This window comes from Salvelinus namaycush, chromosome 37 (assembly GCF_016432855.1).
Source record: "Salvelinus namaycush isolate Seneca chromosome 37, SaNama_1.0, whole genome shotgun sequence".
NCBI classification, from domain to species: domain Eukaryota; kingdom Metazoa; phylum Chordata; class Actinopteri; order Salmoniformes; family Salmonidae; genus Salvelinus; species Salvelinus namaycush.
In genome coordinates this window covers 4,431,847-4,503,935 of record NC_052343.1, presented here as the reverse complement: position 1 = coordinate 4,503,935, position 72,089 = coordinate 4,431,847, and the positions used below count along the sequence as shown (strand labels likewise).

General features: G+C 43.6%; 2 protein-coding genes across 3 annotated transcripts; both read right to left on the bottom strand.

Annotated features, from left to right (window-relative positions):
• Window positions 1-13,348: 13,348 nt before the first annotated feature.
• Window positions 13,349-18,933, bottom strand: LOC120031686 (terminal nucleotidyltransferase 5A-like). Its single transcript, XM_038977480.1, has 2 exons — window positions 18,105-18,933; window positions 13,349-17,486 (listed from the first exon to the last, which is right to left on the bottom strand). The coding sequence occupies exons 1-2, from the start codon at window positions 18,531-18,533 to the stop codon at window positions 16,707-16,709; spliced, it is 1,209 nt and encodes a 402-aa protein (XP_038833408.1). The 5' UTR covers window positions 18,534-18,933; the 3' UTR covers window positions 13,349-16,706.
• A 14,023-nt stretch (window positions 18,934-32,956) lies between these two features.
• LOC120030768 (inhibitor of Bruton tyrosine kinase-like) lies at window positions 32,957-69,369 on the bottom strand. 2 transcript variants are annotated; one of them, XM_038976192.1, is made up of 27 exons: window positions 69,221-69,369; window positions 67,089-68,056; window positions 65,228-65,324; window positions 63,226-63,350; window positions 60,439-60,549; window positions 59,546-59,716; window positions 59,144-59,261; window positions 58,828-59,008; window positions 54,931-55,054; window positions 54,441-54,618; window positions 53,963-54,116; window positions 53,533-53,740; window positions 53,099-53,412; window positions 51,275-51,361; window positions 50,995-51,077; window positions 50,655-50,692; window positions 50,322-50,418; window positions 49,927-50,028; window positions 49,636-49,753; window positions 44,755-44,815; window positions 44,360-44,481; window positions 44,054-44,166; window positions 43,684-43,957; window positions 43,348-43,602; window positions 42,898-43,092; window positions 34,369-34,501; window positions 32,957-34,058 (listed from the first exon to the last, which is right to left on the bottom strand). In XM_038976192.1, exons 2-27 carry the CDS (start codon window positions 67,416-67,418, stop codon window positions 33,933-33,935), a joined length of 3,915 nt encoding a protein of 1,304 aa, XP_038832120.1. In that variant the 5' UTR covers window positions 67,419-68,056; window positions 69,221-69,369; the 3' UTR covers window positions 32,957-33,932. The 2 variants fall into 2 exon arrangements, with proteins under 2 accessions (XP_038832120.1, XP_038832118.1); XM_038976190.1 differs by having other exon boundaries at window positions 53,099-53,740.
• Window positions 69,370-72,089: the final 2,720 nt, after the last annotated feature.

Sequence of the window (72,089 nt, the reverse complement as noted above, 5' to 3'; positions counted from 1 at the left end):
GTGGAATATCAGGGAGTATGGACAGTGTCACAGTTTTTCCCGGCATATCAATTACCTGGAACGCTCAGGCACCTCCTCCTGAGTTTGTCGGGCTGGCATGTTCTAGTCAAATCCAACATCATGATAATGGTGGCATTCATTAACAAGCCCGGTTGGGGGGCATGTTCCCGCCCTCTCCTCACCTTGGCTCTGTCCCTGTTGCTGTGGAGCAGTGCGCATTTGCTCTCACTTCGGGGCAAAGCATATTCCCAGTTGCCTCAAGGGTGCGGATATACTATCAAGGGGGGGTCCTCTTCCTCAGGAGTGGAGACTACACCCCTAGATGGTTGTCCAGAAATGAGAGTGGTTCGGCAGCACCGAGATAGATCTTTACGCAGCTCGAGAAAACACGGAGTGTCATCTATTTTTGTCAATGAGAAACCTGAGTGCCCCGTTGGGAACGGACACTCTGGCGCACCAGTGGCCTCGGAACCTGCTTTCTGCATTTCCACCAGTGGTTGTGATTCAGCCCACGTTGGAGAGGTTCCGTCGGGAGGCTACCCGTTGGCCCAGGCAACCTTGATTCACGGAGATCATTCACCTTTTAGGTGGGGACCCGTGGCAACTGCCGTTGCACAGGGACCTGCCATTCCTGGTGAACGGCAGGTTTGGCATGCAAGGCCGGAGATTTGGTTCCTATGTGCCTTGCCCCTGAGAGGGCCAATCTAATGGCTAGAGGTTTACCTCTGAATGTAATTGCCACCATTTAGTCCACAAGTGCACCCTCCACGAGAGGGCTGTATGCATATAAGTGGCAAGCGTTTGACTTCTGGAGCCAAGAACGTTGTCTCAGACCGGTCTCTAAAACTATTGCGCCCAAAGGGGTTCTTGGAGTTGGAGATTCTCATGGCTACCCATGTATTTCCATGGAAATGTAACGTTTATTTGGAAAGTAATAAATATATAGATATTTTTAAAAGCATTCATGATTTGCGTGAATGTAGTATAGTATTACTCTTGTTAAAAATATGAAATGGTATTACATTTGGTGAAGAGCACATTATGACTTGTTTAGGACTCGAAACTCAAAGTTTAGGACTTGAGACTTGACTTGATACTTGACGGTCTTGACTTGAGTCTTGACTCGGACTTGCCTGTCTTGACTTGGGACTTGACTTGGGACTCGAGTGCTAAGACTTGAGACTTACTTGTGACTTGTAAAACAATTACTTGGTCCCACCTCTGGTGTACTCCTCAATGCCATTTGATGAATCCCTGAACATATTCCAGTCTGTGTTAGCAAAACAGTCCTGTAGCGTAGCATCTGCGTCATCTGAACACTTCCGTATTGAGCGAGTCACTGATACTTCCTGCTTCAGTTTTGCTTGTAAGCAGGAATCAGGAGGATATAATTATGGTCAGATTTGCCAAATGGAGGGCGGGGGAGTGGGACATCTCTGGTGGCACATGTGACATGCTGGTAGAAATGAGGTAAAACGGATTTAAGTTTGCCTGCATTAAAGTCCCCGGCCACTAGGAGTGCAGCTTCTGGATGAGCATTTTCTTGTTTGCTTATGGCCTTATACAGCTGGTTGAGTGCGGTCTTAGTGCCAGCATTGGTTGTGAAGGCTACGAATAATATAGATGAGAACTCTCTTGGTAGATAGTGTGGTCTACAGCTTATCATAAAGTACTCTACCTCAGGCGAGCAATACCTCAAGATTTCTTTAATATTAGACATTGCGCACTAGCTGTTATTGACAAACTGACACAGTTTGTCGCCCCTCGTTTTTACCAGACGTAGCTTCTCTGTCCTGCCAGTGCATGGAAAATCCCGCCAGCTCTATATTATCCATGTCGTCGCTCAGCCACGATTCGGTGTAACATAAGATATTACATTTTTTTTTTTTTTTTTTTTTCTCTTTAAATTTTATCCCCTTTTCTCCCCAATTTTCGTGGTATCCAATCGCTAGTAATTACTATCTTGTCTCATCGCTACAACTCCCGTACGGGCTCGGGAGAGACGAAGGTCGAAAGCCATGCGTCCTCCGAAGCACAACCCAACCAAGCCGCACTGCTTCTTTAACACAGCGCGCCTCCAACCCGGAAGCCAGCCGCACCAATGTGTCGGAGGAAACACCGTGCACCTGGCCCCCTTGGTTAGCGCGCACTGCGCCCGGCCCGCCACAGGAGTCGCTGGAGCGCGATGAGACAAGGATATCCCTACCGGCCAAACCCACCCTAACCCGGACGACGCTAGCCCAATTGTGCGTCGCCCCACGGACCTCCCGGTCGCGGCCGGCTGCGACAGAGCCTGGGTGCGAACCCAGAGACTCTGGTGGCGCAGTTAGCACTGCGATGCAGTGCCCTAGACCACTGCGCCACCCGGGAGGCGATATTACAGTTTTTAATGTCCCGTTTTAAGTATAATCTTGATCGTAGGTCATCTATTTTATTTTCCAATGATTGCACGTTGGCTAATAGAACGGATAGCAATGGGAGTTTACTCACTCGCCTACGAATTCTCAGAAGGCAGCCCAACCTCCGCCCCCTTTATCTCTGTCTTTTCTTCACGCAAATGACGGGGATTTGGGCCCGTTCCGGAGAAAGGAGTATATCCTTTGCGTCAGACTAGTTAAAGAAAAATCCTTCTTCCAGTTCGAGGTGGGTAATCGCTGTTCTGATGCCATAAGTTATTTTTGGTCATAAGAGACGGTAGCAGCAACATTGTGTATAAAAGAAGTTTAAAAAGAAGTTACAAACAACGCAAAAAAATGTACAAAATAGCACAGTTGGTTAGGAGCATATAAAACGTCAGCCATCCACACTGGCGCCATTCTACTCCTTGTTCATAGCTTTGGCCTCAGCTAAACATGTTGGCGAGTTCCACGCGTTATCCGTACACCCTTCCTGAACTCAGTTCTCCCCCAGGCGACTCTAAGGTGACGTTGAGTCCAAATGCCTTACAGGTCCTTAGCGTTTGAGCTATTTCCCTATTCGCCTCCTTTTGCTTCTGAAGAGTAACAGCTTTACGCGGGATATCCAGTTATGTGACCAGCTTTTTGTCCAACTGGATCTCCGCGGGCCCGGTTTCACAAAAGCATCTTAAGGATCCTATGGTTCTAACAATGAACATAGCCTTCAGATGCATTTGGGAAACCGGGCCCTGGCGTATAGCGGCAAGAGGCAAGAATTACTTAGTGGTGTACGCACCAATTCCACCAGGGGTCTGGCAGCGTCTTGGGTGTTGTTTAATTAAAGGGTTGACTGTATGAGATATTTGTGCTGTGGCGAGTTGGGCATCACTACACACTTCCGTGAGGTTTTATTCCTTGAATGTCACTGTGTAACCCACAGTGTAGCCCACAGTGTGTTTATGGCTGGGACAGGGGAAAGTTACTAGGCAGCAGCACGCCATGTGCACAATACAAGGACTGAGGCATTTGGGGTCTGCCATGGACTGTTTCATTTAGTATCCTTTTGGGTCAGCTTGGGGTGGGATTCTATTTCCCCATATTGTCCCATGTGACGACCCTCCCATTCTCTCTTTGTTCTTGTTTCCTTATTAGGATGCCAGTGGGCGGAGTTGGGAGGGTCGTCAGCTACATAGGAAACACCTGGGCCCGGTGTCTCCCAGGATAAATACACCACTTCTCCATTCATGGAGGAGACTCTCTCCATGCAGACACCTTTATAGATTTTGTTGTGTTTCTTGGTGGTTTTTTGGTTGTTCGCTTTAGCATCTTTCAACACCCTGCATTATCACATTCATGCATGCAAAACACTCACTTACACTACTGATTACTGATTACACACACCATTGTATATTATACCTAGTTACTTCGTTTAATAAATATATATTCTGTTACTCCTTATCTCCACGTTGTCTCCCTTTTGTTACGGGCTTTGAGCCGGTTCGTGACATTATGTCGTACCAAAGTTGACTATAACTGCTGTTCCCTGAAGGAGACAAACGAGGTACAACGCCTGTTTGGCCCCTCACCGCCCATTCCTGGGCTCGTTAAAGAGAGGTATTGAATAATAGGAATGAATCCGAGCCTCTAGCTCAGTGGTTCTCAACCCTGGTCCTGAGGACCCAAGGTACCCCACCCTGAGGACCCCACCGGATTCAAATCATCAAAGCCTTTTGGTGAGTTGATCATTTGAATCAGCTGTGTAGTGCTACGGCAAAAACAACAATGTGCAGGCCTTTGGGTCCCCAGGACCAGGATGGAGAACCAGTGCTCTAGCTTATCACTTGTGGAAGGAGGGGCTTCCAGCGAGGCGTGGATTTCATTCGCCCTGTCAGGTGTCATTATAGGGTTTTCAACCAAAGTCGCGAGAGTGAGACTCCCCCATAGTATGTTGTACGTCGTTTTGCTCCTTCAGGTAACAGTAGTTACAGACATAACATTACATTTACGAGTGTGTTCAAAAGGTAAGGCCAGAGCCCAGCCCTACTAGCTGACAAGTTTGCCACCCATGCGTGGGTGTTGTGTTTCAGTTTCAATATGTTTAAATACGTGTCCGTGTGTTTGTGTTCGCTAGGTAACACTTGGATAAAGAGTAGCATTTTTATTTTTTTGTGATGTATGGGTTAACTAGTATTGACAAGTCTCTCCAAGCCGCACACCCATAGTAAACAGTGCTACGTCCAAATCAACACTGCACACAGTGTGTCATGCCAATGTGTGTTTATGTGTGTGCATGGATGTGTGTTTCCTTCATCACTTTCTCCCTCTCTTCATCTATCCTTGTATACATCTTTCTACCTGTCAGCATGGTTATTTCTCCTTTTCAGAACTTTCTCTCTCCCCCTATTTCTACCTCAGGTGCTGAGAGTGTGATATGATTATCTATGCTGCAGGCTACAGGGTCTGACTAAAGACAGACCTGCTAACCTCAATGAGTCTAATCCCCCAGACAAGAGGATCACCTTCCCTTTCTCCCCCCCCCCCCCCCCCCCTTCTCATTCTATATGACTCTCTTACCCCTGCCATCCCCCCCACCACAGTTTCTCCTGCTCTCCCCCTCTCAATCTCACCACCCCTCTCTCTCTCTGTGTCTGTCTCTCTCTACGCCAGTGATGTGTGGTGAGGGCAGTGGCTGGGTTGGAACTGGCTATTATCAAAACCAGATTTACTCACAAATAGGGTTGTAAAGGGTCGGAAACATTCCGGTAAATTTCCGGAAACTTTCCATGGGAAGTTAAGTCCTGGAATGTGAGGAATTTAGCTTAAATTCATCATAAAAGTTAGCTTATATTATAACAGTGAACCTTTTCTGTGGGATTCACATAAGGCAATTCTAGGTTTTGTGGGATATTTTGGTAAAACTATCCCCAATTCAATGGAATTGCAACCCTCTGCATGCACAGTGCATTCTTCCATCACATGTACAGTGCACTCTTCCATCACATGTACAGCTGATTCTTGCACACTAATGAGATGCTATTGAGCCCACACTACTACACAGTCTGAGCCAAGGACTACATGCTTTCTGATAAGTTTTGTTTACAATACTGGGTGGGGTGAATATATTTCATATGACATACATGATTTTTTGTTAATAACTAGTAAATAGTAGCCTACAGCAAAGTGTGTTTAAATAATTTCTAAATTGTTCTGCTAGTTAGTTTTTGCTACCATGTGGGTTTTAGCTTGCTTGAGCTTGCTAACTGAGGAGTGTAAATTCACCTGTTTCCATACATGTTTAATTTTAAAACATTTATCTTACAAAGGAGTTGTTTAATCTAACTGCTTAACTATTTATCTGTACATGGAATTGTATTTGTTGTTTTTTTACTCATTTTTTTCTAATCTTTACAGGAAAATGCCACTGCCACTGATATGTGGAGACATTTCACTGCAGCTAATGTAGAAGGAAAAACTGTGTACATTTGCAAATACTGTGCCAAATCATATGTGAAGAATGCAACAAAGATGCAGAATCATCTGGCCAAGTGCATAAAGTTCCCTCAGCGCTCACAACAAGCAATCCTCTGACAAAAGTCCCTCTACTTCTTTTCGAGGTTAAAATGATGAATCAGACAATGGTTAAGTATCAAGTTATAGCAGCAATCTACCTCACCAAGCAAAGTGAAAAGAATAAGAGCACCACATTGAAGCTGCCCAGCAACACCCATTGGGGTGGTGTTGTCATCATGTTTGACAGTCTCCTGGAGGGGACGGAGTCTCTCCAAGAAATGGCCATATCACAGTCTGCCGATATGGACAGCCCCATCAAGAGGATCCTCCTGGATGATGTATTTTGAGAGACAGCGGTAAGCAGCCTGAAACTCCTGAAACCTATAGCAGTAGTCATTGCACGGATTGAGGGAGACAATGCCATCCTGTCTGATGTAAGAGAATAAATCCATACTGCCCTGCCCACTTCACTGTTGCTCAAGCAGAGGAAACCACAGTTTAGAAATACATCAAAAAGCGTGAAGACTTCTGCCTGAATCCCATACACTCCCATGCAGGCAAGAGCATCCTGTCTGGTGCAGAGATCCACAAGGCCTATGGTGTCATCACTACCGTGTCTTGCCACCTTGGCCTGGATGAGGGCAAGGTTCTTGGCAGTCTGGCAAAGTACACATCCAAGCAAGGGATTTTGGATTGGAAATGCAATATGGCAGTCGTGCCAACATATCTCATCAGCCACCTGGTGGAAGGGACTTTGTGGATCTGAGGCTCTTTCCCCTGTTGCCCCATCCTCCAAATCCCACCAATATCAGCCGCCTCAGAGCGCAACTGTTCCTTGTTTGGGAACACACACACCAAAGCACGCAACAGGCTGACCAATACAAGGGTTGAAAAATTGGTGTCCATTCGGGCAAATTTGAGGCTTTTGAGCCTGACAATGAGCCATCCTCAACAAGGTTGGAAAGTAGCAGTGAAGATGAGGCCTCAGAGTCTGTTCAAGAGGTGGACATTGAGAAGGTCCAGGGAGAAGACATGAAAGCCTGAGAGGAAGACAACCAAAGCTTTAGTTTCTAGACTATCATATTACAGATGTTGAAAATGTTTTTTTGGGGAGATGCGATGGTTCATTGGGAGATCATTCAATGTTCCCTTTCTTTGGTTGTTCAGTGAAATCATCCCATGTGAAGAGTCAACTCATTTAATTAAAGTTCAAATCGTAACTAAATTGTATTTTTTTCTATTGGAAGGATTTAATCACTTGCAATTACGTCTACGTATGGTAAGGTAAAAGGTTTATGTTTCTGTGTCCATATGATATGGTAAATCATTTATATCCAATGCAAAAAACATCACATTTAAATGGTATTAATATTAATTCGCATATATTTCCATTAATTCCCACAGAAATGTTTCCACCTCTGAATATTCCCCAAAATGTGCAACCCTACTCACAAATAAACCTAGATGAAGTTCACCATACAACAGATAGCTCCAACAACCAGAGTGACATAGGCTATTAACAAAAATTGACAAACAATTTTCACCAAATGTAAATACCAATGCAGCCAAGACACACAAGCAATACTCTCTGATTGCGCATTAAATACATTGTCTGACAAAATGACACAGTGCTCAGCCATAGACTGATGTAGCATCCACAGTTACAACTGATAGGTGGCTGTCACGATCGTCATAATAAGCGGACCAAGGCGCAGCGTGAGATACATACATCTTCCTTTTATTGGAAAAAGACGTAACAAGAAACACTCTTACTAAACTAACAAAACAATCGTGAAGCTATAAACGAAAGTGCACACACAAGCTACTAACGTTAAACACAGACAATTACCCACAAACACCTAAAGCCTATGGCTGCCTTAAATATGGCTCCCAATCAGAGACAACAATAAACAGCTGTCTCTGATTGAGAACCAAATCAGGCAACCATAGACTTTCCTAAACACCTACACTGAACACAACCCCATACATACTACAAAACCCCCTAAACAATACACACACCCTAAACTAGACAAAAACACACAAACATCCCATGTCACACCCTGACCTAACTAAACTAATAAAGAAAATCAATATAACAAAGGCCAGAGTGTGACAGTGGCACTAAAATACCAATAATATGGACAAATTTCATCCGAATAGTTTGCAACGCAAACTCCATAGCTTTTCACAATGGATTTACAATGATTCCAACGCACTGTGCACGGCACGCGCAAACACACACACATTCGGTTTAATTCTCATGTTCATTCAACAGTAGCCTAACCTGCAAATTTGCTAAATAAAATGCATTTAGGCCGACCTGTAAATGAAATCTATTTGTCTGTCCTTCAAGGTGAACCTCTCGTTGACAATGTTTTAGAAGTCACAGCAGAACCCCATCTCCACGGTCGTGTGGGAGGCGCATCCCCAGAACCTCCATCGGTTTCACTTTCACACGGACACGAAAAGACACACAGACACAAACATCAGCTGGTAGAACAGTTATCCCCCCACACAGAACACAGGCAGGCTTCTCCATCAATTAAGGCATCCGCCCCATCAGAGAGCAAAATCCCCACCGACACTGGTGCGCACCCGTGCCTGCCTGACAGCTAGCAGTGAGGGAGATGGTGGTTGCATGTCATGAATGAAGTCACGTCTTATAGCGCTCCTGTATTCTGCCTCTGCCTGGTTGCACACCCCATTATAGTTGACGTTCCACTCTTCGAACCCTCTAAAGGTTGTTTTTGCCAGCTACGTTCAGTTCAAGCGATGCGAGCGCCAAATGATGTAGACACGCCCAAATGTGCAGAGTTTAGGGCGGCAGGTAGCCTAGTGGTTAGAGCTTTGGGCCAGTAATTGAAAGGTCGCTGGTTTGAATACCCAAGCCAACAAGTTGAAAAATCTGTCAAAGTGCCCTTGAGCAAAGCACATAACCCTAATTTGCTCCATGGGTGCTGACCCTGTAAAACAACACATTTCACTGCACCTATCTGGTCTTTGTGACAATAAAATGTAATATATTACCCCAGGTTTACACACACAATGTTTAGGCAATACACATTGTAATATTTGTGTTGTGGAGAAATGACCAGGCAGGAGACGGGAGTACAGTTAGTTTTCGTTTAGTCAAAACCTCTCGTGCTCTACAGTTTCCCGGGCACACTAGTGCGCATGTGCATTTCCTATTAGGTATAGTAACGTAACACTGTCGTAATACATCACTGCTTAGTAACAGCATAGTAACTAATATAAACAGATGTAGATCCCAGATACTACACACATGAGCAAAATTTGAAATTGTCGATGCAACGAATGAAGCTACTTCAAACTAGGCAAAGCAGCGACGCCTATGATGACCCTGTCCATTAACAGTGACTGGAGTCAGGAATGGCCATGTGCATCAACGATTTGAATGGATGAAAAGGAAGGCATGAACACCCTGGTACAGTTTTAGCAAAAAATGTTTTTATAAAAACCACCAGAATCATTGAGAAAAGACATCAGATAACAAAATTTGATAAGATTTTTTTAGATCATCATTTTTGGGGGGGCTTTTGTAACATATTTTTGTATTAGATGATCACAGGGTAATCACCGCCTACCCTGACTGCATGTCACTACTCTGCACCTCTCTCCCTCTCAGTCTCTCTGACTCCCTCTCTCGCTCCTTCCGTGTCTCCAACTCTCTCTCTCTCTCTTCCCCTTTCATTCTCTCTGAATCTCTCTCCCCCTCGCATTTTGTCCTCTCACAGATTCTCCTGCATCACCCTACTATTTCCTCTCAGTTGCTCTGACTCTCTTTATTACCCCCAATCTGTCTCTCCACCCGTCTTCCCTTTGATACTCCTGCTCCTCTGACCCCTCTCTCTCTTCATCTCTCTCGCTCTCTCTGTTTTTTTATTATCTATAATAAAAGAGAACACACTATACTCAACACACTAGACTAGAGGCACGTCTGAAATAAGAGGAGTACCGGCACTGAGTGGAGTGCCGGTTCTCAGAAAAAGCACACGGCAACACAAATAAGGCTGTGAGCTCTCCTGTTACCTTTTGTCATTGATCGTCGACACACCTCCCTCAACAAAAGCCCGGGTGCCTGTCCGACTGTCCTACTTTTCATCAATTCATATCTTTCAGCTGGTTGGATTTACTCTGTCCACGCCCTGTGTGTTATTTTGGGAAAACTCTGTGTCACTCAGACTGCATTGTCATGGTCTGTTCTCAATGGGATGATGGAGATGACATGGCGTATTGGTTATGTCAATGACAGTCATGGCACTGTTAAGGGGGAGGATTAGTGTTATAACCAACATCTTTCCTTCATTAGCTTCATTAGGAATTGTTACTTGTACTTGGTGTTAATTTGAAAAAATGAATGCCACAGTAATATCGCTCAAACATGATGAGATGACTTGTGAGTATAGGTCGCCTATATGAATATGTTGGAGAACGAGGTTGTGTATTTCCCACATCAGAGCAATTGCCATAGACTCTAAAAACAGGAGTAGATCAGGGGCTGTATATTAAGCGTCTAGGAGTAGGAGTGCTGATTTAGGATTAGTTTTGCCTTTAAGATGACAGCGAATTAGATAACTAGAACAGAACTCCTAATCTGAAATGCTTGATACATTTGGCCCCAGATCTGTCCCCAAAGACTATAAAAACAGTAGTAGTCTAGGACTGGCTGTCTGAGACCCTTCGGTGACTCTGACCTCTCACTCTCTCTCTACACGACTGTATTCACCATAGCTATTTAATGCTCCCTAAATGTTTTACAACTCACACCCCTGGATTTTGTTTACAATTGCCTCTCAAAGTGAGGAATCCTGGCCGTATCCAGTCTGTTTAGTGTTCCACACTTTTCCAAGTGAGAAAATTGCTGCCTTATTGAAATGACTAGGCCACGTCGTAAATCACAACATTGGCTCCCGTCCCTGCATGGTGGGTTGGCCACGCCGAGTCTCGATCCAACAGTCCTTGGCTTATTCCATAACAATCTTAATCTGGAAAAATGAGAGGGAGAGCGAGTGAGAGCAAGCGGGAGAGAGCGAGAGAGAGAGAGCGAGAGAGAAAATCCCATGAAGTAGCCGGCCACTCTCCAATCCCCGGGTGGAAAAGCCATTAACGAATTCGGAGGAGCAACATTGGCTCCTGTCCCTGCATGGTGGGTCGGCAACGGCGAGTCTCGCTCCAACAGTCCTTGACCTATTCCATAAAAGCCTTAATCTCAAAAAGAAAGAGAGAGCGAGAGAGAAAATCCAATGGAGTATCCGGCCACTCCCCGGGTGGAAAAGCCATTAAAGAATTTTTGAGGAGCTCTGCATCAGGGAATTTAAGGATAGAAGATAGATCAGTTTTTCAATCATCCAACAACCTCCCCCATTCCCTCCCACAACATGTAATCAATTAACTGAAAAATGATATGAGCCTCTTAACTATTGCCAATGTTTTCACTACTGCTGTCTTTTGGAGAGTCACATGGCGGTGGACCTTGGATCTCCCCCAAGCACACTGTCTGCTATATATCGTATTTAGTTTTGTCTAGTCTCATCCCTTTCAAGCAAAGACAGGCTATTAAGTACAGAGCAAACTGGCCAGTGTTAAGTAGTGTTGATTTTTCAGTGTAACATTTCTAGTGTTGATTCAGAAATAGTTAAATTAACACTGTAAAATAACCCCCGTGTTGGTGTAATAATCAGAGATTAACAACAACAAAAAACACAGCCATCATTGTCATATTTCCCAGCATGCTCTATCGCAGCTTTTTTAATTTTTTTATTGTTTGTTTCTATGTTTTTGCATGTGCATTGACTGATTATTCTTATGCTACTCAAATATAAATATCACCCATTTTTCTAAACCAATCCAATCTGTTACTTGGACGTATTGCCCCTGTTAATGTAATGGTTGTTTTAGTTTAGATGCTTTAGGTAGTCTCATATCTCTGTTTTCCCAACCCTGGCAGTCATTCTGAATACAGCTTGCGGGTAAATACAAATGACAAAATGTTGAATATCCCCACTCAGGCTGGATTCCAAAAGGAATTGCACATCACTTTGCAAGCCAGCATAGTGTGACTTGCAGGCATGAAGTGACCTGTAAACCATACGTTTCAGGCCAGTGTACAGCATAAGGGTGAAGCTAGGCCCTCAAAATAAGGACTTATGAAGTATGTATTGTCTTAAAGAATGTAATTTTAAAGAAAACATATTCACTTAGAATCTCACTTTGTGAAGGCCACAGGACTGAAAATGAATGAATGCAACAACCATGTCTCTGTCACTAACAAATACAGTCATGGGTGGAAACTCTACATTTCACTCAAAAGGCAAGGCACACTGGGAAATATGCAAATAAGCCTTTACACTAAGGAAAGTGTTAATTTAACACTGGAAGTGTGGACCTGTATAAACACTGATAGTGTTACACTTAACATGCTCAGACTTGCCTAGTTAAATAAAGGTCAAATAAAATGAAACATTTAAAAAAATAAATGTTGATTGATTCAACACTGGAGAATGTGCTGTGTAGCCATCACTAATATATGTTTCCGGGTGTTTGAAGCCGGCTGCACTGAGGAGATATTGGAGATCTTGGTGAAGCTGAAGGTACATGTGATCAGATTGTCCAAACGTTCTCATATCTCGTCTTCCGATGGGTTTGGAAAAGTGAAGTGTGTATCCGCAAGCATAGAGCAAGTCACCCATTTAATTGTCAGTGAAAGGGATAATATCCTTAGCATGGCTCCTAAATATAGCTTACTTCTTTACACTGTACTTTACTTACTCATCTTACTCCGTCTCTCTCCCGCTTTCTCTCTATGTGGGACAATGAGACATGTGACCCATACTAGAGCTAAGTTGCTTTAGCGGTCCATTCCAATCCATGGAACTGGTCCATTCACTGCTACCCTTGCCTGATCAGTCAGTCAACATTTACAGTGGTGTGGATGGGAGGCACGGAGTAATTCCGAAAGAGAATTTGATGAGCAGGCAAAGATATTCACAACACAAAAGCGTTAAAGTCTCTTTTTTGGGTGGACGCAAATCCCTCACACTCACCACCAGCTATTTCTGGCAGCGGTGGAGTAGTTATCTCTGGCCGGTGCCCATTGGGTCAGGTCTGGCAGAATCTGGCCAGGATTGTCCTCTGTAAGCAGGAAACCCAGCCTTCTAAAAGCTGCTGAATGGCTAGCGTCAGTTAAAAGAGATGCTCTCTGATGAAAAATAAGGCTGATGTCAGTTGCCTTGATGGGCAGACCATTGAGGCCAAGCCTGGATATTGAGCGTTGGGGGGGTGGTTTAGGGAAATAGTCTAACGCTAGACAGGACCAATCAGAATCTAGATAAAGCAGACAGTTGAGCGTCGTCGTCAACACAATTCAGTCACAGAACCTACAAACATTGTTACAAACAAGAAACAGACATGAAAATGTGGTTTTTTTTAATGATGAAAACATGCTTTATCGTCGAAACAGACATTAACGAGATCTGGGGAAAAAAATGTAAGCTGAGAAATGACATTTTGCAAACTGATCACAGACTCCAAAGCGCTGCAACATGGTCTGATACGGTTATAAAAAAGAACAATCATAAAAAATTACGAGGCAGGCTCTTTTTCTATTTTAGTTGGTTTGATTGAAAAAGACTGCATGAATAGGAGGTGAAAAGTTGAAACAATGCATACAAGACAATGCAGCAACCCATAGTAGCCTGTGTGTTGCTTGCCAACTACATGGTAGACTGGTGCTGGCTTAACTGTTCTGAGCCAATTTCACAGAGTGAGAAGAGATGAGAATATACAGCGCCTGCACAATCCAGACAATATCATCAAAATGTACACAGTCAAAAAGAAAAATGTTAGACCAGAATGTGTGAAATAGCAAAATAGAGAAAAAGGAGTCTACAGAATGATTTGAGTCGAGTGCATCTCTCTCTGTTCTCTTGACCACCCGGGTTACGGTCACACAGTGGTCACCGAAGTCGATTCACATCCCCTTTGGAGTGCCTCCGCCCCGTAGAACTCCATTAGATGTCCATTCACTTTCTCCCTAAGGGAGCTGCATTACTGCTTGCACATTATGGGAGTGAGGGGAGAGGAGGGAGGACAAGAGTAGGATCTCATCAGTGGAGACAAAGAGAGTAGTTTCCTTAAGATGTCCGAAAGAGGTGTGGCATGACCCATTTGTACAGAAGTGGGAAGCCAGGAATCCCACCCAAAGTGAACACACCGTTTAATTCTTCTCTAAAAGATACACACTTTAGATTTGTATAGTGCACACCGATGTTGCTATTTTTAATAACACTGTCTCTCACCCCGAGATCCACAATACTGGTGATGAATCATCGTTCATTTTCATCTTTACGTCAAAAATCAATTCCGATCAGTTGAGGAACATATTTCAGATGTTATGTTGAGAAATGGCATGAATTAGCATGAGACAGTATTCCCCCATGGGCTTGGACCTTACAGCATAGCATAGCCTCATTTACAAGGTTATTTACAGTAATAGCATGGCAGTGCACCAACCCAGGAAATGTTATCAAAGCTCATAAGGCATGCGAGGATATCTGTTTAGTCCCCCAGAGAAGAGGCCCTGACATAAGAGGTAAAGCTAGGCTTAATAGGCTACCTCCCTAAAGTTGTGTTGTGTGTACCAGAACCCCTCTCTCTCCTGCCTATTCTCTCTGCTTAGGTCATCTTAAAATGGGAGAAAGAGGTATTACCACTGTCTGTCTGTCTGTCTGTCTGTCTGTCTGTCTGTCTGTCTGTCTGTCTGTCTGTCTGTCTGTCTGTCTGTCTGTCTGTCTGTCTGTCTGTCTGTCTGTCTGTCTGTCTGTCTGTCTGTCTGTCTGTCTGTCTGTCTGTCTGTGGTGAAAGCAAGACAAACCCCTTCACCAGCTGCACCTATCTCCCCAGCCCAGCCTCATTTTCCTCTGTCCCTCACATGTTTTTTTCCCCCTACAGCTCAATATCTGTACCTCGATATAAAAACAACACATCCTCAACCTCTCTCCCCATCGACAAAAGGCCGAACACTCATTCAACACTGGGCAAGCGGCAGATAAACATTTGACACAACATTTGCTGGTAGGTTTGAGCCCACCCAAAGCGAGCGCATACACAACAGACACAGCCCAGATAAGTTCAACCGTTTTGGCAGCTGCATAATTCCCTGCTAGGGTGTTACAGCAAATAATGTCCCCATCATCACAGGTGTCTCAGCGAATATCATACTAGAAGGCAGCACCGGAACACACAGACGATCTCTTCGCCTTTTGATCCGTTCGGTCTCTCTCTCCTTCTGTATCCATTTCTATCGACACAGGTTTTTCATTCCCTCAGCCTGCTGTGAACTTGCTACAAAAAGGTGAGTTAAAAGAGAAGCACCCCCAATACAAAATACAGTAAAGTTGAAACCATGTGAAACTGAATGTACAGTGATCCATATGATGAAACTGAAAACGACAGGACGTCGCCTTTCTTTAACGCCGACATCCGAAAAGCTCACCAAAGCTGTCAACATGAAAAACGACAAAACAATGTTAAACCATCTCGGTACATGCACCACGGCACGAGCTAATATTCCTGTGGAGTTTGTTTGTCTGAAAATGACTACGGGAGAGCAACAGCAAACAACGCTCTATTCTCCGTGGCGTCAACGCACCTATGAGGAGGTACTGTTATCATTAATTGGAGCTGGAATGTTTAAAATATCGGCAAATGTTAACGGTCTTGTATCAACCTGTCAAACTACTTTGTACAAAGTACAGCAAAACCCCAATCTCTCCCCCATCGACTAATACTCTATGACTGCAAGGGGATATGTTGTCTTCCAAAAAATATGACATCAACACGGACTGTATCAGGATTTGAATCAGGATTTTACGGTTACATTCACAAGCCTCTGGGGTGCTATTGTCTTGTGTGCCTGACGAAAACCAGACTGGATTTATTCACAAAACAATATGGCCTGCTGCTCATTATTCCTCTGCCTATACTACTGATAGGCGTTAGGCACTTAAAACACGTTCACATATACAAATATAGATAGCATTATACATTTGTTTTCTTCCCCACCAAACGTGGGTATTAAAAACAATAAATGAAAAATCTTTGGTTTGTAAACGCATCATCATGTTCATATCAATCATTACTAGTTAAGGTGTAGTTTCTGTCATTCCAAGCTCGTGATGACAACTCACCTCACCAGAAATAAAGAGAGTTTTATGGTGCTCTAGTAACCCCTGTGTTGCTGGGACATTGCCCAGCACGCGTCAGGGTGCAAGCCACACACCCCTCAGAGAGCAAAGGGGCCTGCATCCTCCGGCCAAGGAGGCAGCTGGACACCGCAGAACACAGATGCAGCCCCACATTATGTTCCGTCTATCGCTCAATTCCACAGCCTTTTCAGTTCGCAACAGAGTCAGTCAATCCAGGTCAGTGTCAATGAAAGTATTGTTACGGCTTTCATTCTTGTCCATCATTGTTTGCATTGTATTGGGCAAAACCCCATCCCATACTTCCTAAGCTTGGGTTATGTGTCAGACAGGGTGGCATTTTCACAGTAAACTGTCCTGCCATTGGTTTAAGACTGACCTCGCAGGAGCTGAGACCCAGCTGTTATTTTCTTTCCCCCATCACACTAACAGAACATAACACATTTAAATTCAATACAGGATTGTGGGGCATGGGGATACCTTTTGTCTCATTCATTCATCTGAAAAACACTTTACAGTGATAAATGAATCAGACTCTCCCTCGTTCTCTCTCACTCCTTCCTTTCCCTGTGCTGTCTCAGTTGCAGGGTAGCCAGGTGGAGTAGGCATGCTGCTGGCAGTGGAACATGGGCTGTACCTGGGCTATGTAGTAGTTACTGAAGTTACCGTCTGACACGTAGGCGGCTGGCTGGTAGTAGCAGGTGACGTTAGCCACGTTTGGGATGACGTTCTGCTCGGCCAGCACGCGCACCGCCAGCATGGCGATCAGCCCCAGTGTCTGCCGCCTCTCATGTCCCATCAGGCACACCGTACTCTCGTTGACCACCCCATGCAGGGTCATCAAGTAGTCGTACTTGCGGTCTTCCAGGCCCACAAAGTGGTTTTGCAGGTAGGACTCCAGCTTGCGCTGCTGCTCGCTGATATCCGAGAAGTCGATGAAGAAGCGCGAGCACATGTACCGCTGCAGGGACTTCATCTCTGTCTCAGAGTCGGCGTGAAAGCCCCTTACCAGCAGGTGACAGTACTTGAGCAGGCCGCCGCCCCGGATCTCCTCTGGGTTGCGGGTGCAGATCACCTTCTGGCGTAGGTGGTCGAGGGCAGCACCAAAGTCCCCAAACACACTCTCGCCCACGATGGTGGGGTGGAAGGTCTCGGTCATGGGGTTCTCAGAGCATTCATAGAACAGCAGCAGGGAGTCCAGCTTGATCTGGAAGGAATCCACGCTGAACTCAAACTGCCGCCTCAGAGAGTCTACGAACTTGAGCTCCACGTTCTTGCCTCTGTTGTTGGAGAGGGAGATGAGGCTCCAGTGGTCTGAGTCATTGCACACCTTCACCATCTTCTGCACATAGGCTTCCTGTCAGACAGAAACACACAGGGGAAAAGAAATCTTTAGCTCCAGTTGTCAATGGATAGAAATACTGTTTACATACTGTATAAATGCACTTTGCTCAGTTAAAAGGAATAACTGTCAATGGGTCTTAAAAATACTGTATACATACTGTATAAAGGCTTTGGCGCCACTATGATCTTAAACAAATAACTGTCATGGATATAAATACTGTAGCCTACTCCTAATCTAAATCCAATTAAACCGATACATGCACTAAATCAGGAACAGGTAATCTTGCATAGCTCCATATAAAGACGTATTCGTGTAATTACATTGGCCCATATTTTCTTTGCATCTTTCTGTAGCCTAAAATAAGGGGCAAACATTGGCTGCCCTGTCTATTGAACTTAGGTGGCCGAGGAGACGGGATCTGCTTTAAATGGGTTTACTGCAATCCTCTTAACTGAATAAAATTATACTCTCAGTAAACTTGTCTTATTGCATTTTGAAATCTCATGCACAATGATGTGCAAAAGTGAAAAGGTGCGTAAAAGCCCAATTAGCCATATTCATAAATGAAATTTATTTCTAAATAGCTATTTGATTTATTTCAATAAATGTTGCATGGCAAGTGTAGCCTACCTTTAAAGTCAATGGTGATATTTTCTGCTTATTCACCCCGTCAGGTAAGAAGTCCAGGAGACAGTCCAAAACGATATCCTTCACAATCTGAAAATCACTTTCCCCTTTCATATCCGCGCAAAAGATTAGGTCAAGGTCCTTGTAGCCCAGTCCGCTATCCTCATGAAGAACGTGGCTTGCAGCAGACCCGTTTAGCCGCACGTCCCGGACGTGGATATTCCTCTCCTCCATGCGACTACGCACCACCTTCACTATTTGTCGGGGTTTCATCTCCAAAGTGGGGAAGTTTCCCCGGCCGTGGATGGGAATGGTCTCGGTCAGGATGGCATCAAGACGCTGCACTTGTTCCCAGCCGAGAACGCTGATATTGCTGCTTTCAACATCAGTTATAGTACTAGCACCAGTGCAGCTATTAACTTCTTCAGACATTGTGGAGAAAATTAAACGGCAATTGACTATAAAGTTTCTTTAGCGACAGGTCCGTATCCAAATGTGGATTTTACGCGCAGTGACAGTAGGCTATAGTTGGGCAATGTCAACTTCATCCACATCGGTATCTTCAGTCAGAGTGCAGTATCTCCTCTATATTATACTGTAACATAAATCAAATCAAGGCGAAATAGGCTAGGCTACTCAATGCGCAGTAAAGAAATGACAGCTGCGTACTCCGGATGACTCGCGCGTCTTCTGTCGTGAGATAAGGGAGGTCAGTAAATAAGATCTTCTCTAAAAAGATAGTCGTCACTTCTTCCTTTTTCCTTTCTTTAAAGAGCGTGAAACGTTTCCTCGTCGGTTGTCACTCAGTGTATCCGAGCTGTGCGCATCACCGTCTTTGGTGCTCGTTGGTATACCAGGAGTTCTGTGTTCGGGCTGTGACTCCATCGCCTAAGGCACGCCTATGATTTTTTGAATTTGCATGAATACGCAGTTCTGCAGTGATCAGCCCTCTGTGGAATCCCCGTGGATTGTGACGCGCAACTTCTAAATATTTGGTTCACTTTTCGTCTCCAATAAATTCTTAAAGCCTTCCATGTAACTTGTCACGTGAAACGAATGTGGTTTAGTTTGGCTACTTTTGTTTTCCATCAAAGTTAACCGTTACCTATCCATTGTGCTTGGCTTGTGGGCGTCGCTTCTCGCTGAAAGGCAGGTACAGTTTTAGGAATGTCACATGATATGTACAACCCCCTTATCATTTGAACGAAGATAAATTTGAGCGACATCAGCCTGGGATTTGATCCCAGGTTTTGTCGCAACTGGCCGTGGCCCCCATAGAACTGCGAACAATTGGCCCAGCGACGTCCGGGGTAGAGGATGGTTTGCCCCGGTGGTAGAGGATGGTTTGGCCGGTGGGGCTTTCCTTGGCTCCTCCGACACATTGGTGCGGCTAACATCCGGTTTAAGCGGTCATGTTTTCGGAGGACACATGACTCAACCTTCACCTCTCCCGATCCCATTGAGTAGTTGCAGAGATGAGCCAAGGGACCTAATTCGGGGAGAAAAAATATATACTATTGTGGCCATACCATCGGCCTGGTTAGTACTGGGACCGGAGACCACCTGGGAATACCAGGTGCCATAAACATAAAAAATTAAAGTTACAACGAAATCTGTGCTCACCAATAGCAAATCGGACTTCATACTACAGCCGCACTATAGCGGCGTTGGCAAAAAACGTGCCGGTTTTCAGGTATACAGAATTTAACCTAACTTTCGTTTCACTTGAAAAACGGAGAGGGACACCGCACAGGCGTCTTTCTACGCTTGCTATGTTACTACAGCCGTGACCATATTGATAGATGTCATTTATATACGCAAAGAAAATGACAGTTTCGTATAGTCTCTTATGAAATGCAAGCACAGTTAATTGAAAATACAATAGCCTAATGTGTCCTCTTTCGAGTTGAAATCGCATTATTTTAAGTCGTAATTTATAGGAGATGTAAGGTTTTCACTTTAAAGAGTTATTTGGACTTGCAGGATTTCATGGACCATACAGAAATTGTGGAGCAAAAGCCTACTTTGAGTTGACATTGCCATACCGCCCTCTATTGGAAAGAGGAAAACGTTGGAGTACAATCCCAACCAAATCTATGAGTCATTTGAAAAATATCCAGCAACAACATATTGTGAGCAGTGGTGTAAAGTACTTAAGTAGTATTTTAAAGTATTTTTACTTAAGTAGTAAGTCATTACTATTTATATTTTTGCCAACTTTCCCTTTAACTTCACTATATTTTCTTTAGGAACAATGTACTTTTTACTCCATACATTTTCCCTGACACCCAAAAGTACTCAATACATTTTGAAATGGAAAATGGTACAATTGGTACAGAAAATGGTACAATTCACACACTTATCAAGCGAACATCCCTGGTCATCCCTACTGCCTCTGATCTGGCAGACTCACTAAACACAAATGCTTTGTTTGTAAATTATGTCTGAGTGTTGGAGTGTGCCCCTGGCTATCCTTAATTTTTTTTAAAGGAATTTGAAATGGTTTATACTTTTACTTTTGATACTTAAGTACATTTTAGCAATTACATTTACTTTGGATACTTACGTATATTTACAACCAAATACTTTTACTCAAGTAGTATTTTACTGGGTGACTTTTTCTATTAAGGTATCTTTACTTTTACTCAAGTATGATGATTGAGTACTTTTTCCACCACTGATTGTGAGTCATAATGTAGAATATGACACTTCCTACAGTTTGTCTATTTTAGGGAGTTCCAGTTTTCCTATACTGATATTTACTTGCTGTGTTGAGGAAACGTCATATAAATATGCCTATAAATACTATAGTATTCACTGTAGTGTTTTGTGGACTTTACTGTAGTATTCACTGTAGTGTTTTTGCAGACGTCACTGTAGAATTTACAATAGTATTTTTGTTTTATTATCTTTGACATAGAAGTGGAGGCTTTCTCCTTCAGGAAACTGGAGAAATACTGAAAGAGCACATTTTCCATAACCTGTAGGTAGGTCTGCGGTCTGAACGGATAGTTCAGAGCTTCTGCTCTCTTCTATAACCTGTAGGGAACACAATATATGGTCTATACTTGGCATGTAGGTTTCTCACTAACGTGTGGCACAAATTGCAATGTGAGAGTGGGGAATGGGCAGAGTATACACAAATTAAATACTGTAGTATTTACTATAGTTAAAACGTGTAGTGTTTTTGCGGACATTACTGTTGTATTTACTATAGTATTCTAAAGTATACTACAACATTCTATTGTAAGTACTATACATGATTGAGGGATACTACAGTGTGTAGTATAGTATTCTACAGTATACTACACTTTACTATAGTAGGTACTTTAGTATTCTATAGTAAACTGTATTATTTTTAAATGTGGGAGTGGTCTTACCAATGTGGAGGGGATTTTAGCCTAGCGGCTCTGGAAGGCCTGACTAGCTCAGTGGTCTTAAGAATGTGAAGGGGAGCCCTGAAATATCTGACAATATGAGTTTAATCCCTGTATGCAACCATGTATTTCTCTCTTCTTGGCCAATATAGCACCTGGCCTGGGCTAACTAGTGTTGTGAATGTGTGTTGTGGACATTAGCGTTCTTGGTTGTCTTGAATCCCTCCCCCCCCCCCCCCCCCCCCCATCATCATACCCCCTGGGCTTAATGCTCTCTGCTGAAGTGTGAGCGAAACAGCTGACACGACTCTAATGTCAGTGTCAGACTGAACTTCCATGGCACAGTGCAGCACAGCATGACAGCTAGCATCAGATAAACAGAGAACAGACGCTCATCTCCATCAAACATCAGAGAGAAACCTGCCAAAGCCAAACACTTGCTGTGCCATGTCATGGCCGGTTGGGGTGGGGCAGCCGTCAGGGCATCTATCAGGCAGTGCAGCCACCCAGCCCTGTAAACCAAGATTATCCCATTTACTCTTAGCCCACAGCAGAGCAGAGATCCCAGAGCCTGCCTGCACAGTCACACTCGTCACAACAGGGGGTCGAGGCAATCTCATTCACATAAATCACTGATCATTTACAATCACACCCGCTCCGACATTGCTCGTCCAAATATTTATATATTCTTAATTCCATTCCTTTAGATGTGTGTATTGTTCTTGTCAATGCTATCCTATTAAACTATTGCTGTACATATACACTATTCTATCCTACACATTCTACAGATATACTTAATATTCTACTGTCCATAATGTCTATACATCCCAACACATATTATATATTTATACTCCTGACTCCGACATTGCTCGTCCTAATAGTTCCACATTTCTTAATTCCATCCTTTTACTTTTAGATCTGTGTGTATTGTTGTGAATTGTTAGATATTACTTCACTGTTGGAGCTAGAAATACAAGCATTTCGCTACACATGTGTGTGACCAATACAAATGTACAAATGTATTGATTTGATGCAATATAGACTTAGATCAGATACATTCACAGCCATACTTCCATATGCAGCCATATGCATATTATTCGAATCATGCATCTCATTCACGCTACTGGCTTATACTGGGATAGCCAGCTTTTGATTGGTGGACGGTCCAATGAGAGATCACAAGTCTCTCAAACAATAACTCACATCTGGAAATGTATGTGAGGAGTCAATCTATCTCCCAGGTGTGGAGGTATGGGTTGGCCTTCGTTCAAGAGCTCTGTGCACCAGCCATCTCCACTCCAGCCAAATCAGAGCGGTTGCCATAGAGACAGTAGGTGTATATTCCTCTACAATGGTTGACAGGGGCTGCATAGGGGGAAAAAAGGGATATGCAAAAATTGTCACATTATGCTTTGGTGACTGGAAACATCCTCGTTGCATGGACAATCCTGAATTTTCTATCATTACAGATGACTTTATCTTCAGAGATGCCATAATCAGTGAGTGCTTTGAAAAGCAGTAGCGGTGTGTGGGTAAAATCACTGGGGAAGCCAAGCCAGGGAAAAAATGCCATATTACAACTTGTGTTAATTGTGATAATTTCCGATAATTCTGTTGTTTGCTCTGTAACATGTTAGTTCATATGCCTTGCCACCGTGATATATAGGCCTAAAGGCCGAGACAATAAGACGACAAAGCAGCAGAATAAATTCAACCACACCTTTGTTTCATCACAAAACCGGAGAGCAACATCTGTCCACAAACCATATTGCATGTAACAAACAGTTACATGACCTACAGCATGGTCAATGAAGTTAATGTTTCAGACATTTTCAGACTACTAAACAACTATTGATTTAGAACCACAGAGAGTTACCGCAAGTCGCAAAGAAAACAGGAGATGCCTCCACTATTCATTCCACCACCATTTCAACTTCCACATCATCAAATCACCTATGCTTAGTCTAATACAGTGACAATTAAAAGATACCAAAAACGATTTAGTCCATTCAACGTAAACTAAATATGATGTGGCCGTCCATGGTACTGATTTCTGTGTGTGTGCGTACAAGTACAAAAAACATGTTGACTCAGCCTACTTGTAGAGAAACGCCAATGCCTCTCTTTCATGTCACCGAAACGGTCTTTGACTTTATCATACAGTAGGCTACACATGTTTAGTTTTTGTTGTCCTGGCTAAAATGCTTGCTCGCTAGCTTAACTTCCTTTAAAATGGGCAATGATGATCCAGCTAATTTACATTAGCCAACTACATCTAGCTACATAATGAACATCCATCCTTTTTTTGGCCAGGGGCACGCACAATGTTCGATCCAATTTATGGTTGGATCAAAATCACCTTCATAATCATTGGCTAGTACAGAGAATTAAGTAAAACCACATGTCCAAATCCCTATCTCCATCCATGGCTAATTTAGGAATGGATGTTCTCACCGGCGGAGAACACAACGAGATGCAACAATTAAAGTTCTCTGTCAATGTCATTTGGCTGTTGTTGTGATGTTATTGGTGTGAAGCCAAATCCAAACTGGGTTCCATTGACACTGGGTGCATCAGGACCATTCACAGTTGAGCCGAGTCAGTTTAGCTCAATGCTGATTGACTATTATTTTATGATGTTTTTGTCAAGGGAGGCCAAATGCACACTGGCTTCCCTTGCATTCAATGCTACGGGCAGCAACAGTATCGTACTCTTTTTGACCAGACAGCATCAGATAGATGGGCTACAAATCCAGAGACAGAGGTGTGCGGTTTTGCTCGCTCGGATGCTTTCTTCAGTGAGATACAGTAAATTCAGCCCCCTAGGCAAATTGAAGGAAAATTCTGAAACAGAGAGATGAAAGAAATTATTTATGCATCTTTTTTGTTGGGACATTTTTTGGGGAAGCTTGGCTTCCCTTGGCATCCATGAATGCACACCACTGTTGAAAAGACTTCATTTCAATGCACCACGGAAGGACCCAACATCTGAAAATATCTTATTTCTCAACTGTGACTGTTGGCCCTCTCCCTCGTAAAACCGATCTTTTACAGTTACAGAGAGCCTGCCTCCAGGGTCCATAAAAAACGATCAGGACGGTTCGGTCCAATAAACTAAGAAGAGAAGCCGGGGTTTTCACTGTGCCAATCAGCTGACAGGAACCATTGGATTGATGGTCGGGGAGTTAGAATCTAATGTCGTAGTCACTATTCTTCACTCGTCTGCATCGTCCACATCCAACAACAACTAATGAAGGTCATTGACATCTGAAACAATGGTTTTGAAAACAAAATACAATAGCTAACTAAACATGTTTTTAATTGTGAGCGAGAGTCCCTTTAGTCGAGCAGGACAGCTAGCTAGCTAATTCCTCAGATCATATGGAGAGGAACGACAAATGAACACATTACCCTAATGAGTTGGATAGAGGAGCAGGGCTCAAATTTTGGCGATGCGGTTCCGGGGAGAGTGCACTCGTGTGTTTTCTAGTTAGACCTATTTTAATGTGCTGGATGAGATGCATGAGTTGTGGTGTCAGTATGTGGATTACCCAGAGGGCCATGGAGGTCCAGGGTCCTCTAGCGGCATGATGAGAATTTCTATCTCATTAAGAGCAATCGAGCCGGTCTGACCTCTCTCATCTGACCTCACTTTAACAGAAGGGGATGGAAACCACCGGTTATTATGCTCTAAACACGAGTGAATGAGTACCAAGGCACTGATTAGATGGGAGTGGGGACTTAGGCCTATAGCAAATGTAAAAATATCAGTTCATACACATACGTTGCCACAATCGCTCTGAAACATTCTACAGACTCCAAACTAAGAAAGTTGGTATAGGTCATATAGATGGAAAAGTTTTATTTCATGCGGTGTATAACTTTCATAGGATTTGAAGTGCTTTATCTCCGAAGCTCTGTCTTTTTTCAAAACCTTTAACCCTTTCCTTCACTACATCCGTGGTCTTCTTCCCCTTTCCATAATGCCCCGTTATTCTATCTTTCTACATTTCTAAGCAACTGATTAGTGGAGGCAAATGTGCAAAAAAAGTTATTTCATAAAGGTAGACCACTCCTTTCAGCAGTATGCTTTTTTATCTCCTCTCTTTGCCTGTGAAGTTGTGTGGAAACCACTGACAAACATCCAGGCTAATCTGTTTCCTCTTGGCGGCTGACGTTTGAGAAGTGCATAACACGAACTACCTTAGATGATATATGTTTGCATAGAGCTATAGTAGTGAGACCAGGACGGGAACTCTTGCACGTTATCTGCATGTGCCACTGGTGGTGATGCAAGATGCATTTGTCAAAGTTGAGAAGTACATTATCTTAGAAGTTGCGTGGGCAGTGCATTTTGTGGGGATAAAGAGTTTAAGGTTTGTTCTGTAGCACTTTACTTAAAGCCTGCGGGTATAACGAGGCGGTTATAACGCAGTGTAAGACGTCATACACATGCATGAGTCCTTAAAAACGTCTTCTCATAATGATCCTGACGAAATACCATGCATTTTGAGTAAAATACATTTTTCCCACATAATTGTATTATACATCTTATAAATGAGCCATTATGAAAGCCTATACGCTTATAACAATTCCTAAAGCCTTATACGTGCACTTCTGCAGGGTTTAAGTCATCTGTGTCCTCCCCTCTCATTCCTCTCAAATACCGTTGAAATCTTCTCCAACTCCTCCATCCCCCTGCCTAAGATAACTGGATTTCCAGGTGGGTCGCATTAGTTTGTTCTGTAGGAATGATATTCCCGGCGCTGACGGCACAGTTAGTTTTGGGTGTGGATCAGAAGCTCCCGGATGGAATGGGATTTCCATCTTTTCTCAGTCAATGTCTTTTGACTCCTAGCGAGATAGGGTCTTGGCAACTAATAAAGCAGCAGCTGCTTTAATATGGAAGTTTCCTACTTCTCCAGCGTGCATGTAACTGTGTGTGAGTGTGCATGTAACTGTGTGTGAGTGTGCATGTAACTATGTGTGAGTGTGCATGTAACTGTGTGTGAGTATGCATGTAACTGTGTGTGAGTGTGCATGCATGCATCTACAGTTGAAGTCGGAAGTTTACATACACCTTAGCCAAATACATTTAAACTGCGTTTTTCACAATTCCTGACATTTAATCCTAGTAAAAATTCCTTGTTTTAGGATCACCACTTTATTTTAAGAATGTGAAAATGTCAGAATAATAGTAGAGATAATTATTTATTTAAGCTTGTATTTCTTTCATCACATTCCCAGTGGGTCAGAAGTTTACATACACTCAATTAGTATTTGGTAGCGTTGCCTTTAAATTGTTTAACTTGGGTCAAACGTTTTGGGTAGCCTTTCACAAGCTTCCCACAATAACTTGGGTGAATTGTGGCCCATTCCTCCTGACAGAGCTGATGTAACTGAGTCAGGTTTGTAGGCCTCCTTGCACACACACGCTTTTTTCAGTTCTGCCCACAAATTTGCTATGGGATTGAGGTCAGGGCTTTGTGATGGCCAATCCAATACCTTGACTTTGTTGTCCTTAAGCCATTTTGCCACAACTTTGGAAGTATGCTTGGGGTCATTGTCCATTTGGAAGACCCATTTGCGACCAAGCTTTAACTTCCTGACTGATGTCTTGACATGTTGCTTCAATATATCCACATAATTTTCCATCCTCATGATGCCATCTATTTTGTGAAGTGCACCAGTCCCTCCTGCAGCAAAGCACCCCCACAACATGATGCTGCCACCCCCGTGCTTCACGGTTGGGATGGTGTTCTTCGGCTTGCAAGCATCCCCATTTTTCCTCAAAACATAACGATGGTCATTATGGCCAGTTTCATCAGACCAGGACATTTCTCCAAAAAGTATGATCTTTGTCCCCATGTGCAGTTGCAAATCATAGTCTGGCTTTTTTAATGGCGGTTTTGGAGCAGTGGCTTCTTCCTTGCTCAGCGGCCTTTCAGGTTATGTCAATATAGGACTCGTTTTACTGTGGATATAGATACTTTTGTACCTGTTTCCTCCAGCATCTTCACAGGGTCCTTTGCTGTTGTTCTGGGATTGATTTGCACTTTTACGCACCAAAGTACGTTTATCTCTAGGAGACAGAACGCTTCTCCTTCCTGAGAGGTATAACGGCTGCGTGGTCCCTTGGTGTTTATACTTGCGTACTATTGTTTGTACAGATGAACGTGGTACCTTCAGGCGTTTGGAAATTGCTCCCAAGGATGAACCAGACTTGTGGAGGTCTACACATTTTTTTTTCTGAGGTCTTGGCTGATTTCTTTTGATTTTCCCATGATGTCAAGCAAAGAGGCACTGAGCTTGAAGGTAGGCCTTGAAATACATCCACAGGTACATCTCCAATTAACTCAAATGATGTCAATTAGCCTATTAGAAGCTTCTAAAGCCATGACATAATTGTCTGGAATTATCCAAGCGGTTTAAAGGCACAGTCAACTTAGTGTATGTAAACTTCTGACCCACTGGAATTGTAATACAGTGAATTATAAGTGAAATAATCTGTCTGTAAACAATTGTTGGAAAAATGACGTGTCATGCACAAAGTAGATGTCCTAACCGACTTGCCAAAACTATAGTTTGTTAACAAGAAATTTGTGGAGTGGTTGAAAAACGAGTTTTAATGACTCCAACCTAAGTGTATGTAAACTTCTGACTTCAACTGTATGTGTGCTTATGTATGTGTGCGCACATTCACACGTGTGTGTGTGTAGGTGTATGGTGAGACTGATCTGGGTTTCTTTTGTCAGGGCCATGCTGGGGGTAACAGTAGGGGTCGTGTTTCAGGGGGACATAGAGAGGCCCATCTCTGTCCTAGTGGAGGTCTCATAGGCCTGATTATGGGCTGTTTGTGATCTGACAGCTAGGGTGTCCAGTGACACCGGAGAAGGGAAGCACACCGCTAGCTGCTAAAGTATTTTAGGGATGGGCGTAGCAGACCCTCTTTGATCTGACGGTTGTGCTGTGCTGCGTGGGTTCACCCTCCACCCTCCCTGTGTTGTGTTGGCTTGGCTGGCTTACATTCTCTTGTCCAACCGTACGCCATCAACCATCACTAGACCTCTGCCCTAACACCTGGACCAGCACAGCCTCCAAACTTTGGCACTCGTGTACGCCCACCACGGTGTATTTCAGGGGTTTTCTAATCTCTTAACTAATTTTAATTGAGCTGTTAATTCAATAATGTCGTGGCTAGGAAGTGATAGGAGTTTTGCTCCTCACAAAAGGTAGTGGGCGAAGACTGGATACAACAAACCTATAACTGACCAAAGAATGTCATGTCAACCCTTGGTTTGTCCGCCGCCTAGCAACAGAAACTAAAAAGGTATATTTTCTGCAGCCTGGTTGTCCAGCCAAGTCGCCAGTAGGACGGGATGTTAGGTGCGGTCCAGGTAGCACGTGGCTTTAGCCCATCATAAAATCACCAACCTCATTGAGCGTCAAAGACGTCACCAGACAGCAGCCAAGATGGCAGGACGGCACGTTCAGTGCGAGCTTGTCCTGGGAACAGACCTTAATGGTCTAAAGCAGCCAGCTGAGCTGACGTTTGTGGAGCAGTCAAGTAATCCATGCTTAACTGGCTCCATGACCGCTAAGTGGGATTGGGACTGCTGGCCGGGGCTCTTACCACTCTCTGCGGCTATGAAGAGAGACCATAAACTGCTGGAAGGGACTTTAGCCAACGGACAGGCAAGGACTGCAGGGTATTAATAACTCTAACACAAGTCACAACTTATGACGCTCTTGGACAGTCTCGGACTGTCAGACACTCTCTGGAGAGTGAAAGTGACATATGTCACAGAATTTTATTCTTGTTAGACACTGTCAGTCTCAACAGTGATGTAAGCATACAACCTATAGAGGGCCAACAGAGTCAAAGATCACCCTAATTAGGGACAGAGACAAAAGTACAGACTAACTCAGTCAAGTCGCACAGCCCACTTAGGTGACTTACTAGTATCATTAGTGCATTATAGGATGTTCTGTGTTCAGTTCTATTAGAACATCTTTATTGAACTGCTCGTTTTGAGCCTGGTGTGGCCAGAAATGATATCCTCACTCTGAACCCAGAAGCCTGGCTTGCTGTAGTTGCTTGCTGTAGGTGTGAACACTTGTGAAATATAGTTGATCAATTGTGATGTGAGACCAGGCTGTATACCTCCTCCTATTCTACTCATCACCTTACGCTCATGTCCATTCTCATCACCCTTTCATTTCCAACATGAGGATCCCAGTCTCACACAATAAGGTGGGGCTGAAATGAATAATAAGATGAAGCCAAAGACTGACTCACCGTTGTTACCAAGCCTCAAATTCTGCTCTAAAATGGAGGGACGATGATTAAGGTCTCATTCAACTGAATAAGTGAAAGGTGGGGGGGGGGGGGGGGGGGGGTCCATCCTGGTGGAAGACCAAGGTTGTATTCACTAGGCACCACATAAAAGAAAATGGACATTAACAATGTAGGTACTACCTGAACTTGTCCAATAAGAAATGCTCGTTTTCCGTCGATTTTTTGGTTGCTACAGTGGCACTAATGAATACGACCCAGGTGTAGCTTGGGGTTGGATCGGAGTGCCATATCACAGACTGGGAATGTGGGATAGAAGGAGATGGTACTCCGTGGAGCATATAGCATGTTCCCTTTTTTCCATAGCTATATTAATCCTGAGGTACGGTATTTCCTCTCTGGTTGGCCTGGAGGGTGACCGACAGTACTATGAGTTTCCCATCTGCAGGATGGAGCCGAAACTGACAGAAATACTGTCTGTCCCTCCACAGGAGGACTTTGCTCCCAGAACGTCTGGCTCTCACGCTCATCAAGGTCATACTTATGAGAGCACAAGGTAGCAGAACGTTGTGCATCAGAAAACAACACTAGTGTTTCTTATTGAACAAGTGTAGATAGTATCACCCAGTTTCCTTCTGTTTTTGTGCCTAGTGAATACAACACAGGGAGAGAGGGAGAGACATTTCACTCAAACTGTTGACCACCTACCCACTGGTTGTTAGGAACTGACTAGATGTAAGATGGATAAACATGGTATAGAGGAGATGGACACACTGGTTGCCCTGTAGGTTAGAGAGCTGGTAGTCCCATCCACCAAACTAGCAGGAGTGAAACAGGGAAGAGTCAGGGGGTATGCCAATTTGTTATAGATCAGACCTAACCCACTCCATTAAGTTAATCAAAACAGGAGCATTTTACATCTGGTTAGAAATAAGTCAACCTAGGAGAAAAAAATGTCCACCTGTGTGCTACCAATATCCCCCCAATAGACTCCCCATGCTTTAATGACGACAGCTTCTTCATCCTACAGGGCGAGATCAACCATTTCCAGACCCAGGGACATATACTAGTCTGTGGCGACCTAAACACCAGAACTGGACAAGAACCTGACACTCTCAGCACACAGGGGAACAAACACCTACCTGGAGGTGACAGCATTCCCTCCCCCATATGGGAAAGGGGATACCTAGTCAGTCGCACAACAATGTATTCAACCGAAATGTGTCTTCCTCATTTAATCCAACCCCTCTGAATCAGATAGCAGATTGACAAATGTATTGTCAATCAGTGTTGCTTCCTAAGTGGACAGTTTGATTTCACAGAAGTGTGATTGACTTGGAGTTACATTGTGTTGTTTAAGTGTTCCCTTTATTTTTTTGAGCAGTGTACAAACCCAACCCAAAAAGGCCTGTAGTCTTGATGGTATCCTAAATGAAATTATAAAATAAACAGACCACAAATTCCATCCTCAACTCTGGCATCATCCCCAACATTTGGAAGCAAGGACTGATACCACAATCCACATAAATGGAGATAAATTCTCCCCCAATAACTACCGTGGGATATGCATCAACAGCAACCTTGGGAAAAATTAACAGCAGACTCCTACATTTCCTCAGGGAAAACAATGTCCTCAGCAAATGTCAAATTGGCTTTTTAACAAATTACAGTATGACAGGCCACATATTCACACCACACCCCCTAATTGACAAACAAATAAACCAAAACAAAAGCCAAGACTTCTCATGCTTTGTTGATTTCAAAAAAGCTTTTAACTCAATTTGGCATGACGGTCTGCTATATAAATTGAGGGAAAGCGGTGTTGAGGGAAAACCATATTATAAAAACATTGCACACAAACAAGACGTTCAGTTAAAATTGGCAAACACACAGATTTCTTTCCCCAGGGCTGTGGGGTGGAACAGGGATGCAGCTTGAGCCCCACCCTCTTCAACATATATAGCAACGAATTGGCGAGGGCACTAGAACAGTCTGCACCACCTGGCCTCACCTTACTAAAATCTGAAGTCAAAATGTCTACTGTTTGCAGATGATCTGGTGCTTCTGTCCCCAACCAAGGAGGACCTACAGCAGCACCTAGATCTTCTGCACAGACTGCTAAACCTGGGCCTTGACAGTGAATCTCAGTAAGACAAAAATAATGGTGTTCCAAAAAAGGTCCAGTTGCCAGAACTACAAATTCCATCTAGACACTGTTGCCTTAGAGCACACAAAGAACTACCTACCTCGACCTAAACATCAGAATCACAAGTAACTTCAACAAAGCAAGAAGGGCCTTCTATGCCATCAAAATGAACATACAATTCAACATCCCAATAAGGATCTGGCTAAATATACTTTAATCAGTTATAGAACCCATTGCCCTTTATGGTTATGAGGTCTGGGGTCCACTCACCAACCGAGAATTCTCAAAATAGGACAAACACCAAATTGAGAGTGCATGCACAATTCTGCAAAAAAATTATAATAATAATGCATGCAAAGTAGAATTAAGACAACACCCACTATCAAAATCCAGAAAAGAGCAGTTCAATTCTATAACCACCTAAAATGAAGTGACTCCCAAAGAGGGGAAACAGATTTATTTTACTCAAACCACCTACTGTTGACTACCTACCCTCTGGTTGTAAGGAAATTACTAGATGGATTTGGTTTAGTCAGTGGCTGTTCTGGGTAAGGCTAAACTGTAAGGTACAGAGGACCGTGAGAGAGACCAAGAGAGAGGGAGGTCTGAGCTGGATATAGGCTGTGTGACAGTAGTAACCAAGGATGACCAAAGGCTACCCAAGAGGACAAGGTGGGTGAATTACAACTGACACGCAGAACACTCCTGATGTCATACTGTATCGACTTAGAACTATTAGGACCCATTAAATCACCACCCTTCCTCTCTTTTCATCACAGGTAGGTGTTTAATTGTTGTTTATTTATGCAGAGCACAGATGTTAGAGTGGAGAGAGGCACTGTTTCCATTGAGATGAATGTAGCTCTCACTGAATCTGTCAGGGAGTTTGAGGGCGATTGCCAACACTAGACAGACTATCATGAGCCCTGGACATTCACACTCTTCTGTTTGGCATAATACAAGACAGGCCTATTGTAATATTGCACAAATAATTATAAAACCAATTCCACAATAAGACTGATAGAACCAGGAAACATGGTCATTGCACAGGTGTGTTTTATTGCATGCCATTTTCATCACATCCAAAGTCTCAAACGAAGGGTGCTGCATGGAATAAGACTGGGTTTACATGGTCTGGGTCTGGGGTACCAAGCCAACACATCAGCTCCAGAACACAAAATAAAGTAAAACAACTCAAATACAGCCAGCCAGAAAGTAGTGAAATGATTAGTGTGTGTGTGTGTGTGTGTGTGTGTGTGTGTGTGTACACAGAGGATCGTCAGGGTGGAAGCAAGGCACAAACCCGACAGCTTGCCCTATAACTCTGATAAAAGGGAAACAAGCGAATACTCATACACAATTAGCTCACACTAGAAAATGGCAGGCTGCATGACAGTCACTCCCTACCACCTCCGTTCATGATTCAACTACCCTGCATCTCACAATATATCCAGAACACAACGCATTTCCCAACTCATAAAGTAGAACTAGGTAGAAACCAGATCAGGCTGGCCTCTGAACTCCAGGCCCTGGAGTTCGGCTTAGTTCTTCTCAGAGGAACTTGTGCTATAGTACTTTCCCTAATTGGCACAGCTTATTCACCTAAAAAAAAGTGTGCGTGCTGAAACCGACCAATCCTGCTTTGCTAATGTAGTTCTGGACCCAATTTGTAGTTTGGACTGCTCCATTTCCTTACATACTTTGTCTTTGGCAACTAAACTTTTTGGAAGAATGTCTTTACTCATGTTTTGATGGCAAGGCGCAAAACATATTTTCTCATCCACTGTTCCTTGCTCAGGGACACACTCAAAAAAAGGTCAACACGAAAAAGAGCCGTGACAAAAACTAAGGAACACTGGAGTTCGGCATAAAAGCCCTGCGTCAGACCCAGCCCACTGGCACAACTAGGCCTGAGGTATATCTTAACACTGACTGACAGGAGATACATATGGTCATCAGGTGGATAAGGATATGAGTATGTGACGTCTCACAACGCACGTGGGTGCGACGTCTCAGTGTTTGTTCCAGAAGGGGATGGCGATGGGCCCCTGGACAGACCTCTCCACCACAATCATCTCGTCGGGGTTGTTGTGGGTGCCGTAGTGATACAAAAGCTCTTGGATCGCTGCCTCCTCAATCTGCGAGGAGGAGAGGGACGGGAGACACACAAACACAGTTGGAGTGTGTTAAAGCCACAGCCAAGTCAAGGCAGCTGTCCTACAGACATGAGTTAGAAAGAGGTGATGGAAGGAGGGAGGGGGAGGGGTTGAATATCAACAGCTGATCTACACTAAGTCCTTCAGATTTCCTCTTAGAGACATTTATCAAGGTACTGAATCATTTTGTTGAGTACTTGAGTTCGAACAGACACACAGTGAAAAGAAAAGCAGTGTTCATAGTAAACATCAGCTACAAATTTCTGCACACACACACACACACAAGCGTTACCTGAATGAGTGCCAGAAGTTTCTCTCGGCTGCGGATCAGTGCAGCCTCCTGCTGTTTCTCCTCCTCCACGATAGAAGCAAAGGTTACCATGGAGGCCGTAGGGGGGCTGCCCGCCGCTCCCAGCACCCAGGGGCTGGTCAGTAAAGAAAATGACCTTGAGTTTGTGACAGGTTGAACATTCTCCCACCCTCAAACAATTGCTCCTTTTTTACCCCCCTGTGGTTGTTCAGGGTTTTTTCAAGGTTGGGACAAGGTGACATGTGTTAGGTACATCCTGTAATAATACTGACACTGATCTGAGACAGAGACCCCGAGAGAGATCTGAAATGGATATATCCTATGTGACAGTGGTAACCAAGGATGACCACAGGCTACCCAAGAGGATAAGGGTTGGGTGAATTACAACTGACACAGTGTGTGTGTGTGTGTGTGTGTGTACGCATGACAGAAAACGCTAATGTAATGCTGATGGTCCCTGTAAGGCAAGAGAGAAAACATTGACAAATAATGTTGACTTACACACTACTTATAAAAAAAAAAACTACTAATATGGATATTACACTTTCTCCCAGCCCTGAACTCTCCCTCCCTCAGTGCTCATCCATAAGCATAAGGAGTAGACTAGAACCTGGATCCTACTTCCTGTTCTGAGTGATCACTTGTGACATGGAAGCCATCTCTAATCAATGCTGATTATGATCAGAAGCCAACACTACACCACAGACTCACTGGCTGATTCATACAGGGCCCACTACTAGGTTACATCTCAAGTCCCATCATATTCTCTACATAGTGAACTACTTTTGACCAGAGCCCTGTGGGTCTTCCAATGGGTCTTCCAATGACCCCAATCATACTTACAAAGTTGAGGCAAAATGGCTTACGGACAACAAAGAAGGTATTGGAGTGGACGTCACAAAGCCCTGACCTCCATCCTATAGAAAATGTGTGAAAAAGCATGTGTGAGCAAGGAGGCCTACAAACCTTACTCAGTTACACCAGCTGTCAGGAGGAATGGGCCAAAATTCACCCAACTTATTGTGGGAAGCTTGTGGAAGGCCACCCAAAACATTTGACCCAAGTGAAACAATTTAAAGGCAATGCTCCAAATACTAATTGAGTGTATGTAAACTTCTGACCCACTGGGAATGTGATGAAAGAAATAAAAGCTGAAATAAATCATTCTCCCTACTATTATTATGACATTTCACATTCTTAAAATAAAGTGGTGATCCTAACTGACCTAAGACAGGGAATTTTAAATAAATGTATTTGGCTAAGGTGCATGTAAACTTCCGACTTCAACTGTGTGTGTGTGTATATATATATATATATATATATATATATATATTTTTTTTTTTACATATATCCTTTATAAAACGACGTAAGTCAGTTAAGAACAAATTCTTATTTACAATGACGGCCAAACCCGGACAATGCTGGGTCACCCTATGGGACTCCCAATCACGGCCGGATGTGATACAGCCTGTATTCGAACCAGGGACTGTAGTGACATCTCTTGCACTGAGATGCTGCGCCACTCGGGAGCCCAAATGTAGTGCACTACATACGGAATAGGGTGCCATTAGAGACTGCACAGAGTGGGAGCGGACGTCACAGACCGGGAAGAGAGCGTTTCCAGTCTGGTCTTTAATCCATCTTGGCTCTGGGCAGTGATAAAAGATCTATGTCTGGAAGACAGAGGCCCCGAATGACTCTGATAGAAGAGGAAGTAAGCAAAAGTCAAGAGCTTCTGCAAAAACAGAGTTTGACACCCTTGGGTCACACAAGCGCACACACTTCCTGTAATTCTTTGGCCTGATATGATAAGAGATGTCACAATTCAAAACATGCCGCACACAAAGTTGAAGTAAAAACATCCACACAATGGTTTCACCAGCATTCCTCAAACACCTCCGCCCATATTATGTGTTAATTTAGATGTCAACGTTAAAAGGATACAGCACATGAACAATCTCTTCCAAACGTTTTTATGTCAAAACACCCCAAAATCTATTACGCTGAAATCGTATCGTTTACTGTCGTTTCAAATGAGGTGCAGACAGTATTCAGTTACCCTGGTCTCAGTTTGAGCCGTCTTGCCAACTCCTGTGGCAAATACTCAGCTCTTTTGGCATCTAAAGCTCTACCAATCCAGCTGGTGTCTGAGTGGTGGTGTAGTTCACGGTGCAGGGTGAAGTTGACCCTAAATGCTGATCTTGGGTCAGTTTAGCATTTTCCCCATTAATAGTTAAGGTTAGGATTTGGGTGGGGGGGGGGGGGGGCTGATCATAGGAGCTGTTCCAACCCGGGGCGTAGTTCACTAGACGGTTCTTCTAACTGACGTTTCAGTCTTGTTGAATGGGAAGTGAAAAGGTCATTGTGACCATCAGCCTGGTGGCTCCACAGCCCGAGCAGTGAGTCACATCCTGTTTCAGGCAGCGGCTTCCCTTTCAGTACATTGACCCTTCACTAAGCCCCGTCCCACTTGGTTACTGTTGGAACCTCGGACACCATTAACCCAGGAAGCCAAATTCCCCTTCCAACCACTGGCGAAATCCCCTCACAATGGTCTTTAAATGTGCTTTTAATACACAATGAAATTAAACACAGACTAGCCCTAACTAATCAGGAAACTCTTGGGTATGTTGTGGTGGACTGTCATTACAATTGCTTCACAGGAACATAGGGCTGGGTGGTATACCGTATTTGACCATATACCGGTATTGATGCACGGACCGGTTTGGATTTTTTACATTACATTCTATAACGGTATTTGAAAGTTGGGTTTTTAAAATGTGATACGCCGTGTGTAACATACATTTCTATAGTTCACGTCGCTGCTTGAGTCATCCGTCTCCGCTCGCTCTCCATGCTGCTACCCACACAGACCTAGCCCCGCCTGTCACTCAAGGAGCTCATGTGTTAATCCTCAACCACGAGACACTTGTGTTGTCTGCATGCAGCACAGGCAACAATGTTGACAAGGATGTGGTTCACACTTCAAATCTTAATATAAATTCCACTAGCGTTCTAGAACTACACTATTAGTTTGTCTTTCTTACATCTGCAAACAGCTAGTTTGTATTTTCTTTGCAAGTTGGGTCTAAATCTTGTTAGCCGCTAATGCTAATCACTAGCGAGCTAATAAATGTAGTCAGAGCAAACGTAATTAGCTACATACATACATAAATACAAAGCAAAAAAATGAAACGTCCTCTCACTGTCAACTGCGTTTATTTTCAGCAAACTTAACATGTGTAAATATTTGTATGAACATAACAAGATTCAACAACTGAGACATAAACTGAACAATTTCAACAGATATGTGACTAACAGAAATGGAATAATGTGTCCCTGAACAAAGGGGGGGGGGGGGGGGGGGGGTCAAAATCAAAAGCAACAGTCAGTATCTGGTGTGGCCACCAGCTGCATTAAGTACTGCAGAGCATCTCCTCCTCATGGACTGCACCAGATTTGCCAGTTCAGTTCTTGCTGTGAGATGTTACCCCACTCTTCCACCAAGGCACCTGCAAGTTCCCAGACATTTCTGGGGGGGAATGGCCCTAGCCCCTCACCCTCCGATCCAACAGGTCCCAGACGTGCTCAATGGGACTGAGATCCAGGCTCCTCGCTGGCCATGGCAGAACACTGACATTCCTGTGTTGCAGGAAATCACTCACAGAACGAGCAGTATGGCTGGTGGCATTGTCATGCTGGAGGGTCAGGATGAGCCTGCAGGAAGGGTACCACATGAGGGAGGAGGATGTCTTCCCTGTAACGCACATCGTTGAAATTGCCTGCAATGATAAGCTCAGTCCGATGGTGCTGTGACACACCGCCCCAGACCATGACGGACCCTCCAACTCGATCCCGCTCCAGAGTACAGGCCTCGGTGTAACGCTCATTCCTTCGACGATAGACGCGAATCCGACCATCACCCCTGGTGAGACAAAACCGCAACTCGTCAGTGAAGATCACTTTTTGCCAGTCCTGTCTGGTCCAGCGACGGTGGGTTTGTGCCCATAGGTGAAGTTGTCACCGGTGATGTCTGGTGAGGACCTGCCTTAACAACAGGCCTACAAGCCCTCAGTCCAGCCTCTCTCAGCCTATTGCAGACAGTCTGAGCACTGATGGAGGGATTGTGCATTCCTGGTGTACCTCGGGCAGTTGTTGTTGCCATCCTGTACCTGTCCCGCAAGTGTGATGTTCGGATGTACCGATCCTGTGCAGGTGTTGTTACACGTGGTCTGCCACTGCGAGGACGATCAGCTGTCTATCCTGTCTCCCTGTAGCGCTGTCTTAGGCGTCTCACAGTAGAGATATTGCAATGTATTGCCCTGGCCACATCTGCAGTCCTCATGCCTCCTTGCAGCATGCCTAAGGGCACGTTCACACATATGAGCAGGGACCCTGGTCATCTTTCTTTTGGTGTTTTTCAGTCTGTAGAAAGGCCTCTTTAGTGTCATAGTCATAACTGTGACCTTAATTGCCTACCGTCTGTAAGCTGTTAGTGTCTTAATGACCGTTCCACAGGTGCATGTTCATTAATTTAGTTTATGGGTCATTGAACAAGCATGAGAAACTGTGTTCAAACTATTTACAATGAAGATCTGTGAAGTTATTTGGATTTTTACGAATTATCTTTGAAAGACAGGGTCCTGAAAAAGGGATGTTTCTTTTTTTGCTGAGTTTTTATACACACATACCAGTGACGGTATAGACCTAAATCAACATGTTTATGTAACAGTATCTTCTAAATCAAAGAGGAATACGCAAAGCATGAATATGTTAACTACTAAGAGAAAACATTCAATGTAGCCAAAGATTATCGAGTCCCCTAGGCAACCCTTAACAACAATTTTGGTTCCTACCCTGTCACAATAACACCTACTTGGCATTTTTTTGTCGTCGTCATGTCAAACACTGTATTCAAAGTGCCCACCACTATATTCTAACTATAGAACTAGAATAATAATTATATTTCAATGATGCCAACAGTTCACCTAAGTGTTTTGCGCCAAATCACGTCAAATTGCATTTGCAACATTTGGTTAAAAATAATGTCCACAAGTGTGGAAATGATCTGAAATGAGTGCAGGAAATGTAGAAACAGATGAATGTCAAATTATTTTTGGTTGAATTGAACAGTATAAAACAAAATCAGAAAGGAGAAAGACCCATTGAAATCACTTAGATTTGACGGTCTAGCAGTCATATAGCAAATGTAGAACTTCTATTATAAAAAATATTTTAAAAAATAAAATAAAAGTCAAATACAGTCATACCATCGCAATTATTTTTTAAATACCGTAATATGATATTCTGGCCATGTCGCCCAGCCGTACGGAAAACGGATAAAATTATGTTTGCAGTGTGGCTAGCCACTGAATGGCTCTGAATGCACTGTGCATGCAGTCAAAAGGTATTCACCACTTTGGGGGATAATAAGTAGTGATGCACCGATATGACATTTTTGTCCGATACTTTCCTTACCAAAAAACCTGATACCAATAATTAACATTTTAGCGGCCTTTTAAGCATTCTGGTACAGTTAAATAGGTAACACACACGGAGGCAGCAGTCTAAGGCACTGCATCTTAGTGCAAGAGGCGTCACTACAGTCCATGGTTCGAATCCAGGCTGTATCATATACGGCCGTGAATGGGAGTCTCATAGGGCGGCGCACAATTGGCCCAGCGTCGCCCGGGTTTGGCCGGGGTAGGTCGTCATTGTAAATAAGAATTTGTTCTTAACTGACATGCCTAGTTAAATAACGGTTACACACATCACACTGATCAATAAGTTATTTTGTTGGCATTTATGTGTGTCCCCATTACCAGTAACATAATCAAAACCTATTTCTTTCACTTACTTGCTGTGCTGTTTATTTGTTCAGTCGTTTCATTCTCAACCAGTATCTCTATGGAACGCCGTTTGGGTCTTTGCGTGTCAAAAAATATCCTATTTAACACTATTTGACATGTCAAATAAGCTTGTTGACCAATCAGGACCTGAATATGACTGCACGTCACAATAATATCACGGATTAATATATTTTTTAAGTAGTTACACATTGATTACACTATCACTCTTATTTCACAACAATTCATCGATACGTATGCTATAATGCTGGTAAAGTTGTCTCACTCACGTAGTGCTGGTTATAAAAAAAAGTTATCTAGCTCATGGATGCAAACAATGTTCTTCAACAAAAACATAGCAAAATGACAATCTGTTTCAGTTGCTATAGTTAGCTAGCTAACTGTATAGCTAGGTGTCATCTAAAATTGCCCTAATTTATAAGACAGTTCTTATTTGATTAATGGTGTCGGATCCATCTCAATAAGGATTAGCCACAATAGTGGACTTTGCGATTACCATTTGTATTCATTTGCATTACTGTCAATTATATACTTCTATTTTGAAGGCAAACCGCAAATTCCCCTATTGTGCCTAATCCTTATTGTGGCTAGCTTCATAACACATAACCCAGTGCGGTCAAGCCTAACTAGCCAGATGAAGCTAGCTGGCTGCTTATAACGTTAACCCTGTTGCCCAAAGCTAAGTTGCTGACTAGCTATTTATTTTCATGAACTGAAGACGTTTTAGTTTTTTTCATGCAGACGTTTTTGTACATATTTGACAGTGTTACTGTATCTTTTTTGACACTCCATAGTATTATGTCGTGATGCTATTACTGTGTAACTCCGGTAGGGCAACATCTGATAAATAGCGCACTTGGTAGTGTGTACCGGTGCTCGACCAGTCGGCGAAAGCCAACATCACCCACGACAGAACGGTTCATTGTCAACGGCAATGAATTTCATGATCTTGGCTTTAATGGATTTCACCTTTTGAGTTGTCTCACTGACATTTTGTTACTCTTTCAAATGACTGCTCGACTTGTTGACTGCTCAATCCACACAGCACACACTGTGGGCTATTTTAGGAATGCTGTGTTGCACGTATAGCGCAAAAAATTACGTGTCGTCAGGACGTCATGTAGGTATGCACGTCAGCTTTGACATCAGTTTTGCACATTGGGGCGTTAAACTAGACATCAGCCAATACCGATGTTGGCCTTTTTAGATATGTTCACCGATATATCGCGCATCCCTACTAATAAGTGCTCTCAAATATTTTTCTGATGTCGACAGCAGATCAATTATATTCCTAATATAGCCAACTTATTAGCAAGCTAACTTTGAGAACGTTTTATTAAGTAGTTAGCAAGCTAGGCAGCGTTCGCAAAGTTTGGTGCTCAATGACACAGAGCCAGTAGCTAACCAGTTGAGCTAACAAAGTATAATTTCGTATTAGCAAAATACTCCAAGACCCTCTGCATTTCAGGAAACACAGTGGCAAGTACCCCTGGTGCACTGTTAAACTATTTAACCATTCAAAACATTAAAAAAATCTCAGTTTTCCCCCACTGGCTTTCATGTGTTCATGAGCTTGTCTGAGGTGTCATACTCAACGACAGTTGCTATCCATTGTTGCGATGCGACTGCTTGCACAAAATTCCGGGCAGAGCGAAGGGAGTTTGGGCGATTTTTTCCTCTCGCTAAAACAATGAGTTCAAAAAAAATTGTGCCATCTGTGCATCTGCATAGATCACTTTGCACCTATGTTGGCAGGAGTTTCACGAGAGTGTGTGTGTGTAGAGAAGGCTATGCTTATTGTCGTTTCAAATCTCATCAGAGCTTTTAGACATCAATAAAGGCGATACATTGCACGCCCAGTGTGCAGGAGCTTCTTACCTTCCAATGATATTTTAACATTTCCGAAGCACCTGCTCAAGCAAACCACAGACTCTCAGGGCTGGTTTCCTGGACTAGCCTAGTCCTGGACTAAAGATCAAGGTCAATAGAGAACCTCCACTGAAATACATTTTTTAAACCAGGACCTGGCTTAATCTGTGTCTGGGAAATCACCGTAAAGTTTAGCATAATCAATTTAATTCTCTGTATAAAAACAGTCCTCCAAATCATTATTCTTTCTTTCGTTCTGCTTCCCTTTGGAATAACTGGGACTCACCATAGAGAAACTCTCTGCCAGTCACTTGCCACTTTCTTAGTGACTATGTTTATTCTAAAGAGATACCTCACACACAGATTGAACAAATTCCTGTATGGTTAACCGTCAGCTATAACATAGGCCTAATTATGGAACAATAAACATAGATAAAAGCTTTACTATCTTCTTACTACAACGGATGTGTGCGTCACCAGGGTAACCAAATGACATTGATGCTAGTAGAGCTGTTAGTGTGTGTCAGATTCCTGTCTTTGATAGAAACAGGAATCTGCGTGAGCATGGCAACACACTAGAGACATCTAGTGGACAACACTGGTACTTTAGGGTAGAGTGATAGTTAATTGATTCATCGGCCATAAGGGCATTCATCCTTTGGCCATACATGCTACTGTACTCCTCTAAATAAATGTACACCTCTGTATGTGTGTTGGTGACAAGTAACATAAAATATGACCGACTGTGTGTGTCTTTGTGTGCACATAGTCTTACCCGGCGGGTCTCACTGGCTCGCTGGGGGGCTTAGCAGTACATTTGAAGTTGACACTCCTGACAGCCGAGACAAGAGGCCCCTGAGCAACTGGCCTTCCCAGGGACCCTGGCCTCCCGTTCCTGACACAGCTCTCCTCCTCCACCAGGAGGTCCCGGAATGCTCGAGACGAAGGGGGTGTCTGGACCGGAGTGGCCCTGAGGAGAGGAGGGAGGTGGAACCACATTCAACATCATTTGATGAATCAAAAGTGCTACTTCAGAGCATTAAAAAGTACTACTTTCACTAACAGCTGACGGAATAGGCAGATTCTGTATTTGTACATGAAACAACATTCAACACAAATGAGAGACCGGGAGAGGACCTATTCTATGACAGGGATCGTCTCACCAACCCACCACCTTCTGTGCTGGCCCTGATATCAGGAGCATCCATTATGGAGGGGGGCTTACCATGCTTTCGCATTCTTTGAGGGAGTAATGACTGGTGGCGATTTGGATAGGGCACACTCAGCACTGCCCTCCTTGGTTGCCATGGCGATCATCTTCCTCTGCTTCTGGGAGAGCTTGGCTGGGAGAGGGGACTGCTTGCTACTGCTGCCAACACTGACAGGACTTTTGGGAGAGGCTCGGAGACTTTGTGTCTTTGAGCTGGCTTCCATATCCATGATGGCCCTGAGGTCCAAGACAGGAAGTGACAGAGCAGGACTGGAGAGAGAGAGAAACGACACAAGGTCACATACAGTTCCACCCCTGAACCCTGACCTGGTCCACAGTGACCTGGCTCACCTGGCTGTGACCTTGGGGATGTACTCTGGAACAGAACTCTCTGGGGGTTCGGCGGGGAGGCCGTTCCGCGCGGTGGTAGGGGTGCTGGGGGAAGTCTTCAACCTGGGACCTCCTTCAGCCCTCCCCTCCTCGGGCCTGTCGTGGAACACGGGACTCTGGAGATCTCGGGGGCTGCCCACACCCTTGTAGCTGCCCTCAGAGTCAGATGTCATCAGCTCCTGCAGAGACTCCATGGAGTTGGTCTTTCCTGACTTGACCAGGCTGGGAGAGAGGACTGAGAAGAGACATAGTGTATCATAATCCATATCAGCCCAACTCCAAATCATTATTGCGTGACGTGATAAAGAGTGTGTGTGTGTGTGTGTTCTACCTGCGGCAGGTGGGCTCTGGATGATGTCAGAAAGGGTGTAACCCCCTGAGCTGTCGGAGCGTCGCCTAGGTTTTCTCTTGGCCTTCAACTTAGCCTTCTTCAACAGAGTCTCCCTGAGAGGAAGAGAAACAAATTCGGCCACGGTTCAAATGTTAGGGAGGTTACTGGTTGGATGCATTTCAATCCAAAACATTGGAACCTACTTTCAGTCCCATCTCATTCATGACAGGGAGTGAACGACGGAGCAACTTCTGGAATGAGATGCAGCCACAGTGTTGTACAGTAGTTTGATAGATGGTATAGTACCTGCAGGAGTAGTCTAGTTCGGCGTCAGCTTTAGAGCTGAATGAAGAGTCCATGTCCTCGTACACAGTGAGGTCCGGGGCGTCTGGGTAAGGCGTGATCAGTCGCTTCTGCATGGCCGGAATCTGACAGGAACAGGATGGTAAAAAAATAATAAAGGATGGTAACAGGTCAGCTAGTCTAAACCAACAGTTGTTTTCAGTTCAGGAAACCACAGTAAATTTGAGTAGGAATCGAATGGAAGAAAACGAGTGAAACAGGGAGGGACTATCTGAGAAACCGTCCAATAACAAACCCTATTTCCGTTTTCTGTTGAGTTCCCCTAATGAACATATGCCAGGTATCTCACTATACAGTTGATGCAGGTACGGTCACGGCACAAAGGGGAAATTACTCACCATCCTCCTGTAGGAGGCAGAGAGCTCCACCAGCACGTCATCACTCAGGATATCCAGCGCCCTGAAGAGATACAGAGAGAGATACGGATATATAAAACAGAGAGGGAGACTCTCTCGAAGAAGAAGAAGAATCCATAGTATAGCCTCATCTGGGAAAATGATGTATGGGTAAACCACTTCTCCAATCTTTTTGGCCTTATAACAAAGAACCAGCAAAAACATATACATGATCAAATACAAATCTTAGAATCAACTATTAAAAGTACCAGAACCCACTGGATTCTCCAATTACATTGAATGAACGAACTACAGGACAAAATAAACCCTCCACCCCAAAAAAGCCCTGTGGTGTTGATGGTATCCTCAATGAAATGATAAAACATAAAGACCACAAATTCCAATTGGCTATAGTTGAACTCTAACATCCTTAGCTCTGGCATCTTCCCTAATATTTGGAAGCAAGGACTGATCCCCCCCCAATCCACAAAAGTGGAGACAAATTTGACCCCAGTAACTACCATGGGATATGCGTCAACAACAACAACCTTAGGAAAATCCTCTGCATTATCATTAACAGCAGACTTTTACATTTCCTCAGTGAAAACAATGTACTGAGCAAATGTCAAATTGGCATTTTAACAAATTACCATAGGACAGACCAAGGATTCATCCAGCACACCCTAATTGACAAACCAAAACAAAAGCAAAGTGTTCTCACGCTTTGTTAATTAAAAAAAACAACTTTTGACTCAATTTGACATAATTGACAAATTGATGGAAAGTGGTGTTTGGGGGGGGGGAAAAAATACATTATGAAATCCATGTACACAAACAACAAGCGTGGATTAAAATTGGCAAAAAACACATTTCTATCCACAGAGCCATGGGGTGAGACAGGGATGCAGCTTAAGCCCCACCCTCTTCAACACACACACAGTTGAAGTCAGAAGTTTACATACACTTAGGTTGGAGTCAATAAAACTCGTTTTTCAACCACTCCACACATTTCTTGTTAACAAACTATAGTTTTGGCAAGTCGGTTAGGACATCTACTTTGTAAATGACACAAGTCATTTTTCCAACAATTGTTTACAGACAGATTATTTCACTATCACAATTCCAGTGGGTCAAAAGTTCACATAAGTTGACTGTGCCTTTAAACAGCTTGGAAAATTCCAGAAAATTATGTCATGGCTTTAGAAGCTTCTGATAGGCTAATTGACATCATTTGAGGCAATTGGAGATGTACCTGAAGAGATTAACCTGAAGAAGTTCCCTAAGCAAGCTGGTCCTCTGTTCACAAACACAAACAGACCCCACAGAACCCCAGGACAGCAACAATTAGACCCAAACAATTGAGAAAACAAAAAAAAGATACTTGACACAGAGCAAACAAGAATGCTATTTAGCCCTAAACAGAGAGAGTACACAGTGGTAGAATACCTGACCTGTGACTGACCCAAACTTAAGGAACACTGACTATTTACATACTCAGTGAGCATAGTTATTGACAAAGGCCACCGTAGGCAGACCTGGCTCTCAAGAGAAGACAGGCTATGTGCACACTGCCCACAAAACGACATGGAAACTGAGCTGCACTTCTTAACCTCCTGCCAAATGTATGACCATATTAGAGAGACATATTTCCCTCTTATTACACAGATCCACAAAGAATGAGAAAAAAACACCACATTTTAATAAACTAAATTCAATTGATTGGACATGATCTAGAAAGGCACACAACTGTCTATTTAAGGTCCCACAGTTGACAGTGCATGTCAGAGCAAAAACCAAGCCATGAGGTCGAAGGAATTGTCAGTAGAGCTCAAGACAAGATTGTATTGAGGCACAGACCTGGGGAAGGATACAAAAACATTCCTGCAGCATTGAAGGTCCCTAAGAAAACAGTGGCCTCCATCATTCTTAAATGGAAGAAGTTTGGAACCACCAAGACTCTTCCTAGAGTGGGTTCAACCTCAGGAGGCTGAAGATATTTGGCTAGGCACCTAAAACCCTGACAAACTTTTACAGATGCGCAATTGAGAGCATCCTGTTGGGCTGTATCACCGCCTGGTACGGCAACTGGACCGCCCACAACAGCAGGGCTCCCCAGAGGGTGGTGCGGTCTGCACAACACATCACCGGGGGCAAACTACCTGCCCTCCGGGACACCTACAGCACCCGATGTCACAGGAAGGTCAAAAAGACCATCAAGAACAGCCACCTGAGCCATTGCCTGTTCACCGCGCTATCATCCAGAAGGTGAGGTCAGTACAGGTGCATCAAAGCTGGGACCGAGAGACTGAAAATAGCTTCTTTCTCAAGGCCATCAGATTGTTAAACAGCCATCACTAACACAGAGAGGCTGCTGCCTACATGGTCTTGAAATCATTGGCCACTTTAATAATGATGTTTACATATCTTACATTACTCATCTCATATGTACAGTATTTTATACCATCTATTGCATCTTGCCTATGCCGCTCTGTCATTGCTCATCCATATATTCTTATTCCATTCCTTTACTTAGACGTGTGTATTAGGTAGTTGTGGAATTGTTAAGATTACTTGTTAGATATTGCTGCACTGTCGGAACTAGAAGCACAAGCATTGCTACACTCGCAACATCTACTAACCATATGTATGTGACCAATAAAATGATTTGATTTGAAAATAGCTGTGCAGCGACACTCCCCATCCAACCTGACAGAGCTTGAGAGGATCTGCAGAGAAAGATGGAAGAAACTCCCCAAATACAGATGTGCCAAGCTTGCAGCGTCAAACCCAAGAAGAGTCTAGGCTGTAATCACTGCCAAAGGTGCTTCAACAAAGTACTGAGTAAAGGGTCTGAATAATTATGTAAATGTGATCAGTTATTTTATTTGTAATAAATTTGCATTAAAAATCAAACTATTTGCCACATGCGCCGAATACAAGTGTAGATTTTACCGTGAAATGCTTACTTACAAGCCCTTAACCAACAGTGCAGTTCAAGAAAATATTTACCAAGTAGGCTAAGATAAAAAGTAATAATAAAACACAATAAGAATAACGAGGCTATATACAGGGGGCACCGGTACCGAGTCAGTTTGCAGGGGTCCAGGCTAGCTGAGGTAATCTGTACATGTAGGTACATGTAGGTGGGGGCGAAGTGACTATACATAGGTAACAAACAAACAGCGAGTAGCAGCAGTGTACAAGGGCGGTGTCAATGTAAATTGTCCGGTGGCCATTTTTATGAATTGTTCAGCAGACTAATGGCTTGGGGTTAGAAGCTGTTGAGGAGCCTTTTGGTCCTACACTTGGTGCTTCAGGACCACTTGCCGTGCGGTAGCAGAAAAGTCTATAACTTGGGTGACTGGAGTCTCTGACTAGTTTATGGGCTTTCCTCTGACACCGCCTATTATATAGGTCCTGGACGGCAGGAAGCTTGGCCCCAGTGATGTACTGAGACGTTCGCACTACCCTCTGTAGCACCTTACAGTCAGATGTCGAGCAGTTGCCATACTAGGCGGTGATGCAACCGGTCAGTATGCTCTCAATGGTGCAGCTGTAGAACCCTTTGAGGATCTGGGGGCCCATGCCAAATCTTTTCAGTCTCCTGAGGGGGAATAGGCTTTGTTGTGCCCTCTTCACGACTGTCTTGGTGTGTTTGGACCATGATAGTTCGTTGGTGATGTGGACACCAAGGAACTTGAAACTCTCGACCCGCTCCACTACAGCCCCGTCGATGTTAATGGGGGCCTGTTCGGCCCGCCTTTTCCTGTAGTCCACGATCAGCTCCTTTGTCTTGCTCACATTGAGGGAGAGGTTGTTGCCCTGGCACCATACTGCCAGTTCTCTGACCTCCTCCCTATAGGCAGTCTTGTCGGTGATCAGGCCTACCATTGTTATGTCGTCAGCAAACTTAATGATGGTGTTGGAGTCGTGTTTGGCCATGCAGTCATGGGTGAACAGGGAATACAGGAGGGTACTAAGTACACACCCCTGAGGGGCCCCAGTGTTAAGGATCAGCGTGGCAGACGTGTTGTTGCCTACTCTTACCACCTGGGGGGCCCCATCAGGAAGTCCAGGATCCAGTTGCAGAGGGAGTTGTTTAGTCCCAGGATCATTAGCTTAGTGATGAGCTTTGTGGGCACTATGGTGTTGAACGCTTAGCTGTAGTCAATGAACAGCATTCTCACATAGGTGTTCCTTTTGTCCTGGTGAGAAAGGGCGGTGTGGAGTGCGATTGAGATTGCGCCATCTGTGGATCTGTTGGGGCGGTATGCGAATTGGAGTGGGTCTAGGGTGGATGTTGTTGATGTGAGCCATGACCAGCCTTTCAAAGCACTTCATGGCTACCGACGTGAGTGCCACGGGGCGGTAATCATTTAGGCAGGTTACCTTCGCTTCCTTGGGCACAGGGACTATGGTGGTCTGCTTGAAACATTTAGGTATTACAGAATCAGTCAGGGAGAGGTTGAAAATGTCAGTGAAGACACTTGCCAGTTGGTCCACGCATTCTTTCAGTACAAGTCCTGGTAATCCGCCTGACCCTGCGGCTGTGTGAATGTTGACCTGTTTAAAGGTTTTGTTTGCATCAGCTACTGAGAGTGTTATCACAGTCATCCAGAACAGCTGGTGCTCTCGCGCATGCTTCAGTGTTGCTTACCTCGAAGCGAACAGAAAAGGCATTTAGCTCGTCTGGTAGGCTCGCATCACTGGGTAGCTCACGTCTGGGTTTCCCTTTGTAGTCCGTAATAGTGTGGGGTATTGTGAGAAGATTAACAAAAACTAAGTGCCCTTCATCATATTTAAAATAATGCTGTAACGTAATAAAATGTGGAAAAAGTAAAGTGGTCTGAATACTTTCAGAATGTACTTTATACACACACTCACTTGGACTCGAGCAGGGCAGCCATGTTGTGCACGATGAAATGGATGCAGGATAGTTTGAGCTGCTCAGCGTTGTACATGGCAGAAAACTGCAGCAGCTCTGCAGCATTCTTCAGTGTCACTGAGGAGACAGACGAGGAAGGCATTTTTTAAAACAAACAGGACAGTGCTCTCACGAGTGATTTTCAAGACAAAGCTGTTTGACATCATGTTGACAGGCATGAGAGAAAGAGAGGAGGGCAGAGGCATGGGAGGAGAGCAGAGAGGGCTAAGAGGACAGATGAGAGGACATACGGTTCTCAGTAATGGCCACTTCACACATCTCCTTCAGTCGGGTGATGAGAAGCTGATCGGCCACCACCAACATGTTGCAGACAAACTCCACATTCAGAGACTCTGGAAGAGGATAGAGACAGACTTTTAGCTTCCAACTACCTTGTACATCAAGATCAAAGTCAACATGATGAGGTTCATAAAGATTAATATGGGTAGCCACATGTGATACTTACTTTTAACTATTTAATTTACTTATTTGACAGGGACAGTGCACATTTAGCAACATTTCAGAGTCAATGTATATGTACCCAAGTTGGCAAGAGAGCTAATTTCCATCCATAGTTCCAAAGCATTTTTCACTGAGTATGTGTGTGTGTACAGGTTGTATATGCATGATCTGGTGTGTCCTGTACCTTTGATAGTGGGAGACTCGTCAGTGTAGACATATTCTAGGATGACCTGCAGTATCTCTGAGCTGGTGGGCATCTCTAGGGCACTACAAGAAGTGGCCTGTGGGGGGCACACAACAACTACATTACCATCACAAGTAGCAGCACACTTACTCAAGCACAATGTGAGAATGTTTTCAGAGCCAACGGTTACTTCTGGCAATATTAAAATTACGTTTTAAGTGTACAATGAGCAAGACCTCCAATTGCCAGCAACTAAAACAGACATTTTATCAAATGTAAAACTAATACGGATTGATAAACATGAAATAACATCAAAGACAAAACATAACACACCTCTATCCAGGGGTTCCCCAGCATACTGTGGAAGTACTCTGAAACACATACATGACATGTTTACAATAGAACTGCCACCAAGACATTTCCAAAAATCATCCCCCGGACACAGATTAATCTTAGTCCTTAATTAAAAATCATTTTTCAATTGAGATTCTCCATTGAGCATGCTTTTAGTCCAGGGCAAGGCTTAATCTGTGTACCGAAAAATGGCCCCACGGCTTTAACAAATGACAGGCCAATCTAGTGTCAGATGTCTCCAACCTTGAATAACCCAAACCCACAGTTCACCCCTCACACTCCAAGAAACGCAACAATACGTTGGCACGTAGTAGCTCACCAAGTCTGGCACACAGCACACACTTGTGACAGGGAAACTCCTTGCCATCCTCAGACCTCAGAGTGACGTCACAGAGGTAGGAGCTTGGGGGAGACACAGATACAGCTTAGACGGAACAATATCTCCTCTGATATTTTACTACCCTGGTTTTCTGACAAGGACACACAACAATTGAATAGAATCACAGAACATTGACTTGAATAGGAATGTCCATTCTAGTAATTATCTTTCTATGCACACAACGTCGTCTCAGTTAATCTGCCAAACGGCAATTACTCACCACTTTTTCTGGTTATATCGTGGCTTGTTGGACGTCATCTTATGCACTACATTGATCTTCCCGTTTTCATACTTCACTCCATCCAAACTGTAATAAATGTATTTAACAAAATACACTACGGGTTATAACATGTTAATAACCCCCCCTAAGGTCAATGCCAGTGCGAAAATCAATTAACATAATACAACATTTCCATCAAAATTCAACAGTTACACTTTTTTTTTGCATACGCTGTGTCTCAAATCCAACACATCCGGCGAAGTCGGCCTTCGGCATGTGCGACGGAAGGTGGCAGAGCTACAGCGGTGTTCGTCAGACCAGGAGACGTCCCGAAAATCGGTTCTCTCGCGAAACGTCTGCAGTGTCCAAACGGTTGTGGCTAGAAACTATTTGAACACAAAATGTGTTCTCGGTTTTGCTCTACAACACCCACAAGCTTCACAGGACTAGTCTCACGTCTCAAATCCAAACACTTCTGTCAAGTCCGAACTGTTTGAGCTACAAACTAATATGACCCCACCATCAAAATTCTGAGACTCTCACAAACGTGTTCTCCGTTTCACTCTGATGCCCACAAGCTCCTCAAGACTCGTCTCAAGGTAACCCGGTAAAAAAATTTTTTTTTTTTAATTAATAGGATTTTATGGGACAAGAGTTACACATGAAACCATACCTCATTTTGATACATTGTTGGACATTCTGTTTTGCCATGTATGAACATGTTATTCAATGCGTTTAAGGCTAATAGTAGAAACCCAAATTCAATGTTTCATCAAATATTTGTAAAAATGTTATACCTACAGGGGTCCTAAAATTCCAAATCAGATAGCTAAATGACCCATGGTACGACCATCTTAAAAACGATTCTATATGTTAACCACCCAAAGGATTAGGGGTTAAAAGCAAGACAAAAAACAGGAAACATGTCGTCCTCCACAAATGTCAAAATCAGGCAAAGGGTGTCTGAGATATCGCATGTGACTTACATACGTACAGTTGATTAATAATGTATAATTTTGTAAGTGCCGGATCTCTATGGCAAGGCGCCTCATTCACCCAAATTTCGTCAAAATCGGCCAGTGTTGACCGAGATATCACATGGGTTAGCTAGACTCATTACCCTGAGCATATGTGCCAAATTTCATCACCCCGGGTCAAACAGATCAAGATATTTAACATGTTCCTGTAATGGCGCCACCGTGTGGTCGATATGAATGTTCTCGCACATGATGAGTCTTGACAGTGTTTGCAAAATGTGTACAATATTTTGTTAAAATACAAATATCCTTGACTGATTTATATGCATTTATGTGCCAAACCACACCCCCGTGAATGTTTATTGGTCATGTTGTTTCAGGTACTAGTTTAAAAATATTGCATCGAGACCTTTTCTATAGATGCCACATATCACATTGTCAGATCAGTCATTCGGTACCAGAAGAGCAGCGTTTTAAGTGTTTTTCCACAAATTTAAAAAATAACATGTCTCCCTGAAGCAAATGTGTTCCTTGTTGGGAGAGGGACCCATGTACCAAATTTCATGACTTAAGGTCAAACAGGGTGAGTGGTGCATGACCAAACGGGTGCATGACCTTTCAAAGATAGCATTTTCAATCACATGTTATAGCGCCACCATCTGGCCAATCAGTATAATTTTGTAAATGCCAGATCTCTATGGCACGACACATCATTCACCCAACTTCTCAAAAAACGGGCCACTGCGTTCTGAGATATATCGCGTGTTACGAACGTACTAATGGACAGACCCACAGTCCACTACCCGATTTCATGGGGGACAACAATCATAACCAACTCAGTACTCACCGTGCCGACAGACTGCCCATGCCGAGCTTCTTGGCCACGCCCTGTAAGGTCTTGACCGGGTTGACTCTTCCTCCCTCTCCAGCTCCAGCCTTGCCTCCCTTGCTTTTTTTCCCAGGCTTGGTGCCCTTGCTTTTGGGCTTGTCTCCGTCCCCTCGGGCCGATGGGGTCAGCGAGCGGTACACTTCCAGGGCCAAGCGGTCCCCCAGATTGCCCTCATGGAAGCCCAGAGCCTGCAGGCTGCTGATCAGCTGCTCCTGCTCCGGGTCTGGGCCCTGTTGATTCTGGTTCTGGCCGAAGACTCGAGGCCGGTGGCCCTGTACCAGCAGATCACAGAAATCGGTGTAGATGAACTTCAGGACATGCTCCAGCATCTCAGGGCTCACCGTCTCCACCACCAGCAGGTCACAGCCCACCGCATCCTCGCTCCTTCTCACCTCCCCGTCTCCCTCCTCCCCGTCCGGCACCAGCTGCTTCCTGAAGAATTCGGACCTCATGGACAGGAGGTACTTGTGGGCGGGGAAGGTGCGGTCTCCAGCCTGCAGGGTCAAGTCGTGGATGCTATCCGTCTCATCTGCTTCCTCCAGCAGGCTCCGAAAGTGTTGGGAGAAGGAGGAAGGAGATACGCTGGGAATCTCAAACAGGCTGGGCGGGGGAAGGACAGAGATCAGACATTTTGTTCACGAATCAGGGTCATGTTCACTAGGCACGAAATGGTCCAAAATGTAGTTAAACAGGGATGTACTATCTGAACTTACCCAACAAACACTTATTATCCATTTCAAAACGTCTTGTTACGGTGTGGCCTAATAAAGACGACAGTTAAAATGTTTTAAAAAGGTGCGACGACACACAGAGGAACAGTACCTGGTTTTAGGGTCAGACTGCAGCACTCCAAAGTTGCGTCCCTTGGAGTCCATGGTGATGCTGACCGCACGGTGGACATAGGGGAGCTTCTCCAAGCGGATTCGCTCGTACACAGTTCCACCCTCTGGGTAACCACACACCTCCACACTCCCATCTAGGGCACACAAGGGAGAAATGCTTTAGTCAAATGACAACGCAGGGATTCTAACTTACTTCCCAATGATTCAAATCCAAACAACTTCCGATTTATGTTGGATGATACACATCATGAAGAACAGAGAAATAGTAAACATTACTTACATTCAAGGGTGCAAAAGAGTACTTTTGAATCTAAGTCTTGTTAACTATTTTTCCATACTTCATGAAGTTTATCATCCACCATACATGTAAAAGAGGAAAGTGAAAGAATACTGGTTGTACTCGGAAGTGTCATTGTGTCGTCGCTGAGCTACGCGATTAAACCATTTTCTCAACTCACCTTTCTTCTCCACGCTCTTCCTGTACTCTCCGTGCCACTGTCCGCTGAAGCCCTCCCCTTCCTGTGTGACAAACATCATGTTGTTCCTGCTCAGGGCGATGTCTGACATGAACACCTGGCGCCCGTACGCCCACCTGCATTGTCTCACCGAACCGCCCGCTGAATGCCAGCAGAATACCTGATGATGAGAGATAGAAATCAATTCAAAACAACTTTAATAATCCAGAGGGACAACTAGAAAGGCATTGTCAGTGTGTGGTGCCAACAAATACATAGAATAAACATTACAGATCAACGCACATCATCATCATCCAAAGAGAGAAAACAAAGTGATAAAGAATGGGATAAGATAACCAATGACTCAAATACATCAGCTTGAGGGGTGATCATATGCAGTGAATCGTTTGAACATGAAATATCCTCCAACAAAATGACTGTAGCTCGTCACCACTAAGTATTTTTCAACGTATTGGACCCAGCTGGTCCTTACCCTCCCAGCTTCATCCAGGGCCAGGATGGCCACTTTCTCTCCCCCTCCCTCATTCAGGACCTGGGGGTCCACACGATGGTCCAGGCTGCCTCCGCTCACAAGGACCTTCCGGATGTTCAGTTGTCTGAAAGAGAGACGTCGGGCATGGGAAGAAAAAAAATAGAGTGACTGAGTAGGATAATCATCACATATCTCTCGCTCTCTCTTGTTAACCCATTATTGTCTAAGCCCTGTTTAAGCCAGGAGGGAGGTAACTACTAAGCTATATTGCATTGTTTTAATAAGGTCATACCAAGGATCATTTTACTATTTGATTTTAAAGACCCCTTGAAGTATAAAAAAAAATATATATATATATATATACAAAATTAATTTGATAAATTATTTTTGGCCTTACTGCCATTAGCCCATTCAAAACACATTGAATAACAGATTCAGTACATAAAACAGATAGTCCCCTCCCACCAAAAATCTAAAGGAACTTTCTTCTGAAATGCCTATCCTATATCTGAGAGCTTTAAGAATGTTTCCTGATCTTTAAAAAAAAAAAAACGAGAATTCTTTGTCACTCAGTCTCCATATACTGTGCATTCGGAAAGTATTCAGACCCTTTTACTTTTTCCACCTTTTGTTACGTTACAGCCTTATTCTAAAATTGATTAAATTGTTTTTTCCCTCAATAATGACAAAGCAAAGACGGGTTTAGACATATTTGCAAATGTATTACAATTTTTTTTTTTAATTTTTTTTAAAAAATAAACTATTCAGACTCTTTACTCAGTACTTTGTTGACGCACCTTTGGCAGCGATTACAGCCGAGTCTGGCACATCTGTATTTGGTGAGTTTCTCCCATTCCTCTCAAGCTCTATCAGGTTGGATGGGGAGCGTTGCTACACAGCTATTTTCAAGTCCCTCCAGAGATGTTCGATCGGGATCAAATCCGGGCCACTCAAGGACTTTCAGACACTTGTCCCGAAGCCACTCCTGCGTTGTCTTAGCTGTGAGCTTAGGGTTGTTGTCCTGTTGAAAGGTGAACCTTTGCCCCAGTCTGAGGTCCTGAGCGCTCTGGAGCAGGTTTTCATCAAGGATCTCTGTACTTTGCTCTGTTCATCTTTGCCTCGATCCTGACTAGTCTCCCAGTCCCTGCCATTGAAAAACATCCCCACATCATGATGCTGCCATCCCCCTTCACCGTACGGATGGTACTAGGTTTCCTCCAGACGTGAAGCTTGGCATTCAGGCCAAAGAGCTCAATCTTGGTTTCATCAGACCCGAGAATCTTTTTTCTCATGGTCTGAGAGTCCTTGAAGTGCCTTTTGGCAAACTCCAAGCGGGCTGTCATGGGTCTTTCACTGAGAAGTGGCTTCCATCTGGCCACTCTACCATAAAGGCCCGGTTGGTGGAGTGCTGCAGAGATGGTTGTCCATCTGGAAGGTTCTCCCATCTCCACAGAGCAGAGGAACTCCATAGCTCTGTCAGAGTGATCATCAGGTTCTTGGTCACCTCCCTGACCAAGGCCCAGCTTCCCGATTGCTCAGTTTGGCCGGGCAGCCAGCTCTAGGAAGAGTCTTGCTGGTTCCAAACCTCTTCCATTTGAGAATGATGGAGGCCACTGTGATCTTGGGGACCTTCAATGCTGCTGACATTTTGAAGTACCCTTCCCCAGATCTGTGCCTCAACACAATCCTCTCTCTCTGAGCTCTACGGACAATTCCTTCAAACCTCATGGCTTGGTTTTTGCTCTGACATGCACTGTCAACTGTGGGACCTTATATAGACAGGTGTGTGCCTTTCAAAATCATGTCCAATAAATTTAATTTGCCACAGGTGGACTCCAATCAAGTTGTAGAAACATCAAGGATGATTAATGGAAACAGGATGCACCTGAGCTCAATTTCGAGTCTCATAGCAAAGGGTCTGAATACTTACTTTATTTACATATGTTTTTCATAAATTTGCTAAAATTTCTAAAAACTTGTTTTCACATTATGTGGTAGTCTGTAGATTGCAGAGATAAAAAAAAAGTTAAATCCATTTTAGAATAAGGCTGTAACGTAACAAAAAGTGGAAAAAGTCAAGGGGTTCGAATACTTCCGATGGCACTATACATACACACACAAAAGTATGTGGACACACATTCAAATTAGTGGACTCTGCCATTTCAGACCCACCCGTTGCTGACAGGTGTACAAAATTGAGCACACAGATATGCAATCTTATCTTCATTGACAAACATTGTCAGTAGAATGGCCTTACTGAAATGCTCAGTGACTTTCAACGTGCCACCGTCATAGGATGCCAACAAAACTCTGCACTGCTAGCCCTACCCAGGTCAACTGTAAGTCCTATTATTGTGAAGTGGAAACGTCTAGGAGCAACAATGGTTCAGCCGCAAAGTGGTAGGACGCACAAGCTCACAGAACGGGACCGCCGAGTGCTGAAGCGCGTAAAAATAGTCAGCCCTCGGTTGCAACACTCACTACCGAGTTCCAAACTGCCTCTGGAAGCAATGTCAGCACAAGTTCATTGGGAGCTTCATGAAACGGGTTTCCATGTCCGAGCATCCGCACACAAGCCTAAGATCACCATGTGCAATGCCAAGCGTAGGCTGGAGTGGTGTAAAGCTCACCGCCATTGGACTCTGGAGCAGAGGAAACGCGTTCTCTGGAGTGATGAATCACACTTCACCATCTGGCAGACCGACGGACACCAGGAGAACGCTACCTGCCCCAATGCATAGTGCCAACTGTAAAGTTTAGTGTAAGAGGAATAATGGTCTGGGGCTGTTTTTCACGTTTCGGTCTAGGCCCCTTAGTTCCAGTGAAGTGAAATCTTAACTCTACAACATTCAAGAAGATTCTGTGCTTCCATCTGTGGCAAAAGTTTGCGAAAGGCCCATTCCTGCTTCAGCATGACAATGACTTCGTGCACAAAATGAGATCCATACAGTAATGGTTTGTCGAGATCAGTGTGGAAGAACTTGACTTGCCTGCAGAGAGCCCTGACCTCAACCCCATTGGACACCTTTGGGATGAATTGGAACGCTAAATGCGAGCCAGGCCTAATCGCCCAACATCAGTGCCCGACCACACTAATGCTCTTGTGGCTGAATGGAAGCAAGTCCCCGCAGCAATGTTCCAACATCTAGTGGAAAGCCTTCCAAAGATCGGACCAACTCCATATTAATACCAATGATTTTGGAATGAGATGTTCGACGAACATGTGTCCAGGTACTTTTGGTCATGTAGTGTACTTCCATAAATGAGAGCAAAATAACCAACATGTACGTGTTCATGAGAGTCTCTCCTTTACACAGAGGGGTCATATTAGTATGTAGCCCAAACTGTTCTGCCGCTACAGAGACAAATTGGGAGTTTGGCTGTACCGACTTCAGACGACGCTTGTGTGGGTCGCAGAGTAAACACCATCGTGTTCGTGAGAGCCATCTTTCCATAGAGTGGTCATAATAGTTTGTAGGCCAAACCGGTCGGATGCTCCAGATGGATTTTCGGGATGTCTCATGGTCTGACAAACATCTCTCTAGCTCTGTCACCTTTCACCGCAAACGCGGAAGTGTTGAATAGGCGGATGCGGTGGATTGAGACACATCCAACGCAAAACAGATATCTCTAGCTTAAACGGAATTATTATTATGGGGATTTTTGTATTATGCTAATTCAATCAACCTTAGGTTAATGTCATCTCTCTCTCTCATAAAGAAAATGTTATATCTCTCTCTCATAAAGAAAATGTTATTTGGAATTCGGTCAAGTCAGGAAGTAAACTGAAATGTATATTCCAATTCTCCTCAATGAGAAATTAGAATTGCAGTTGACTTCCTGAGATGAATATGACCCTGACCCTGGTAGTCACTTCTCCACTATCGGTATAGTCACCTCGATGCCAACTTCTTGCACTGATAGTCAGCCAGCAGGTAGACATCTCCCTTCTCTGTCACCACCAACGTTGCCCCATTACTGGCCACTGCCATGGCGATGGTGACGTCCTTGTGGTAGAGGGCAGACACCTGGCGAGGCGCGGTCACACACCTCTCCCCGTTGGGGTCCAACAGGTAGCCTAGAGGTCAAAAGTCAACCATCACCACGTATACAGTCATGGTAGGGGAATGATAGAGCATATCATCAGTTGCCTTGGCTTAACTTCAAAGTCATTGGAAACCAATGTTGTGATGTGCCAGTCATCATGACTTACCCAGCTGCCCTCCGTTCAGTCCCACTGTGTAGACAGCCTCCCTGGTCCACAGAACTGTGTGAAATCTCCCCGCTGCTACACCAATAACAGTCCTGCCTTTAAGGGTCTTGGAGAAAACCTGCATCCCATTGGACAAGACCAACATCAGTCAACAACCAATCCACACTAATTCAGCTTCCCTCAGATTCAAGTGTCTGCTGTGTACATGTTTGTCTTATGATGCATTGGATTTGTTCATGCAATTGTCATAACAAACACACACATATATTGATAAATGAGGCCCAGGGAGTTTTTCCTTAGCTTGTCCTACTCCGGTCACGTGGTTAGGGAGAACGCCCCATCTAGCTGCCTAGCTATGTTGTCTCTATGTGGGCACCATGCCTGGCCAGGTGTCTCTCTTACCTGTTTGGGCAGGTGGCTGGAGGCGGGCGGGGGAGCCAGTCCCAGCTGGTGGAAGGTGTTGAGGCCGAAGGTGTAGACATAGCCCTCCTCGGTCAGCACCACCGTGTGGTCCTTGGCTGCAGCCACCTGGGAGCAGTGATGGGACAAGAGCCCCTCCACCATCCGAGGAACCTAACAGATGATAAAAAATCCACAGCCCTATTTCACTTTGAATAGTATTTTTTTTAAATATATCAAATACTTTGAACGTTTGCTTGAGCCTGCCGTGGAGTGCCTTCAAAATGGGGCAATACTTAAGTTCACACTTTTGGGACGATTCCACTGGTTCCATTGTGCCAGACAAGCTCAAACACATTTCAAAAAATATTTCAACACAGGTTTAGCACAGGTGTGCAAATAAACCCCAGGTACACTCAGGGTGGAGTGGTTACAGCTAATCAAGCTAGAAGCAGGTGAACATAATTAAATAGCAGGTAGCCTAGCAGTTAAGAGCGCTGGTCCAGTAACCAAAAGGTTGCTGGTTCGAATCACAGAGCCAATTGGGTGAAAAAACTGTCAATGTGCCCTTGAGAAAGGCACTTAACCCTAATTGCTCCTGGGTCACTGTCAATAATGGCTGATCCCTGGTCATGACCCCCTCTCGAAGGGTGTCTCAGGGGAAGTGGGATATGCAACAAAAAAAACGATTTTCCAATTCACAAATGGGTAGAATATACACTTGTACATGTGAAAAAAGACAAATGTAAGCACCAACCTAATTATTATAATACAGGCCACAAACAGACGGAGTAGGTCATAGGTCAAGCATTACGCTACACCGGCAATAACATCAGCTACACACGTGTATGTGACCAATAAAATTTGATAGGTCAGATACAGTATAGTATTCTCACCAGATATGTCTGTTCGTCCCCGTGTCCCAGCCGACCTCCCTGCCCGTGTCCACATGTATACACCTGCCCCTTCTGAGACAGGAACACTGAGTGGAACTTACACAGCACCACCTGAGAGGAAAGGAAACACATTTTTTGGGTAAGCAATAACGTAGGTCAATCCAGTGAGACAATTTTGCTCCGTTGTCAAATTCTCTCCACAAGAACTCAAAGAGAAAGACGGCAGCATGTTTGATTGTGCGCGTCTTTCCATTTCCGTGGCCAAACTAAGCGCTCTCGTAGTAATAGTCAAATAGTGGCGGTACTATAGGCCGGGGCACAAGTGGAAAAGTAAACATCATTACTAATGCATTGCTCCCCTCCAGCGCTCAATAGGGCGAAAGGGATGTTTCCCCGATGTATCACATTGATAACGAGACAGCCCCACACACATACCCACAGCCGTGGCACATTTAATTAAAGCATGTCATACTGGGATAAATATTTAACCCCTAGCACCTGTTGGACTGTGGGCAGGTTGCACTGAGGACAAAGGCTTTGCCTCCACGTGGGGGGGTACCGGTAGGTCGCTGAGAGGTCTTGAAATGGGATCTGCTCCCCACTGAGCAAAGGTCATGAAAATGCACAGGTCATGAAAATGTGTATAGAATGTAGAAGCTAAACAGCAACCTGCCATAAGACAATAATGAAACTTAAAGAGAAACTCAAAAGTTGGGTCATTACCTTTCAATATTACATCTGATATATCTAGAATGTATCTAACCCAAAGACTTTAGTCAAAATCTGTACTTACCTAGGAATGCATGCCACCCTATGACATCGTGAGCTGTAGCAGAGCACTAGAGCTGACGAGGTCATAGGATTGCATTCCCTAGCATAGCTCCCTGTGAAAAGGTCCTTCCTGTCAGAGTCTAAATAAGCGCTGGAAAACAGTTCTAACCATAGTTAGGGTCTACATCTTCACAACATTACCTCATAGATCTCTACAACATTACCTAAAAAAAACACTAAGTTATCTCACAAGGTTTCTTCCTCAGACCTCTCTGCACCCTCTATACCAGTGACGGATTCTATCTCCTAAACTTGGAATAGGGTTAATTATCAGGTATCATATTGAAATATTGAGTGCTTACGTTTAGAGGGTCTAGAAGATAATGGTTATCTGTAGGAGGAAGATATATGGTGGGTGCAATTAAGCTTGGAATGTGCCGAGTGCATGGGGAAACGATCACGTGGCAGCACTGGTATGGGGAGAGAACCGTGGATTAGCGACGAAGGGGGTCGAGGTCAGGTCACGTTAAGGGAGAAGGAACAGTTTATTGCACTTCATCTAGCAACATAGATGTAGTGTTTGGAGGGAAGGAGGAGATTCCACCCCAAATTGGGGTACATATACCACCACTATGGTAAACATGTTTTTGTATGTTCAGCTGTTCGATCCTTTGGGAAGAATAAACTTGGTTTCAGCTTTTTGTCCGTCGAGTTCTTACGGTGATAATTGGAACCTGATTTCCTGCTGTTTTTAGAGTCTTATGTCCAACAATGAAAATATATATATTTAGTTTTTCTCCAAAAACTTGGGGGACAAATAAAACAACGGGCCACAAGTTGGGGAACCCTGCTCTGTACGAAAGAAAGAGAGACTGGGCAGTGACACAGGTGCTGTCTGGTGCCAATAGGCCATCAGGGACACTGTAGAGGGGACCGCACATAAGGCCAACGTCGGTTTAACCATGCAGAGCTGGGCTAGACAAAGCCAGACACAGAACCCAAGCCCAGTGCACCTGTCCTACTCCTCTCACTCATTCGCCCTCTCACTCAAAAGGAGATTACGATTGATATTTCAATTTCTAAAACCCCCAAATCCATAGTGATAGGAGGACAATGATGTCAGTGTTTCCCCAGTATTCATTTAGCAGCGGCGCATTGCCTCTAAATTGTTGCCACCACACCTAAAAAATAAATAAGGAACTGGAAAAAATATATATAGCGATGCTAATGATAACGGTCTTCTGGTAGATGTAAAGGCTTTCCCAAAAACATACTCAATTAAATGTTCACTTAAAAGTAGCCTATGCCTACCTGGTAGAATGATTTCATGATTATTTGCATCAATCCAGTGGGCATTTGTTTTGCTAACTCCATCACGTGTGCTACAGAAAAAAACTGCAAACTAAAACAGTGCTAGGTGCATGTGCACTTGAATTAAAGGTAACGGTAAAAAAAATTGGGAAACATCTAAGACAGACTTCAAAAGTCATCTCCCGATGTGATTTCAGCATCGTTAAGAGAGAGCTACATAATAGCCAGTTACCATTGCTGTGATTTTAGCCCTTATACAGTACACAACCACCCAATAAGAACAATTCCAACTTAAACGAACACCTTTGTTTTCTAGTTTCTACCCATGCCCGTTGTTTCCGGGAGAGCAGCCTGTTGTGAGGAAATATCCCAGGAGGGGGTCTGTTTTGCAGGGGGGGGGGGGGGACCCAGGTGACATGCCTGTTATCCAGGAGACCTAGAAGGGACAACCGTGTTTACATAAGCATTGTTGTGATGGATCCCCCTGGTGAGCCATATATTGAGGCCAAGTCTGTGTAGAGGGAGGAGGCCCCAGGAGACTAGGATGTTGAAGGTGGGGAAGCCCTATCCTGACTCATGTGACTATCTAATGGCTAGTGGCAAACAGAGGCAGAACACCTCCCCTTAAGAGGAAAGGAACAGAGCGAAGACTGAAAATAATTAAAGAAAACAGTTACTGGATCTCTATGGTAGTCGTTTTGTTACCTGTTTGACATAAACCCCGGTACGGGCAAACAGATCCACAATCTCCGGGTGATGCCTGCTCTCCTGGTTCCCGTGCCCCAGACTGAAATTGGTGTTGTTCCCCCAAGTATAAACCTCAGTGGGGTCTGAGAGGGAGAAAACAAAAGTTACAAAACAATGTCTGTCACAGCCAAGACTAGTGATGCACCGATATTACATTTTTGGCCGATACCGATATTTTCCTTGCCAAAAAAACCCATTACCGATATTTAAAATTTTAGTGGCCTTTTCAGCATTCTAGTAGTTAAATAGTTTGCACACACATGGAAGCAGCAGTCTAAGGCACTGCATCTCAGTGCAAGAGGCTTCAATACAGTCCCTGGTTCGAATCCAGGCTGTATCACAACTGGCCCAGCATTGTCCGTGCCCTCATTGTAAATAAGAATTTGTTCTTAACTGACTTGCCTAGTTAAATAAAGGTTACACACACACCACACTGACCAAAAAGTTATTATGTTGGCATTTACATATGTCCCCATTACCAGTAAAACAATCAAAATCTATTTCTTTCACTTACTTGAAGTACCGTTTCGTTGTTAATTTGTTCAGTCGTTTCATTCTCAACCAGGATTTCTATGGAACGCCGTTTGGGTCTTTGCATGTCAAAAAAGACACACGTCAAATAACACTATTTGATGTGTCAAATAACGACATAATCTGTTTCAGTAGCTATAGTTAGCTAGCTAACTATATAGATAGGTGTCATCTAAAATACCCCTAATTTATAAGACTTAATTAATGGTTGTCGGATGTGAAGCTAGCCACAATAAGGATTAGCCACAACAGTGGACTTTGCAGTTAGCCTTCAAATTCAAAGTACGGCATAATTCTACTATTTGTATTAATTTGCATCACTGTCAATGACACGTTATTTTGAATTCAGACTGCAAATTCCACTATTGTGCCTAATCCTTATTATGGCTAGCTTCACAACACATAACCCGGTCCGGTCGAGCCTCACTAGCCAGATGAAGCTTATAATGTTAGCTTTGGGCAACAGTGTTAAGTAGCTGGCTAGCTATTTATTTTCATGAACTGAAGTTCAATTTTAATAGGCGAACAACAATACTTACAAGGATTCCTAAATCTTTGCTAAGAATAATGAAAATGACTACAGGTTCTACTGGTCATTGTTTTCAGGCAGGTTGTATTGGTGCTAGCTAGGTACCAAGCTAAAGCTAGCTACCCCAGAAGTTGCAGTCGAACAAATGATGCTTTATTACCAACGCGGTATTGTAAACACATCGTTCGTGGCCTGTGTTTGCAGACTTTTTTGTACAGCTTTGACAGTGCTACTGTATCTTTTCTGACACACCGTTTGGGTCTTTGCGTTCCATAGTATGTATGTCGTGAAGCTAATAGCAGTGACGCTATTATTGTGTAACTCCGGTAGGGCAACATCGGAAAAATAGCGCACTTGGTAGTGTGTACCGATGATCGACCAGTCAGCTAAAGCCACATCACCCATGACAGAGAACGGTTGATTGTCAAGGGTAATGAATTACATTATCTTCGCTTTAATGAATTTTGGCTTTGAGTTGTCTCGCTGAAATGTTCTTACTCTTTCAAATGACTGCTCTATCCAAACAAACATTGTGTGGGCTAGGTTAGGAATGCTGTGTTGCACGTGTAGCGCAAAATTTTACTTGCCAATATAATGTCATGTACCTACGTTATATAGGTATGCACGGTACCTTGGACATCAGTTTTTAACATCGGCGTTAAACTAGACATCGGCCGATACCGATGTTGGCATTTTTTTAGCTAATATCGTCCGATTCCGATATGTTCACCGATATATCGTGCATCCCTAGCCAAGACTTCAACACTATTTTCTACAGGTAGACAACAACGATTGACAGCTGCCGTGACTATGTGCTTTAAAGAAACATCCGCCTTTCCACTTTTTAATCATGCACCGTCTAAAATGAGAGATGGATATGAAGTGATAAGTGATCCTCACCTGTCTTTGTAAACACCACGTGTGCTGGTCTGTCCTTCATGGTTAAGTCCAGGACAGAGAGGCCCTCCTTATCCTGGGTGGAGAGGATGCCGCCATGCTGCAACAAAGAAGCACCATTCTAGACTAGAGACAGAATATTATTTCCCTATAACTAAATCTAGCTGTAGGCAAGGGATGTAGAAGGCAATAGAGTAGCTACAGAACAAAAGTACTGCCAATGTAAGCCATAGAAATGTCTTCCTCCACATCGCAATCATTTAAAGTGTCAAGAAAAAGTATGTGAACCCTTTGGAATTACCCGGATTTCTGCATAAATTGGTCCTAAAATTTGATCTAATCGTCATCTAAGTCACAACAATATGTAAACAATGTGCTAAAACTAATAACACACATTATTGTTTGTCTTATCTATATTTAATACATAATTTAAACATTCACAGTGTAGGTTGGAAAGAGTATGTGAAATCCTATGTTAATGACTTCTCCAAAAGCTAATTGGAGTCAGCTAACCTGGAGCACAATCAATGAGACGAGATTAGAGATGTTGGTTAGAGCTGCCCTGCAAAAAACAGACAAAATTTGAGTTTGCAATTTACAAGAGGCATTGCCTGATGTGAACCATGCCTCGAACAAAAGAGATTTCAGAAGACCTAAGATTAAGAATTGTTGACTTGCATAAAGCTGGAAAGGGTTACAAAAGTATCTCAAAGCCTTGATGTTCATCAGTCCACGGTTAGACAAATTGTCTATAAGTTCAGCACTGTTGCTACTCTCCCTAGGAGTGGCCGTCCTGCAAAGATGACTGCAAGAGCACAGCGCAGAAGGCCCAATGAGGTTAAGAAGAATCCTAGAGTGTAATCTAAAGACTATCATAAATCTCTGGAACATAATAACATTTCTGTTGATGAGTCCACGATACATAAAACACTGAACAAGAATGGTGTTCATAGGAGGACACCACGGAAGAAGCCATTGCTGTCCAAAAAAAACATTGCTGCACATCTGACGTTCGCAAAAGAGCACCTGGATGTTCCACAGCGCTACTGGCAAAATATTCTGAGGACAGATGAAAATACAGTTGAGTTGTTTGGAAGGAACACACAATACTGTGTGGAGAAAAAAAGCACAGCACACCAACATCAGAACCATTTCCCAACTGTAAAGTATGGTGGAGGAACATCATGGTTTGGGGCTGCTTTGCTGCCTCAGGGACTGGACAGCTTGCTATTGTCGACAGAAAAAATGAATTCCCAAGTTTATCAAGACATTTTGCAGGAGAATGTAAGGCCATCTGTCTACCAATTGAAGCTCAATATAATTGGGTGATGAAACAGAACAACGACCCAAAACAAACAAAATCAACAACAAAATACTAACCTCAACCCGACTGAGATGCTGTGGCATGACCTCAAGAGAGCGGTTCACACCAGACATCCCAAGAACATTTCTGAACTGTAACAGTTTTGTGAAGAGGAATAGTCTAAAATTCCTCCTGACCGTTGTGCAGGTCTGATCAACAACTACAGAAAACATTTGGTTGAGTTTATTGCTGGCAAAGGAAGGTCAACCAGTTAATAAATCCAAGGGTTCACATAGTTTTCCCACCCTGCACTGTGAATGCTTACACGGTGTGTTCAATATAGACATATAATTGTTTGTGTGTTATTAGTTTAAGCAGACTGTGTTTGTCTATTGTCGTGACTTAGATGAAGATAAGATCACATTTTATGACCAATTTATGCAGAAATCCAGGTAATACAAAAGGGTTCACATACTTTTTCTTGCCACTGTATGTAGCGGCCAAAGGAGGCCCAGTCATGTAAACATTAGCTCTGAATCCCTGAAACAGAGGGAGACTCACCTTAATGAGTGACATGAGGCAGTGGATGTGTCCGTAGAAGACGCTGCGGTGCAGGGCGGTCCAGCCAGACTCCTTGTCCTTCACCATGAGGTCAGCGCTCTTGCTCTCCAGCAGCCACTCCAGCAGGGCCCTCTTGCCCAGTGAGGCGGCCAGGTGCAGGGCCGTGCGACCGAAGGAGTCCCTCAGTGTGGCCGCGTTGTGGCAGTGGGTGTTGAGGAAGGCCCGCAGGCGCCCCTCTGAACCCCGCGTCAGCGCCGCCACCACTTCATCTGCATGCCGCATGGAGCGGCATTTTGGCGTGCAGTCTGGGGTTGCCATCACCACACTCATCCTGAGAGACTTCTAAACCTTGCAGTAAACTCCCCGCTCTAAAGCAGCGAACTTACCCAGTAATGGAGACCCTGCTCCCCCCACTCCCAACTCTAAAACAAACACTGAAACAGCAACCCTTCAGTACAACAACAAACCCTAAGACAATGCTTTAGGTCAAGTCAGTGTGACTTTGAAATTATAATGTTTTGGAAGTAGCTGCTCGCTGAAGAAAAATAGAAAAAGGTGGGAGATTGTTTTGGGGTGCTAGAATTGTGCTTGTGTTGAGATTCCACCGCACCCTAGCAACCCCATGGCCTTGTTTTAGGTCATCTTAGTCCACCATGTAGACCCAAAGCTCAACACAACCAAATGTGTTTGAAACAAACAATGGCATCAGGAATTCAATAAATAAAAGTATATATAAATTCTACACTTATATGAAATAAAATACAAATATACTAGAAATATATTACAAAAAAATATTCTCTCCTTTTCCAACTTCAAAAAATATATTTTCAATATTTTACAAAAGGCAGGTTCAATAACCCTCCAGAAAGTCCCTTCAAATAGTCCATCCAAATTGAGGGGAAAGACCCCCTTTCCCCCCCAAAGAACACACAAAACCCTTCTCAAAACTCCATAATTGTATTGGGAACCTGGGGAATAAAGGGTGGACAAAGTCATTAGTTGTAAAACACTGGAAGCACATGCAAGGTAGAGAAAACTGGATGCATAGCTACACAACATAAACCTGGCATGAACAAAATTTCTGTCCACAACTCCACAGAACAGGCCTATTCAAAGTGCCAAGAACAAATGCATGCTCTGGAAAATCCAACGTACCCATCTTGCTCTATAACTGTACTATGCTACATGGCCTGCTAGGTTTTAACCGTTTAATCTATGTTGAAAGGTCAACAGAGGTCAGAGGGCAGTTCAGCACCCCAGATAGGCAGGGACAGCCAGCAAGGATCAATTGACTTGACCCTACAATGCCTATAATAGTAGCCCAGCTAAGCTATGTCTATTGACTCCAGGCCAAAAATACTGCACAAACGTTTAAGTAACACGAAAATAAACAAATAAGGGATTCAAAATAGGAACATGCAACAGTTTGAAAATGACCGTTTTCACAACATGCACAGCTTGGAGTTGTGAAAGTGAAAGTGTTTTTAGATATAATAAAAAGGTATTTAAATAAAGATGCATTGGTCTGCAAAATACCTGTCAGATGTATGGTGTGCATTAAATGTCCACGGTGTAGTTAACATAGCTAACATATGTTGATTAGCTACGTAGCTAAGTTAGTAGCGGATACAGTATTTGCTGCTTCCATCTAGCATACTTACTACTTAGGACAACTATGTTAGCTAGTTAGCTAACGTTAAGTCTCTTAGGAGACTAGCACCAGACATTAGGCCTACATTTTTTTTACTCACTGGGCTGCTAGCTACAATGTAATCCAGTGCTATTACAACTAGTTATATGCATGTACACCAACATTTTTCACCATGATTTAACAGTTTCCTACAAGCGAATGAAGCGTTCATTCTCTAAATCCTGTCTATTTACCTACTAACAGTTACATTGACAGCTAGCGAGCATTTGAACTTGGCTAACTGTAAATTAGTTGCAATCCATTAACATATTGGACAATCTCAAATACTTTAAATTAACCTTATTATATGGCTTGTTATCCTGATGTGACCATCGAGATCTGAATGATGTTACTGACACATCATCGCTTAGCTTAGTTAAATTAGCAATGCTAGCGAGTTGCAGTGAAAATAGATTTCCACGATCACATTTCACTTTCTCACCTGCCGCTAGATGAAGTCGAAAGTGGTGATGAAGCTTGCTCCAATGGTACACATCCACTGTGTCATCGTTTCAAAAATATACATCGCTAAAAGCTCTTATTAAACCTGGATATTTGGGCAGAACAAACCTATTCCGCAGTTATGTAATGATCCAAAAAAAGGAGGGTGGCTGGGTAACACGGACAATTCTGATTGGTTGAGAGATCTTGCAATCCCGTTTTCAATTGGACGGTGTCATTGTGTCATCGTGAAATAAACATACGAAAGTCTGATCGAAACCTCAGAGGTCTGGTTGCATTTGTCAATGTGGAGTTGATTAAGCACTTTAAATTGTAAACTCGGCACATGTACTGAATGACTGCATTAAAAATATGAACACCGATATGTGCAGCAGTCACGGGAGAACGTATATCTTCTAGACACATATGTAGGTCCTTGATAGCGCCCCCTGTCACAGATGATTGGCACACTGTCAAAATAATTCCTCTCGATGATTGACGTCACTGCTTGGAGAAATAGGCTGTCTTTTAATAAACGACAAGTGACAACTATTCTGAGTTATGAGCTGGGAGTACTAATTACATTAATGTATTGATTGTTTAATTAACACAATATGTTTTTTTCCTCGTCACTGGTATCTCTGGTATCTCTTTCCTCGTCACTGGTAACGTCAGCACAAGAACTGTTCGTCAAGAGATTCATGAAATGGGTTTACATGGCCGAGCATCCGCACACAAGCCTAACATCACCATGTGCAATGCCCCACGTCCGCTGGAGTGTTGTAAAGCTTGCCGCAATTGGACTCTGGAGCAGTGGAAATGCGTTCTCTGGGGTAATAAATCACGCTTCACCACCTGGCAGTCCGAAGGACAAATCTGGGTTTGGCTGATGCTAAGAGAACGCTACCTGCCCGAATGTTTGGTGAAGGAGGAATAATGGTCTGGGGGTGTTTTTCAAGGTTCGGGCTATGCCCCTTAATTCCAGTGAAGGGAAATCTAAATGCTACAGCATACAATGATATTCTAGACGATTCTGTGCTTCTATCTTTGTGGCAACAGTTTGCGAAAGGCTCTTTCCTGTTTTAGCAAGACAATGCCCCTGTGCACAAAGCGAGGTCCATACAGAAATGGTCAGTCGAGATTGGTGTGGAATAACTTGACTGGCCTGCACAGAGCCCTGACCTCAACCCCATCAAACACCTTTGGGATGAATTGGAATGCCTACTGCGAGCCAGGCCTAATCACCCAACATCAGTGCCCAACCTAACTAATGCTCTTGTGGCTGAATGGAAGGAAGTACCCGCAGCAATGTTCCAACATCTAGTGGAAATCCTTCCCAGAAGAGTGGAGGCTGTTATAGCAGCAAACAGGGCACCAACTCGATATTAATGCAGATGATTTTGGAATGAGATGTTCGACGAGCAGGTGTCCACATACTTTTGACCATGTAGTGTATATCTGCCTCACTCTCAGAAAAAAAGTTGCACCGCAAAGTTTTACATAGTTAAATATGACATATAATTACATTTTTAATAAAGAACTGTACAAATGTATTTGTGACTTAAATATGAAAAGATTGCCTATATTTAACAGTCATATGAGATCTGGGCTCTGGTCACATGTAGAGTACAATACAGCGAATAGGGTGCTATTTGGGACGAGGCCAACTAAACGCTATAGCATGAGGCTACATTTATTATGGATATAATTTATATGTTAAATATACAGGATACAAACATTCTATTCCAGTTAAACAATGGGATATATATAACATTTTGCAACAAAAAAACTAACATTTTAATACACATCTAAAATCTATGAATAAAAAATCTGATAACAGTCAAATTTGACACACACATGAAGGTACCCATAAGCATTTATTTCTGATGAAAAAACACAAATGTGAAAAATTGGTGGATATTAAACCGTTTTGGAAATAAACTATTTTTATGCTGCTCTCCTTTATTTGGACCAGATTAAGTTCTGACATGGAACCGTTAGATTTGGTGACCGGCAGTTTAGCTCTTTTAAAAGGGGATAAGTTTCTCTTATGTAATTACAAAAACATTACAATGGATCACTAAAAATGATGTTAATACGTTATTATCAATTAACATTTTAATAGAATGTTGTTAAAAGAGTAATTACAGTGCAGGTAGCCTAACGGTTAAGAGTGTTGGGCCAGTAACCAAGAGGTCACTGGTTTGAATCCCTTAGCTGACTAGGTGAAAAATCTGTTGATGTGCCCTTGATCACGGCACTTAACCCTAATTGCTCCAGTAAGTCGCTTTGGATAAGAGTGTCTGCTTAACGACGTAAATGTAACTACATGTATAAGAGCATGAAATTTACTGTGTAAACCTATATACTGTCTCTCTCAAACACACACACACACACAGCCTTCTTCACACTAACAGCAGTGTTTGGTTTCTCTCCAACCCAGAACTTCATCAGTGTTATGCCCTGGACCCAGGGGACTATGTGCTCCTCATCAATCAATTAGGATTATATATCGGCTGTTAACTAATCTAAATTAATGATAACTGTCTAAATTAACACATGTACTGTACGGCCGCGGGAAGATGTTTTGGGTTGGGGGTGCTGTCGGGTGAGGTGGATCTGTACACTCATTTTGTGGGACAAAAAATATTGTAATATTTTATAAATTATTTTTTATTTTTTATTTATTTATCTGCAGCACCATCAGCACCCCTACTTCCCATGGCTATGCTTACATGTTACTGCTGGCTATTCAAAAAATTGCAGCCCAGTAGGCTATAGTACATTAAACCACCCACATTATCTTTCGATTGTCATTCCCCTCTAAAAGCACATAATAGCCTACATTAAGTGAGGAAGTGCATTACACA

Bases quoted from the DNA above. Each gene is read 5' to 3' on its own strand.
- LOC120031686 (XM_038977480.1), bottom strand. From the start codon at position 18,533: ATGTCTGAAGAAGTTAATAGCTGCACTGGTGCTAGTACTATAACTGAT. The intron at 17,487-18,104 runs GTAGGCTACACT...TCTGTCTGACAG, and splicing joins TATCACCATTGACTTTAAAG to GAAGCCTATGTGCAGAAGAT.
- LOC120030768 (XM_038976190.1), bottom strand. From the start codon at position 67,418: ATGAGTGTGGTGATGGCAACCCCAGACTGCACGCCAAAATGCCGCTCC. The intron at 65,325-67,088 runs GTGAGTCTCCCT...TCTTTGTTGCAG, and splicing joins GCCTCATGTCACTCATTAAG to CATGGCGGCATCCTCTCCAC. The intron at 51,362-53,098 runs GTGAGTACTGAG...CATTTATTACAG, and splicing joins ATGGGCAGTCTGTCGGCACG to TTTGGATGGAGTGAAGTATG.